The following is a 72,089-nucleotide window of genomic DNA, read 5'->3' as shown; positions in this document are numbered from 1 at the left end:
TACACTTCTTTAAACTTTAGGGTGAAAAATGTAAATAACTTAAATATTATAATAAAAGAATTTAAATATTGATTTTTTGAGTCAGCTAGAGATTTAATATAGTATAAAACAAGTGGTCTAAGAGTTCCTGTGTTCAAACACATGCAATATTATTATTTTTGAAAGCAAGTGTTTCAAGAGTTTCTATGTTCAACTTCATGCAATATTATTTCCTTCCAAGTAGAAGAGAGTACTAGATGATATAATAATAAAATTCTTCACCCTTCAGCTTAAATTTTTTAGTCAATCGTTGTTAACAAAAGATTCTTTTGTGGTGAAGAGATTCTTCCCTTGGAGTTTAGCATAGATGTGGATTTTGTCCATGCGGTGGAGCTGGCGAAATCGTTTTTTGCCACAAAGGTTGAAATTCTTATGGTTGTTGAGCCAAAGAGAATCCCTGTTCATTTGTTGTAAGCAATTTCTTGGATGGTTACTTAATAAGTAGGCTTGTCAGCCAGGAGCCGTTGATCCTCCTAAAAACTTAGTCAAAAATTTAGGTCCTAGAAATGCCAAAGATATACATTTTGTTGATTAATTGCAAACGAGTTGTCTCATTGTTGAATTAATTAATCCAAAAGATATTGAACCGTTTCATTGAGGATGCATGATTCTAGTCAGGTTGCTACCACACCGGTGCGAGATAACTTTTTTGCAAGTCAACTTAACGGTCCAAACGACTTATATACCCAATAAAATCATTCATCTACACATATGAACAATTTGTTAATACATAATTGAGTATTTTTGGACTAAAGAGTCTGTTGAAGAGAACAAATTTGGTTTAAACAACCCCTTTCTCACACTAGTTTCATTATTCATATATGTTGTTTTTTAATCTATAACAAGGAAGAAATACATAGGGACATACACAATTCGAGCCATAGAAGATCCAAGAACCCTCAACAAGATCTTCTACACTAGATCTCTTGCCAACATCTACTCAATGAACGAACTATTCTCGCTAATAGAGAAAAAAGATGATAGGAAACTTGAAAAGTTCTACAACCCAGAAGAGGAGGTGTTGAAGAACATCCAAGGTTGGTCAATTCGGTATGTTCTTTTGCAAATGAATCATTTCCATCTAATTTTGTTTCATCGGTTTTGTACTCTGCTTATGTGAAGGGAGATCAACCCAACTTTGATATTGAACCAACAATTGGGGTTGAAGCTTCAGAGCTGTACCTAGATGTTCAATACATAACTGTAGAACAATACCTCAACAAAGATGTTTAGAAAGCAAACATTCTATCCAACCAGTTCGATTTTAGCAAAATATTTGAAGAGTAGTTGTCTCAAATCGATAAGGTTAGAAAAAGTAATAGACTACAAGCACAATAAAAAGAGTATGCTTTTTGTTACAAATTTTACCAATTTAAAACACTTTAAGCTAGCTCAATTAAGTTTGTGATACAATATTTAGAGAGGGGACTTTCATAGGGATCACAAATATTTAGAGAGGGAACTTTCACAAGGAAGAATTATAACGGTGTTTGTTCGATTTTAATCTATTTTGATCTTATTTTTGTCCAAATGATTCTTAAATCTAGATTTGCCATATTTATTTTTATCGAAATCTATTAAAAGGAAAGGTAAAATGTCAATATTTTTCAGATTATATAGTGAAAATGTTAATACATAACAAAATATTATCAATAGTTTTCAATTTGACTTTCCTATTCTCTCAAATTACATACTCTAAACAAAAAAAATTGTCACCTCTATTTCTTCCGGTCAAAAATGACAAACGTGACCGCCGTGGCTGCGGCGGCCGCCATTCTCCTCCACCAACCACATATCTTAGCCGCTGCATCTCCTCCCCATTTTTGTTCATATAATATTTTGCTATATTTTCTAAATATTTTTAGAAATTTTATAATTTAAAATAATTTCTTGATCGAAAACTATATATTTCGCACTCAGATATAGATATCATCTTCTTACCTTAGTTCTTTCCGTTTTGTAGCTCACCGTAACAACTCCGATCAGGTTTCATTCGCCTGAAACCTTATTTCAATGGCTCAGAAGCTCAAGGTTCTCATCATCGGAGGTACTGGTTACATCGGAAAGTTCGTAGTAGAAGCCAGTGCCCTAGCAGGTCATCCAACTTTTGTATTGGTCCGCCAATCTACGCTCTCCGACTCCGCCAAGTCTTCGATCATCGATAGTTTCAGGAACTTAGGTGTCAATTTCGTCTTCGTAAGTTCCTTATTCGCTATCTCTTTGGATTTTTTCGTTCGATTGTTGAGAATGCGGAATAAGATTACGGAAATGCGAAATGTTCTTCGATCTTTTTGGTTTCCCGAACAACTGATTTAGGTCTTTCATTCAATTATGCTAAGTGGGGATTATCTATTTGGTTTCTCTTAAAGTAATAATGCAGAATTATGTACTTTGATGATCCTTGAAGTCCATTCATGTTATAATCTTTGGAAGTGATAAATGTTCGTTTTGCTAAGACTCTGAGAAATTGGGGCAGGGTGATATCTTCGACAATGAGAGTCTGGTTAGGGCAATACAGCAGGTTGATGTGGTGATATCCACCGTTGGTCGTGGTTTGTTATCCCATCAACAAAATATCATATCTGCTATCAAACAAGCTGGCAATATTAAGGTAACCCTTCAACCATTTCACCACTGTCATTCACTTGCTAAATTTGTTCAATGTTTTGCCATTGTTATTGCTGCAAGGGTTGTAATATTGTACTGTTGAAGTAGTGATATGAATAAACTATATCAGCTTGAACTTTTGAACTTTTAAACTTCTGGGTTGATTAGTTATTTAGAGTTCATGAAGCTCAAATCGATATTCTATCCAAAAAAAGTATCTGATTTAAGAATATTGGATTTAAAAGAGGCACATCTTAGTGGCATGTTGAGGAAAATGAAGAGTCCTTGCAATGTTTATAAAATACATGGGATATTCTTTCTTTTTTTTTTCGTCGTTCGTTTCGAGATGGAATATCATGTTATCTAATATGATATCATAGACACTTGTGTTTGAATTTCTATAATGTCTTTTCTCTCCCGTTTAAAATTAATTTTTACTTGCCGGACATTTTATAGATTTTCAAGTTTGTTTAACCTTTTAGGTTGATTGATGATTTAATAAATTTTTTTTGCATTAAAAAAATCTGTGTGGTACAGAGATTTTTTCCCTCGGAGTTTGGCAATGATGTGGATCGTGTTCACGCCGTGGAGCCAGCAAAGTCGATGTTTGCCAGAAAGGTTGAAATTCGTAGGGTTGTTGAGGCAGAGGGAATCCCCCACACATTTGTAGTTAGCAATTTCTTCGATGGTTACTATCTTCGCAACTTTTCTCAGCCAGGAGCTACCGAACCACCTAGAGACAAAATCAAAATCTTTGGGGATGGAAATCTCAAAGGTATAATATGTTGATTTCAATCTCATAAGCTGTCGGATTATTGTATTGTACAGCAATACAGTCCCATGTTCTTGAGCTAAGATTGAAATGTTTTAAAAACACTTCTATATAGCATATACACACATGTTAACACACGTTCATTGTTCATCTGTGTCGTTTTTGTAAAGTAATTTACAACAAGGAAGAAGACATTGGGACATACACCATCAGAGCCATAGATGATCCAAGAACCTTCAACAAGATCTTGTACATTAGACCTCCTGCCAACATCTACTCGACGAATGAGCTAGTCTCACTATGGGAGAAAAAAATTTGCAGGATTCTTGAGAAAACCTATGTCTCAGAGGAGGAGCTTGTGAAAAACATCCAAGGTTGGTTTGGGCAAAATAACAATTTGTCAACTAATCTACCATGTTTCTTAAATAAATAAAGGACAAAAAAACACATTTTTATTTGCTAATCTTATTTTGCAGAGACTCCAGTGCCACTTAATACAGCATTAGCAATTAGTCATAGTGCTTTTGTGAAGGGAGATCATACCAACTTTGATATTGAACCATCAATTGGAGTGGAAGCATCAGAGCTGTATCCAGATGTTCATTACACAACTGTAGAAGACTACCTCAATCAATTTGTTTAGGAAGCAAACAGCCAACTTGATCTTTGCTTTGTTTGTACCCATGTCCCCTATATTTTTTATAACGCATATATTTTTTATAACGCATAAAAGTTAAAAGTCATGCTTTTAGTCCCTAGACTTATATAGAAACAATAATTTGGTTTTTGAATATTGCTTTGTAATAATTTACTCCGTGTTACTTTCAATTTTGTAACGATTTAATCTTTGTATTTTTATATTTGTAAAAATTGTTACAAACTAAAGCCTTTTTCTCTAACAGCAAATGCTTAGGATGGAATGGATGGATTCCCATTTACAGTCGATTTAGAAGTTGCTAGTGTTATTATTATATCCAACTCAACAATTATGGGATTCTCTAGAATCAAAGCATCCACCTTTTCAATAACAGGTAAATAGAGCAAAAAAATCACAAAACGATAAGGAATACACAAATTAGTAGAAAAAACAATGGGTTTTTGGTACACACTTTTTTAAAAAAGAAAAAAATTAACCTCTAATTATTAATTTGGGGAAGTTGAACAGAAACTTGGAGCGTCAGTGTAAAGCTGTAATCAACATTATAATTTATAAAGTTACAAAGCCAACTATCACTAACTTCACTTTCTCAAGTCCCATAAATTCTCTCCCCAATTATCCGATTCTACAAAAAGCAATTTTAAGTTGAAACCATATGGAACTTTTGGCAGAGCAGAGCTTCCATAGAACAGCTTTTGATGGACAAAGAATAAATATCAAAATTGAATCGAACTGCAAAATTTTACACAACAGAGAATAAATGGCCATTTCCACGCATTTTCTTCCATCTTCATTTGTTTCCCTTTCTACCTCCCTTCTTCCCGGAAGCTTTAGTGAATCCTGCCTTACCTCTTGGAATGTCCCTTTCTACCTCCCTTCTTCCCGGAAGCTTTAGTGAATCCTGCCTTACCTCTTGGAGTGTTTGAGTCCTTCGCAGGTCCCCCCTTGGCTCTTGGAGCCTTTGAGTTCTTTCCCTTCTTCGAACCTTTACCTTGCTTACTCATTCCATGCTTTCTCGCATCCTTCTTCATACGCCGATCGACCAAGACTTTACCCTTTCCAACCCTGACTTGAACTCCTTTCTTTGCAACCACAAGTTCCTTTTTAGGCCTTTGGGGTACGGCTTTTTTGTAAAGTTGATCTATCATCTTCCTCTTGGACCGATCCGATATATCAGCCTGGTCTGAGATGACATTTGCCTTCTTGCGAACCTTCTCGAGCTTCTTCATTGCAACTCGCTTCTTTCGTGCCTTAGCTTCAGCCACCTTTTTAGCAGGGCGAGCATCAATTTCTTTGAACTGTGCTCTTATCGCGGCGACCTCCTCTTTGGTTACAGGCTTTATCGGTTGACGATGTCTTCGCTCCTCATCCAAAAACCACTTGGGCAAGCCTGCATCATCAAACATGTATTTGTTGTAAGAATCATCAAGAATCTGCTCTCGTTGCTTTTTCCTCAGCATCTTCTTTGCACATGCTAATATCTCAGCCCTTGTGTCAGGATCTTCATCATCGGATTCTTCAGAGGATGAACTGTCACTTGAATCTGTAGCCGGGGCAGGAACCACCTCAAATCCATCGTCTACTTCATTAGATTCTCTTGCATTGCTTGAAATTTTAGAATTCTCTCCCGCATTCTGTGAAATACTTGACTTGGCTTTTTTGGAGACGGCAAGAGTTTCCTTTGGTCCATCAACCTCCATGTCATCATCACTATCCAACCCCTTCAAATCTCCCTCCTCTACTGCTTCAGCAAAAATATCCTGACTGAACCACTTGCTTGCAATTTCCTCTTGAGTTGGCTCGGCACCATCATCAAGAGATACCATCAGTGGATTTTTATCCGCATCTACAATATTTTCGTCCGAGTCATAATCAGACTGAATACCATCGCCACCATTCTCATCTTCCTGCAGACAACCAGACGATAAAAAGCTAACTATTATAATTCCTACTTCCAAACGATCGGAAATTGCTGACATACAAAAATAGACCAAAAGAAAAGACAAACGGGACACTGTGAACTGCATCAGAAAACAAAAGCAAACATGCCCAGTGGTTGTACGATGAATTGATTTAGTTATCATTAAAAACCTTTAGAACTACAGCTTCATACCTCAAGCAGCTCGGCATTATCAGAATAAGCATTTTTTACACGTTTCCGCCGCTTTGCACTACCTTCCTTTCTGGAAACAAAGCTTTCATAAGCCTGATCCAACAATTCCTCCATATGTTCATCATACCTGAAAAAATAGTATAAATATGTCATGCATCACAGAAATAACAAAAAGAAGACAGTCATTACTTCATTCTGAAAAAGTTAACAGAACTAAGCGAAGGGAGGGAGAAAACCTTCTGCGCTCTTCATCAGAGTCAATATCACTAGCAGAAGACCCACGGTTTTCCTCTTTGGTTACATCATTTTCATGTTCTCCCAACTCACCATTGTCATCATCATATTCAGTTGAATCCACAGCTTTTAAATCATTCTTACCCTGGTTTACACACAATACAATCGCAAACAAATTTCAGAAGTCCACATTTCCAATGTAAATAAAAACGACAATAAATTGGCAGGGAAACATACAAGTGAAAGTATACCTTGATGTTGGAAAGAGAGAATAACTCATGATCAACATAACCCTCTTCCATGACGTCTATTTGTGTCCCCATTGCTTTCCTAGCTTTGTCCTTTATGATACAGAAAAATAGCCACTCAATCAGATATTGCATGACTGGCGATAAGATATTAGGGTGAAGGCATGGGTCATATTCTGAGCTTTTACTAGGTGGAGAAAATGTTTCAACGGTGCCAATATTAAATTGATCAGCCTATACTTTACTCCTTTTCTAGTAATCTGACAAAACATGAAATCCGCACAATTGGTAAACAAATCAACGGAAAGATTACAAACCAAAAAGAACATGCACATCCCTTTTCACAAAATGTAGCTTGTAGTAGTAACAAAGGTTCAAGAAAGGTCTAAAAATTTGAAAGAGTTACACTCATACTGAAGGGAACAAGGCCCTAATTCTTTTTTCCAAATAATATGGTGAATAGTAGATAATTCCCAAGTCCCAAAAATCCAATCCGCAACAAATCTTTCCATAGCAAACAAACATAAATTTCAATAAATTGAATATCATAGTTACTTCTGGCATCATACATTATTCTCTGTAAGCATTAATCCCAAGCGAATAGGAAATAGTAAACGAAAACTTTGCAAGATCACAAACCTTAGCTTTCCTTTTCGCAAGTAGCTTTTTTGTCCTTTTCTTCTTCCGCTCCATAGCATATGCAAGCTCCTCCATCTCATTTAGTAATTTATCGTCTTCATCCTGCTTTACCTCATTTTCAACATCTTTAACTGAAGTGGATGTAGCCTTTTGATCAGGAGATAAGGCCTTTCTTATGTGCAATCGCCATCTAAATGAAGAATGATAAAAAAAATACAAATAAAAAACGTGAAGTTATTAGAGAATTGTTCACATAGTTGCATGCAAAGCGTGTGCACAAATACATAACCACCATTACAGTATATAAACCTTTATAGTGTGCTTGCCTTCCTATTGAACGAGTAAGCTCCAGGCTGAAGTGAATCTATTGCTCTACTAAACCTATATGATCCCATCAGGTGGAAAAAAATGTGAATAAGACTACCCATAAGCCTAACTATTAATGGCCCCATACAGCTCTACACCTATGGTAGTAATGTAACACCTCCAATCTGAATTATGAAGCCTACGAGAAAGGCTACTGCACCTACAAACGGAGGTTAATCATCACAACAGTTACCATTGTTCATTTGGAATAAGCAATATTTATGGGTACATGTGGGATAATTTTGTAAAACAGCTGAAGATAGTTCCTAAGGTAGTTAATAAATATCTAAAATCATACTCCAAAGAACTAGTTAATAAAGTAATTGAAAAGGTAAATAAATTAGCAACCTCGAAGGAAGCTAGAAAGCCAATGGCCAAACACCATAAGAATTCACATCGAGTTCGTTTTTTTGTGTGTGCCTTCAACCAAAATATGAGCATACACCAATAACAAAAAAAGTTCAAATTTTGAAGCCCCAAAGAAATCATGAATTAATCCTCTCCAGCATCTAAAAACCATATTACATCACGCACGAGTTGAAGGACTAAACTACAAATATAGGATATGCTTATGCTTATAGGAACAAAAATATCATTTTAAAAATGCAGAATTCCAATTTTTAAAAATAAAATAAGATAAAACTTGAATGAAAGTATCGAGAGGGTGTGAATCTTACTTCAGCAGATGTTTAAAATCTTGCTTTCCCAAGACACGCAAGTCATCACAAAGTGCCTTAACCTGTAAAAGAATAGGCATTTAGTGAATAAAGTTCCCAAATGATGATTAGAACCTTCAAAAAAACAAATGCTTAATATATGATACCTCTTCGGTTGTTAAATCATGATCCTTAATCGGCAAAGAATCAGGTTCATCAAAAGTTATACAAGTCACAGTTCCTAAGATCTCAAGAGGAGAATCTGACCAGATGAAATTAGAAGCAGAAGACACTTTCCGGAGAATCGTAGCACCATCTTCATATCTATCATCACAACAAACAAAAAATAAATGAACAGTCCTTCACGGGCAAAAAGCTAAAAGATGATCACTGGTGATCAGACGACCCCATGCACCTCCATGGGGGTCCCTAAAAAAAAAAGTAATTCAGGTTTTTCTAAATTAAAACGGTTCAATAGTTGCTGGCCTGCTTTTTAGTAAATCTAAATTGTAAGTCAAACATGAGCATAACAAACAACATAACATATAACCACGTCCTTAAAATGAGGAATTACCCATCACGATGTCTCTTTTGTTTTGTTCCTCTAAGTACATCCACAACCTACACACAAAATAATTTGAAATAAAATATTAACGACGATGATGAATGGAATATGAACCGAGCATGCAAATAAAACAGCACACAGTCACACACATTAGCTACATTTGCACGTAGCAACGACTACCTTCTGTTGGGGTTCTACAGATCCTTGAAAGAGGTGTTTCACATCAAGGAGACGAGGATCAATCTTTGCAGGAGCCTTATACCTAATACCCAAAATATATATTTCTGCAGATGCAGATCGACTTGCTGCTGGTTTGTCAACCTCAACCTTTTCAAATAACTGCAACACCATTTAAATGCTAATAAATATCATATATACAGAAACAAATGACTATGACGTCAAATTAGAGTAGAAATTACCTGCTTGATACAATATAGGACAGAACTGTAATCTTGTGACCTAAAAACCTGAAAGGGAAAGAGCAAATAAGCAATCGGAAGCCATTCATATTTAGGATGGAAAATTTAAAAAAAAATAAAAGTTCTTGGGAGTTCCTAATCCAACGGTCCTATTTCTTTTAGTAGATATTGACAATGTAGTGATTTAACATTGATCTAGGACATTAGCCAGAACGTTCCCCTATCAAATGGTCCAATAGTAATGGCTCAACCAGTAAATTCAAATTATCTGAAAATGTTCATTCAAATTCTAAATCTCTCACTTGTACTCAAAACTTTAAGGGGGAAAGTTCTCAAACGCATGATAATACTATCCACACATTATTGACTCTAGAGCAAAGGAACCTAAAATTAAAGGATGTAGGTACATCAAATTATCTTCCCTCATCATGGATGTAACGAATTGCAAACAAAATCAACAGAAAAAATGAAGGAATGAAATCTACTCAACGTGATATTGAGATATAAGACCTCGAACTTGTTTGTTTATCAACTAGGTAAGAGAAAATCTAGTAACATATAAACCGAGCGGAAATTAAAACAACTACCCATTGAAATAATGATTAGCAATCATCAATGAACAATAATGGAGCTCAGAGGATTACAGAACAAATGAACACCTAATATGAAAGAACCCACCTTGGTAACAAATGTACCCTTCGGAGCCAACAACTGAGTAGCTAATCTGACAGAGTCAATAACCAACGAATTCTGAGACATAGCCTCCTGCGCCCAAGCCCCACCTACATTGGGCGAACCATCGTGCAAGATCAAATCAAAAGCAGCGCACCCCTTTTCGCTCATAATCTTCTTGAGCCTGGCTTTACACTCCGGCTTGGTGATATCTTGCTCGATAGCGACAGCACCGCGGACGGGAGCAATGGGAACCAAATCAACACCGACGACGAGACTACCGACAGGAACCCGCTCGACGGCGACTTGCATCCAACCACCAGGGGCGGCACAAAGATCGAGGACGGCATGGGAAGAACGGAGGAAGTTGTATTTGGAATCGAGCTGAGCGAGTTTCCATGAGGCACGAGAGCGATAGCCATGCTCTTTAGCAAGGCGATAGTACTTGTCCAAACGATGCTTTCCCTTGACTTTGCCCATGCCGGAATTCAATCGTAGTTTCGAGGAATTCGCCGGCGACGGCGCTGTGGGGTTTTAGGTTGGAAAGAAATAAAAAGGAGAGGTTTTTAGGTTTTTATTGCTCCTCCGAATAACCCTCACAATGGTTTCTAATAATTCGCACAATTATATATATTTATTTAGACTATGGTCCATATTATTTTAGTTTCGTAATATCAAAATAATTATGGAGAATTTTAGTTGGATAAAAAAATAGTAAATAATAAATTATAATTAAATATTTTTAAACATTATTTAATGTAGCAAGAAATGGTTATTATGATCTTTGATAATTTTGCTCGAAACGACCTCTTTAATGTTGTTTAGTCCTCGTATTATGAAGGAGTGTGTAGACTATTTTAGCTCATTACAAGAGTTATTATAACATAGAATTAAGATTATGACTATTCTACTCCTTCATCAATCTCTCATTGGTCACTATTCCTCGTTACCATTTCTCTTCTATCACTGTCCCTCACTCTTTCAGGGGTCATTTTATATTTTACAAATTTTAATTATGGCATAAGACAAATCATCTAATCAATTTTATTCATATATACCTTTAAAGATTTAGTTTAATTACGAAATTAGATGAAATCGGTGTAACATTCAAAATTTAAAAGATTCTAATATCACTTATGAAAATTAACATGACAATAGATATTTAACGCCACCTTAACTACATATCAATTTTCATCTTTTAATTTGAAACAAGTTTAAAAGTTAAATGATATTTTTCTATAACAAATCCAAAAGTTTAAAAAGGAAAAATAACGATTTTTTGAAGGTTTAAATATTGTTATAAATATTACTATCATATTAGAATCAAAATTATTGACGATTGATTGATTGCTAAGTGTAGTTGTAGGTTCACTTTATGACTGATGTTTTCATATGAAATCACAACACTGATATGATTTAGGGTACCTCATAGTAGAAAGTTAACCGTTTATCTAACAAGACAATAGTGAGCCCCCCAGGTATTTTTACACTCACCATTTTTTTGTGTTTAACTTTTTAGGCAAGGCTAAAAGGCAAGCTGACAAGCGACAATAACCCGTAACCTGACATATGGGGACTATATGTTCATGCTTTCATTATTCTCATGACTACCATGATTTGACTGCTGGATGTTTTTTTAAAATAAAAACTTGTGATCACTTTGCTTACTATTTTCTTTAAAACTAGATAAGGTCTGAATTATGTTTATTTTTCTTAATAGTTAACTTGGTTTGCCAAACTTTTTGTTTTTAGATGGTTTGTTTTTACGTTTTATTTTATAAATTAAGTAGATTTTTCTTTTATTTTAAAGTTTGACAACGTTATTTATTTTAATTAATGGCCTCATCTTTGATCTGAAAAATTGGATCATTACGGTTAGTTTAGTATATATGAAATTATTCTTTGAATTTGAAGAAAAAACATACTATAGGAGTAAAAGTACATCTATTTCTTCTATAGATCAATCATACATCATACACTTATACTATTAAATTTTCATCGAAATATCAATATTTCCAAGTTTAGATATGAGCAATAAATCGATATTCTTAGTATATCATAGAAAAATCCACAAAATACAAAGTACAAGCATCAACATGGTTTTAGTATAAATATAATAGGAATGTTAGACGTGTTTACTTTATTGAAAAAAAATGTTTATTCCCCTTTGAAATTCATTTTTCAAATATGTTGTTATCTATAATTTTTATCCAAAAATGTATATAGAAATTGATATTTTATTAATGGTTCTATCGAAATTTCCACAAATCCATATTTCGATATTTTCATCAATATATTTTAACCTTGCATACACGTACACATGTGAAGCAGTATTTTCAAATGTTAAATAAACCCTACCAAAAATAGACATTTGTAGTTCAAAAAGTACATGAATAATGAAAACATCGACATTAGCCTCATGATTTCACTTCTTCCTTCATCTTGGTTGGAAAACATCGAGATTAGCCCCAAGATTTCACTTTTTAATTCAAACATCGAGATTAGCCCGACCGATAATCGCCACTACATATATACTCATTTTGTTTTTAAATAAATAGTAAATAATTAATGCAATAAAACTATTAATCAATTAATTATATTTGTAGCTAGTTAATGATCGTTATATCTATTAATTAACTAGAATTTATCAATTGTATTATTGATTAATACATCGTCTATATCTATATCTATATTCTATACTACCTATAAATGCTTGAAAGTATAGAAACCTTTTCCTCTCCTTTATAATATTGCTTTAAGCTTTGTTTTCCAAATTTTCTTTTGGTTTAGTGGTAAATTCATTTTTTATTTTATCTTTATTTTTAAACAAATTCATATGGACCCTCTCCCACTACTTTATTTGTAATAATATATATGGTTTTATGTGAAAAGTTGAATTAAAAAAATAAAGTACGTGGAATGTGAAAAGTTTGAAGGTTTTTCATTTACATTTTCCAAATTACTTAAAATTAAATATCTTACATTAATTCTAATTAACAATATAAGTTTAAAGAGTTGAAATCTCAAGAGTTTTTGTAACCATTTTTTAACTTTTACTATTATATAAAAGGTTCACTTGATTTTTTTCTAATAACATTATTGTGTATCTTCTTCAAATCTTTTATATTTGAAAGTCTATTGATTTGAAAAACGTCAATATATTAACTATCGTTTGATTAGAGGTTTGAAGCCTTTCAACAAACCATGGAGAATTAAAGTGACAATTTTTCAAAAAACAAATGTCCAATCTTGTGGTCGAGGAAAAAAATTATCAATTTTGAAATTCATTTTGGTTGACGAAGAGGTTTGTTTTAAAGATGTTTTTCTTTTTCAATTATAATTCTTTTAATTCAATCATTGTTTTCACAATTAATTAAAAAATAAGCACTATAATTCTTTTCTAGCTTTTCTCTCTTTTAACATAAGAAAGGTAAACATTAAAATGATATTTTGTTGATTTATGCTTTCAATTCCGGCTAGAGCAAAATGGATAAGGGTTTAAGATAAAGAAGTGATCGATTATGACAAATTATGAACAATTCAATTGGAGAAAGTTTGGTTGTTAATATTATCTTGCGTATGTTTACTTTCACGTTCATAAAAAGCATATATGTTATAATAATATGAGATTCTACTACATTTGAATATACAAATTCATGTTGTGTTATTTATACAAATTTAACCTTTTTATATACTAAAATAAAACAACTAATTTCACGTGCAATGCACGTGTTACTAACTAGTAATTATATAAATTCATCAAATTTATCTTATCAAATTACTCATTTTACAAATACTTGTAATTAATAATTCAATTAATATTATTATTTGATTGTTAAATAATTAAATTTTATCAAAATTTTGAATTAGATTTATTATTTATCAATAAATGCATTAAAATTTTATAGAGTTTTTGATGACCAATATTACAAATGAAATACAAAAATGATTTATTCTCGTACATTTTTAACAGATATCCTTAATTCCTAGACTTATTATTCCCATGCATCATTAATTCCTATCAATGTTATTCCCACCATCCAAACAGCTCCAATTAACAAAAATAAAAACATATAAAGTATCAGTAACATAGTCCAACATAGCATAACTCATCCACAGGCCCAAATTTACGTTAAATAGTATGCATAAAGATTTGATTTTTTTTTCTTTCGATCCTTCCTGAGAAGGATAGATAATAAAGAGGAAGGAAATAACTCTCTTCAAAAGAAATAAGAGCTGGATGAAAAAATCACTTTAGAAAAATAACACAATGACATCTATAGAAGAAGCAAGAAAGTCTTCTCAACAAAATAAAATAAAACTTCAAACAAGTTATAAATCTTATGATTCAAAGGTTTGATATCTCAATTGAATTTGATACCAACTCCATCAAAGATTCATACCATCCCAAGTAGCTAGGATGTGTTTTAAACTATAGATAACCGCTTTAGTCTCTAGACTTTGACGGGTTTGGCCTTCGAATCAGAAAATGTGTTGCATTAGTTTTACAAATGCATGTTAACCCACCCATTAACAAAATCCAAACCTCCAAAAATTCTCACCAAAAAAAGTTGTTATATCTTTTCTTTCCGATGCATTCTCTTTCTATAATGGCTTAGGTGATGGAATACTCTCAATATCATCATCAATAGAGACGCACAAAGTTCCAACCCACATGTGATTGGGATATTCTACAAGAACACTGCAGGGGCCAGAAAAAGAAAGGGTGGGAAGATGAGAATCAGAAGCAAACAAAAAATTCAAGTGACGCCCTGCGATCGGACAGGATTACGACCCGTATTAAACTGAGTTTCTACAACAGCAGTTCTTCAGTTAATCATAAAGAAATTGGCATAACCATGTCCTGTGCATCATCAATTCAATGATTAAATCCATATGCAATCTTAACTACAAGTAAATTTTATGGAAAAAATTTTCTGCTACTGTGAACATTCGAGTCTCTAAATTTCTCCCTCCATTCAGTACTTGTACTAATTGCTGTAAATAATAAGCCACAGATCAATCATCGCTGGTGATAACGCTACTTGCAGGTTTCTTGCCACCATGCTTCTGCAAAATATCAAAACTTAAAACAATGTTTCCACAACACGAAAGATTTATCAAAAGCAAGACTAACAAACTCTTAACAGCAGTGTAATGGATAAGAAGTATTGGATAGGTCACCTGCTTTCCAAAACTAAATGGTAGGTATTTGTACTTGATCATATGAGAAATCTGACGCCTCATTGTCAGGACAAAAAGGACAATCCAGTAACAAAGTAAAATAGGCCAGAAGACGGGAACATCAAATATGGAAAAGAAAGTCATAACAAAGGCAATGCAAAAGGCCTTTGTAAAAGAGTACCTACAAACATGAATTTTCATTTTATATGAGAAATAAACAAACACTTAATAACTTCCAAAAAAAAATGTGTTATGGGGTCGGGCAAGAAGAGTGCAAAAGCAGTAATCAAATGAAGATTCAAATTCTAATAAAAGAAGAGTTACCATAAACTCACAAGTAAAACTGTGTGTAACAGTATCCATTAATCAACCATGAGGCAAATAATAAATATTTCTGAAGTCTACAAAATTCCACAATAAGAAATTATTTTAAAAAGCAGTTAGACATGTTCCACACCCTTCCATGATTTGAAGCGCATGGCAGAGGTCTTCCAAAAGAAAAAATTAATGCAAGGGAGAAAGTTCAGGGAACCAAGGGAAATTCTGTTAGTGGGTATAAACTAGAAGAAACTTAAAGGAACGCCTCTATCTATTTTTTCTCCCTTTTCAGAGCTCGTGCAAGGTTTGTCAAAGCTTGGAGAAGTTGATGTGTGATTTTCAATAGAAAAGAAGGAAAACAGAAAGGGTCACATTTGATTGGATGGGAGGTCATTGAGAGACCAGTGGGGGGGGGTGGTTTAAAAGGATCTCATCAAAACTTGTGGAAGATTATTTCAAAAGAGCACCCTTCATTTATTCATTTTGTTCGTTGTGTGGTGGGGGAGGGAAAGACACCTATTTTTTGGAAGACCATTGAATGGAGGACAGGCCTCTTTGTTATTTGTTCCCTCATCCGTATCATTCATTTGCTACCTACCAAAAAACAATTTTGTTGATGATTTTCTAGTGTAGACTGCAAGATCCTTTTCCTTTTCTTTTAGGTTCTGTCGTGCTCTTTTAATAGAGAAATGATGGAGGTGGCTGCTCTTCTTTCTTTACTTTAGGGTCACACTTCTAGATATGGGAGAAGAAATGTGAGCATCTGGAACCTGATCCTTTTTAGGGGTTCTCGGGCAGGCTAACATGATGGATCGACTTAAGAGGAAGTTGTCCTCCCTCGTGCGTCCTTTCTATTGCATTCTTTGTCAAGGCTGAGGAAGAGCAGAGCACATTCTTTGTCGTTGTGAGTTAGTCAGCTTGGTTTGGGATTCTTTGTTTCAAACCTTTTGCATTATGGTTACACAGCACAAAGATGTTGGAGCGTTGCTCGAGAATTCCCTTTTTAAGTTGCCTCATGGGGAGAAAGGCCACTTTCTATGGCTTGCGAGGGTGTGTGCTATCTTGTGGGTGGTGTGGAATGAGTGGAAGAATAGAGTTTTTAGAGGTGTGGAGAGGGTCCCTAGCAAGATTTGGTCCCTTCTTTAATATCATGTTTCTTTGTGGGCTTCGATTTGAAGGCTTTTTGAAACAATTCTTAGGTGCTATTCTGGTAAATTTTTCATAATATATATATATGAGATGATTACCTCACAAAGAGGTTAATATTTTAGAACCATGGTACAGCAAGAAATAAACATAGAAAGGCAAAAGGCACTCATCTATAATATCAAAGAACTTTCTAGAGCAAGAAATAAACATAGAAAGAAGAAGATAGGAATTGAAGCTAAAAGGGAAAAGAGATAAAAGGCAAAAAGAAAGTATTAACCTACACTGCATAGTAAGACTAAATGAGACCAGGTTCCTCTAAAACCATCCAAAATTTCAATGAAAACCGATAATATATAGTCTTCTTCCAAACAACACTTGTATCTTTCCCTGTCTTGCTTAAATTACCGAGCCACAGGAAAATGCCTCTTCCTGTTCCATTACATATTATCCTAATTCTTGAGATATCAACAACTATGTAAAGTCACTCGTCCCATATGGAAAAAGAATAAGGCTGACCATGTGTATTCAGGATCTCAAAGTTGCTACATGCATAACAAGCAAAGCCCATCAAGAAGCACCAAAGAGTAGCGGTCACGATGTTTTTTTTGACAGGAAAGAGTAGTGGTCACAATGGACAAGACAAAAACAAACAAGTTTACTTGGTGCACAAAGGATTTTACACAACATAACCCAATCCTTTTTTATTCTGATGCACACCTCACTATATGTTCCCTCTCTCACCACTGCCTACCATTTTGACAACTTTTCAATACCAGAATTAGACATAATAGACAAACAGGATACTGAATCAGATTTGTAATGAAGAAACAACAGAAAATGCAAACTTCAAAGTTTACCAACGAAATATAAACAGGCAAATGATGCAAAAGCTCATGAATGAAATTCCATTATTACCAGAACTTAAATTCTGGAAGTCGGCGAATGAATGGCCTGAATTCATCTGAACCTTTAGTAGGCAGCAAAGGCCCATCTGAAACTTCCATCTCTGGGTCAACTAAGGGGGACAAGAATCCAATCAATAAATTGAGTATATAAATACCCAGACCATAAGAAACAATGTAGAACCCTTGCACATAGAAGACCCTCAAAGCATAAATTGCCACTATAAAAAGGGTTCCAATCCATCTGTAGACAGCATGTGGAGTAATCTTATCCAGATAATATTGATAAAGCCTTGAAACATCATGCTGCCACTGGCTCAAAGGTCCTGCCCCTGAGGCAGCTTCACCTCCTATCCCGTCCATTGAGTATTAAAAGCTTCACTATCTGCATATAACCCAACTCATACAAGTTATTCAACTTCTTGCACATTTTGCATAACATTCACAAAAATATGCATATTGATTATCCCTAAAAAAAATTATGTTACAAAAAGATCCCCAATACATTGAATGTTCGGGATCCTGGAGCAAAAACCTTCAAGGGGTTTCCACCAAATTGCATGCGATGAACACTTTCCAAGGCCTACTCCATTTAATCAAAACATAGCAACAAACGCCATTCTCCCTTATTCATCAAACTATCATTAGGGTTCTACAGAAAAACGTTTCTTTAGTAACTAGATCCAAAAACTAACACACCCCACAAATCAACAATTACAGGAAACAAAATAGCATCCCTTAAATGAAAAACAATACAAACAAGAGAAGAAACGGAAAAACATTCAGAAAAGCTAAGAAAGTGAAATTCATCCTCAGAGAATGGCAAGATTTACAAATCTAATTAAACCCACATAAAAAAAAAAAAAAAAATCAACATTGGAAAAAGGGAAAGAAACGAATCATGAGGAAAAAGCGAAAAAAAGGGAACGAGTCTCTTACCTTGGAGGAAGCTTTGAAAGCTCAATGAATACGAAAAAATGGAGATTGGAAAGGTAAGGAAGCGTAAAACGAGCAGATCTACGAGTTTTGTGGGACTCTGATTTTTGCAATATTAATTTGTTCTAAATTTACAATAATATTCTTAGTTTTGTTTGATTAGTTCCACACCCAATTAAGAGAAACGATAGAGAAGGCAATAAACAAATTGGTTTAACACGTTGTTAACAGTGACGGAATTGAAGATGAAGAAGAACACCATTGAAAGATTGGGTCACCCATTGAGGAACGGAAGATAATTGGTCCGTCATTTTAAAACTCTTCAACTGCATGTAACGGTATCAACTTGAAGAATATACCATATCATATCCTTAAGTTCCTAACCCTTTTGAAGCTATAACGGGCTCAGGCCCATTTACACGCTACTGGGCTTCTTTAACAAATAGATTTTGGGCCTGTTTATTTGAACAAATTTATGTGATTATAGGTTTGATATTGAGATGTGAATTATAACAAAGTGTATTAAAATATCAACCAAATGTAAATGTTATACTTCTTATTAGGAAACTTAAAATTTCACTATAAATACGTTCATGAAAATTGTTGTTATTTAACAATTTTTCCATAAAAATAAATTTTGAAGAACTAAATTTAAGGTTTATTGAAAGTACATGAAATAAAATTGAACAAAATATATAGACTAAATCGATGTTTTAACCTTCTAATATATTATCAAGTTAATATTTTCACGTGAAGGTCAAAATATTAAAAAGTAGGTAGATGGGGACTAACATAGAAAAAGAATCCTAAATAAGGGTATCTATGCAAAAAAAAAAAAAAAAAAAAAAAAACTTTACTAAGGATCTTTTGTTACTATTCCTTTCCCATTAATTGAAGTACATGACCCACATTGTAGGCTCCTTTTTCAAACATCTCCTTTTTAATTTGTTTTTGGAAAAAAAAGGACTATTTTTAAATGTTGAAAAAAAAAAAAACTAATTCAATAGATTGTCTTAATATTTTGCTATATTGGTAAATATATTCATAAAATTTTTTATTTAAAATAAAATTTTGAACAAAAATATATAAATTTTTTAATTTGTTTCAAGTTTAGAACGTTACAATTTTTGCTTCTTTAAAGTTTAATTTCATTTCGGTCTCCTAAGCTTCAAAATTTTATATTTCTATTACTGATTTTTAATATAGTTTTTATTTGAATACTTAAGTTTCAGTATTTTACACTTTTAATCTAAGTTTTTGTTATTACTGCCTTTGGTCTTAAATTAATCTATCATAGTTGAAACTTTTAAAAGTAATTTTAATAGAAAAGAAAGTTAAGTGAAACTAGTTAATATAATTTGTAATTTTCTTGAAAATTAATTAATAAACTTCACCCTTAAAGAACCAAAAGCGACTATTAAGTAAAAATTCGGTCTTTTAAAAAGCGTAAATCTTTGAACTTAATGTTCAAGAAAAATAAAATTCAAAACTCAAATGTATACAATTAACATTTTAAAATCCACAAACCAAATAAAAATTAAACCCAACACTAAAAGACCAACAAAAAGTTCCAATATTTTTCAATCTTCTCTTACCTAAATCAGGAATAATTGTTATCAACATGAACATATATCAACTATCATAAAGTCTTAAATCAACTTTTGAGATTTGAATCTCGAAAAAAAAAAGGCCAATTATTGGTCAATTATCTCTTTGTCTGTGCTACTTCGATATAATGACCTAACATTTTTTTTTTAATTTTCCATCCTTCATTTTTTATTTTTGTTTAAGACCTCAACAACCAAAAATTGAATATTATAAAATAAAATATGAAGTAATATGTTACCTTAAAAAGAAATGATTGGTAAAAAGCTAGAACCCCACACATGGCCATGCACATGTGCAAATTAATAAGAATTATTATCCTTCAACTTTTTTCAACCAAAGGAAAAATTTATGTTCCAAATTAAACACATATAGGGGGGGAAAAATAATCCATGGTAGCAACATATTATCATGTGGACACATTTTCAAGTAATATATTATGAAGGAAAATGTTGCTGGCTTTAAATAATTTGATTTGAGAGGAAATTCAATTTCCAATTTCTTATAATAAAAAGAACATACAATATATATGAATATTGATTGGATTATTCGTTTGGAATTCAAGAATTCTAGAACCACATATAAATAATAGAAGTCCTCTATTGTTATAGGTTTTTTTTTTCTCTTACAAAAGAAAATAAATATAGAGATGGTGCCTATCATATTCTGATCATGTATCGTTTGATCGTTTATTAACACATATATCATATGTCAGTGTAACTATGTTTTGCATATGTCCTTTCAACAGCATAACTCGAGCTAAGTAAATTAAAAGACAAACATTATGGTTGATTTTTTCTAATTTTGGTTATGTTAATATAGGAAATTTTAGTATCGTTTATTAAATTTCGTGAATGAAGTATAATAAATTGTGGTTGTTTCTTTGGTGTCGTATTCTTTTTTGGGTTCTTGTACGTTTTCATCATTCATGAATCATCTGGAGGTGTATTTTTGAGAGATGATGTATGCATGAGTTGATCTCCCTTACTTTTTGTGAGGAGAGTGGTTGTGTTGGTTAGTTGGTTTAATGAATTTGTTCTTAAGAAAACAAAAATTGAACAAAGGTGCAAATTGAACATGTAACTAAAAGTCTAGGTTTGGTGCTTGCTACTAATCCTAAGTCAATAAGAGGCTTTGGTTGTAGCAAAAATTTTAGGAACGGGAATGAATTTAATTCTTCTAAAGTCATAACGTATAGAAAATGTCTAACTTGCAACATTGTGATTGGGAGTTTAAAGTGATATTAGGTTAATTGTCAAGCTAAAATAAGTCGGGACATTCACTTAGTATGCTTTGTTCATCAATTGGGGATATTCAATCGTTCTTATGGTGGGCCTCTTCTTAAGATCCAAATGGGTCGAAGTGTGTTTCATTATTTTATTTAAATATGAATGGTTAGTCGAAACCAACAAGGTCTAGCAGGTCAATTTACGCCTTGACCTGAACTAACTCTCCTTATACTTTATTATGGGCCCTAGTGTACCTGTTTTTTTTTTTTTTTCCTGTTTCACCATTTTATGATTAGATAATTTGTGAAGTTGCGAATCCTATCAAATTGATTAGATAATTTGTAAAGATCATATAACATGTTAATTTTTTTTTTTTTTAATGAAAATGTATCTCTTTAAAGCAAGAAAGAAAAATATTTTTAAGTATATCAACAGCCATTAAGGTATGTCTACTCTCTCACTACTCAATTGTCAAATGTGTTATTTTGTATAATGCCTCAATGCAACTCCATCTATAGAACAATATTGTCAAATACCTTTTATATGTATACATATAATTTTGTCAAATACGTGATACAAATGAAAAATGGTTCTCTAATTAATTATAATCATGTTGACACACAATTGTCTAATGTGGTATTTTGTATAATGCCTCAACTTAAGTGACGTTCATTTTCCATTTAATGAATCTATGTTTTGAGAAAGGAAACGAGTAGTGGAGGGAAAAATTGTTATTGATGTTAAAATTCCGTTACGAAAAAAAGATTATGTTTTTCAACAAAATTAAAAGAGAAAAATGTGACTTGTTCGATATTTTTGTTAGAGAATAGGAGTATGGAAACGATAGTCGATAATAGAACTCATGTTACCTCTCTAAAAGTTATAATATATGTATTTACAAAAGAATTTGACCCTAGGTTGTTGTAACGACCCAACTCTTTATACTAAGCTGAGGTCATTACTAAAAGGGAACGATGACAAGAGACACTTTTTGAAACGAGGGAAGAATAAATTTTCATTAAAAACGGAATATTAAAATACTGAAACATAAACGCGGAAGCAAAACTGAGTCCCCATATGGCATGTCACGGATCCTTCTCTGTCGCTCGCCAGCTTTCCTCTACCTTTACCTTCGCCTGAAATGTTAAACATAGAAAGAGTGAGTATAAACATATACTCAGTAAGGGACCTACTACTAGTCCCGCTAGGTGTCTGTTAACTTCCCATTAGAGTCCTGAAAATGGTACCCAATCTCTGGCACGTTCCCGAACACGTGCAACATGCGCTCCCGTAGGAACGAAAATCTGGTCTTCGGTGTCCCGAGGGAGCACCTAGGACATGCTGGTCTGTAGTGAACCCGGGGGTAACACTAAGACAATCGGGATGCGAGGACCCCGTCGAATCACTCGAATCATATCTATATACATGCTAGACTGGCGTCCCGTCGGACCACACAGTCCTAAATAGATGGTGATCCCGAAGGACACCCATGCAGGTACGACTCTAATAGACAAAGTTAACAGAACACCCTATCCATAGCATGTAGCATAACATAACATCATAACATGGCATGAGTATTAATCTTAACGTCCTTAATCATGTGATTAATATATCATGCATTAACAATCATCAACATCAATCTATCAGTCCTTAACATAACATCAGTCATCATCATCAACCATCAACATAATAATCTCAGTCATCATCATCAACATCAACTATCATCATCAATCATCAACATAATAATCTCAGTATAATCATTATCCTCAAATTATGCATCTTAGCTACCATCAATGCATAATCATAATTACATGCGGTCTCTTAAATTCAGTTCGAAGGTCTAGTAGGAGAATCTCTTACCTGGAGATTTTAGCCAAACAAAGGTACTCCCTAGTTGACAGTAAAATTCTCCAATTAACTTGATCCTAATCATAAAAGGAACACTTAGTATCTTAATTAATGAAATTGGCAATTGGCTAACACCCAAAAATTCTCCCAAATTAATTAACTTTCTAAAAATTGGGGTTGAAACCAATTCAACCTTGATTGGGAAAAATCCAAGATTTAGATCTTAAAAAGTTTAGCCAATTGAACCTTTAAAGAAACCTCAAATAGATCCAAAATAAATTAATAAAATATTAATTTAATTTCTTTGGCTTACCAAGGTTACTCAAATGGAGGTTGAAAAATCCTCTTATCCTTGATGAAAAATTCATCACTTTAAATCCTCAAGCTTCCAAAGAGACCAATCTTAACTTCAACTGAAGCGGCGACAGCAGAGGGTTATCTTAGAGAAGAAGATGAAGAACCTTTTTCTTTTTCCTTTATTTTCCAACTTAAGCATTCCAATCTATTTTATAGACCCAAATAATAACAATAATAATAATAATTATTATTTCCTTTTCCTTTTCCTTTTAGGATATATATAATAACAATAATATTTATTATTATTATTTTCTTTTCCTTTTCCTTTTAGGATATATATATAATACCAAAAAATATACATATATCTTTATTCCCATTATCTTTCCTAAATCAATGCCTTAATCTTAGGCATTTATAACTATTAGTAATAATAATAATACTTCTTTATTATTATTATTTTTCTCTCACCAAAATCTACAATAAATATATATTTATTTAAACCATTATTCTCTCTTGCAAATAAATATATATCTTTTTTGTCCAATCAAATCAACCATCTCTCTCCTTATGGATTATTTCTTTTCCAAACAAATATAATTATATTCCATCATATAATTAACTTCACTTTTCCATATTATTAATTAAATATATATATCCATATATATATACTCAATTAATTACAATTCCACCAAAACTAATTTTTTCCCTCCAAAATCTCAAATTAACTTAAGTCCTCAATTAATTTAATCAATCAAATCTTTTCCAATAAATCACTTATAACTTCCACAATTGTCTTAAACCAACCATAACAACTTCACTCCATATCAAGATTTATCTTTCTGCAGAATAATTAATTATCATCCACAATAATTAATTATTATTTACCTTTCTTCCAAAATAATTAATTATCTTCTACAATAATTAATTATTATTTATCTTTCTCCAAAATAATTAATTATCTTCCACAACAATTAATTATTATTTATCTTCCTCCAAAATAATTAATTATCTTCCACAATAATTAATTATTGTTTATCTTTCTCCAAAGTAATTATCCTTTTACAAATAATTAATTATTGTTTATCTTTCTCCAAAGTAATTATCCTTTTACAAATAATTAATTATTGTTTATCTTTCTTCAAAGTAATTATCCTTTTACAAATAATTAATTATTGTTTATCTTTCTCCAAAGTAATTAATTATCCTTTTACAAATAATTATATTTTCCCAAAATATAATTATTTTACTTTTTCTCCTTTAATAAATATCCTTTCCCCAAAATACAACTATCTTTTCCTTAAATAATTATATTTCAACAAATATAATTATCGTTTCCTTTAACATAATAATTATATATATATATTTCCACATATACATATAATTATTCAATCTCCAACAAACTTTCCACCCCACAATTTAATTAAATAACATCCATAATTATTTAATTAAATTCAACTTCAACAACACTAAAAATCCACAACTTTACTTAATTCTCTTAACCTACCATTTAAACAAAAACTTAACAAACACCACGTGCCAAAACCTCTAATTAATTAAATATTCATCCAAGAAATATTTAATTAATTTCGATTCCCACCTAAAACAAATAATTCTCATTAAATGGATTCAAAATAACGCCCAATAAATTATCTTAATTTTTGGGGCGTTACAGTTGTTCCTTGCGATAATGTTTAAGAGCCACATCGATAATGTTTAAGAGTCACTTTAGACTGATCTTTCAGTAATTTATAGGGTTGAGAGACGTGTTATGTTTCGTATTTAACTACAACCACCTGGTCAAGGTCAAGCATCTTATCCTATGCCCATTTTGGTCCCAAAGTGATGTTTTAGGTCAAGGCATGTGTGAGACATGCCTTTATTAAATAACTTGCTAGGTTTTAGTCGAGTATTTTAATTCAATTAGGGTCTTGACATGAATTAACCCTCTACCCTAAATCGTGTGTTATTCTAGTTCAAACCTTATTGATTTATTGATCATGCTTCTTCTTTTTCTATTTTACGTCGGTTCTACTCTTTTAATCCAAAAGCATTCCTATAAACAAGAATAGTATAAGTTCCACTTTTACCTCCCACCGCATTATTTATTCTCTTGAACTCATTTACCTATTTGGACTACATACATATATATATATATATAGTTAGACGATTTGATATATAATCTTATTTTGTTTTCATTATTAAGTATAAGGAATTTTAAAACCAGAAAAAAGAAAGAAAGAAATCTCTATCAAACTACATGCGTTTGATAATAGAATATTCTTATTAAACCAATGATCTACTCTTTGAAAAAGACATAAAGAAAAAGCTTATAAAGGTATGACGTGGATGAATATGAGCCAAAACTCCACCCCTTTGGTCTATGATCATGGTGCGTGGTCTCACCACCTTTTGACACGTGGCAGTCTCACTTGCCTCCTAATATCTCATTTTGTCTCGTATTACTTTATGCATTTAATGAAGTATCTATTAACTTTACAATATATAAAACATATCCACATTCGTTGACCACATGCTTATATGTAACATTTAATTTCTTTCAACTTAAATAATGAAAGGTATCCTTATCATCTAATAGTTAGTTTGATGAGTGAAACCTTTTTTCTTTTTTCTTTTTTTTTTTTGAGTGAATCTCCCATACACATCTAAGTCAATCTTCTAAAATTTGAATGAGAGAAACGCTCTTAACTTAACGTAACTTGTTTAAACAAGAGAATAATGTGATACACAAAAAAGAACCTACACATATGTGCAATGTTTGTCACAAACATTGTGATGCTTGAGTCAAAGAATGAAAGGATGTGAAAGTTAGGGATTAGAGAATTTAGGAGTAAGGTACAAGTTATATCGTATGATATTGCTTATTTTTAGAAAATGTTAACTTAAGTATATTTTTTGTTCTCTCTTACAAAATTTGATTATCTAATAACTTGATTAGATCCTGTTTAAAATTCTTGGACTCAAGGGTATGGGGAAGTTAGGCTTCTGTACTTGAGGTCGAGGGTGAGGGGTTAGGTAGAGACCCAATTCATGTGTCATTAACTAAATATAATCATTGTGTACGATGTGTTCGATTGTTTGATAGAAGAAATATATTTTCATTAACTAAACGTGTTATTTTGTAGTGAAATAAAATAATTAAATTTTTTTCTTATAAAAAAATAAGTTGTAAAAGACAGAGCCTAAAGCTATGTCGACTTGAATTTATTAAAATAAATTAGGTCAAATTTAAATAAAGATCTATTAAAAAACATATTAAATTAAGTTTAAGCACAAAAGTTAGAATCTAATGTCAATCAAACTCAAGCTCATATAGGACCTCCCTAAACTATATAAATAGAGGAAGCTAATCATTCAAGGCATTAAGAAATATGAGAATTTCCAAGTCGAGTTTCCTAGAAGATTTTACAAATGATTTCTCTCTTCTTTAATAAATTTAGTATCTATTCTCCAACGAATCGATAGTCTCTCTATCTCTTCTCCAATAGATTTGTCGTCTCTTCTTCAACAAATTGACTGTCTCTTGATAATTCTTTTCCATCTACAAAATGAAAACCGATCTCTCTTTGTCTAAGAACAAACTAGCCGATACTTAGGTAAAAGTTAACATTCAAAAGAAAGCATAAGGATCATACATTAGATACTTAACATTACTATAAATCAATAAAATCAAATCTATTTCCACAAATTAAATTTTCTTTATCAAAATCTCGTGTAAACAATTTCTATGTATCAAAATGTTAGACTTTACCAGTTTTTAAGTCTTGGTTTTGATTTCATTTTAGTTCATAGGTTTCGAAATGTTACAATTTAACGATAAGAAATTAGTTTTTTTTTTTTTTAATTTGGTTCTCAACGAGGATTTAGGTCTCAACTTGAAGGTAGCGTGGTCTACTATAACCCGCTCCATGTTTATGGTTCCAAGTATAATAGTGATGTTACTTACACCTATTTAAAACATACAATTAACTATAATAATATCATTTGAGATCATTATTTGTTACATAATGCTTTCTATTTTCTTCTTATACTAAAATAGTATGAATCCCAACACATAAACCGTATCGTTTACATGCTATAACAACCGTTTATTGTAATAATTCAGTATCCAAATGTCCTTTATATTTCAATCTACTTTTTTAACCTCATTTTGGACTATATTCACTTTATGTTGCAATTTTGTCTATTAATTAAATTTAAGTAAATAAAGTAATTATAATTAATCTAGGTTTACTTTTTTCCTTTGCTATTCAAATCTTAAAATACAATAGTTAGATCGAAACAAAACTCAAATATTGAAAATGAAATTGTGACATTTTAAAATGTATAGACTAAATTGAAATGAAGTACAATATTTTAAAATGTAGAGATGAAATGAGTTTTAAATTAAATGATATGTATTTAAGTCATTACATTGTCGTTTCTTCTCCAATTAATATTTATTTTTACTTTTTGAATACTTTCTCATGTTTTATAAACTGAGGAAAAATGTTAGATATTATATTAAATATGTTTTTACTGATTAGCTAACCGGTGTATCTTTTGAATTAGAGGTGTACTTGATTCAAATTAGTTGTAAGGGGGAGGAACTCTAATCAACGAAGATTGGAAGAAGTAGTAATTAATTAGTGGTAATTTTTTTAAAAAGGAGGAAAAAAAGAAAAAGAAAAGGTTTGATATTTGAAAAAGACAAATTAGGAAGAGCGTTTTTTTTTTCATGTGTCTTTGGACCTCACATAAATATGGCTTCGGATTGTTGGGTAGGACGGCTGGCGTTGGCTGAGCATACGTAGCTGAGGCTGGGTCCAGTGTAGGCTTTTAGTACAAACGTCGCATCAAAGCATAAATAATCATGTTCTGAGCCCCGGTGTGGACCGACACTCCTGCAACCATGGCTCGTTCTTCCTGGCCCACCCCTCCAATGTTGGACTTTATTTATCACCCACTTACCTTTAATTAGAATATTGTAAATTTACCTCTTTCTTTTCTTTACTACTTTTGACCAATAGTCTTTTTTTTCCTCCTCAATTTTAGAAATGGACATTTTTATTTCACACATTTACAAGAATGAATTCATTTCGGTTATTGAAGTGCAATTTTTTTTTTTTTATTTTTAAAGAAAATGTTTAAAGTATTTTAGAAGTATTTTTTTATTTTTTAAAATAATTATATGATATTTAAATTTAGTAAAAAAATAGGGTTTTTAAAAATTATTTTACTAATTTAAAATATTATATAATTATTTAAAATAAAAGTATACGGTATTTGAAGAACCTTTTAAACTTGTTTTTTAAATTTCAATGACTAAAAAGATATATTTTATAAACTTGAGACCAAATGAGTTTGTTCTTATAAACTTGAAGACTTTTAAAGCTTGAAACAAATATATACATTTCAAAATTTGAAAACCAAAAAGGTAATTTTTCTTAGAATATATATGAGTATGCGTATGTATGTATGTATTGAAAATATATTATAATCTATAGAAAATACATACAAATAAAACATATTTTATTTTTGTCCATGATAAATTGTGATAGACCCAAATAGATATCTATTGTTATCGATGTGATAAATGTCTCCTCGAGTCTAACGTGATCAGACAAATAAGAAATAAATATTTTGCTATATTAATCTTTGGTTAAGATTACCATTTTATGTATTGTGTATTTTTAATAAATATTAAATTTAGTTTTTAATTTGAATTTTTAGAAATTTGTTTTAAATGATAAAATTGTTAAAAATATTTACAAATATAGCAAAATTTTATATTCTACCGTTTATATAACCTAGATAGACATCTACTAGTAAGTGATAGATGTCTATCTAAGCTTATATCAGTCTATTAAAAAAGTAAAGGTAAAATTTTGTTATATTAACCGTAATTTTCACACAAAGAAGTCCAATATGTGAATATTTTTTCAAATTCTCAATAAAAATGCCAATAATCAACAACAATGTTTTTTTAAGTAAAAAATAGCAATAAATTGGTATCAATTAGTTAATTGTATTTAAAAAAACATTAAATATAAAATGTAAGACGAAGGAAGAACATATAGGCTTATACTAAGTTATTAATTAATTGAGCTAAGTTACTTTATTCCAAATATTAAACGTTTTTTTTAGGTTTTTATAAGGCATTTACATATTTAAATTAAAAATAGGTGATTTTTTAAAAATAGAAAAATTTAACAAACTATTTAGATTCTATAGAACAAAACTAAAAAAGGACAAAACTTATTATATTTGATTTTTTTATAAGTATAAATATTTTGCTAAATGTTCTATTTTTTACCTTTTCTCTTAAAAATATTAGAAAACAAATAACATAAATTTAACTTTAGGTAGAAAATAAATAACAAACACTTCAAAACAAAAATAAATTAGAATGATGAAAATCTTAGATACCACTTAACTAACTTAACTAAGCTCATTTAACCAAAATAGTACTTGATAAATTGAAAAATAATCAGATTTTTGTCCTCTTTCAAATAAATTTAAAAAATGACCATCAACGGGTTGGGTTGACATATTCGTTTTTCTTTTTCATCTCTCCATAATCTAGACAAAATTTCATATATCTTTCGATATGTAAGGTGAACAAATTGTCATTCAAGATACCAAGTGACACATATATGTTAGACATTCAAATTCCAAGCATTGAGATACCAAAAGACACTGTATTGAACACAAAAATAATTTTTTTACTGACAATTAATTTAACAAGAGAGTAATTATTGTGAGACTAACAGAAAGAGTGATTCATATAGGTTGACGAAAAATTTTAAAATGGGGGAGGAGGCGGACATAGGAAAAAAAAAAGGGAGGAGGCAAGACTGACAGATTACAGAACAAAAGAAATAATGGAGGGCGGACGATAGGGAGGGAAAGGGCTACCGACCAAAGGGAAGGAGGGAGTGGACGAACAAGAACTCAGGGAGGGAGGGGGAAGAAGTGCAGACAATACACAACTCGAAGGCGAGGGGGCATACACCAAACAAAATTACAAATACTGAAGGAGGGGGACGATCGACAAAGTGGGGGCGAACAACGAAGAGAAGGATAATCGATGGGGACTAGAGAGGAAGCTGAAGGAGACGACTTAGAAGGAGGGGTAGGCTACGACAAGAGGGTCTAAAGAAACTAAAAGAGAAGAGGAACAAAGTTGAAGCAGTCAAGGAGGTTTACTTTTAGTTTTTAGATTTTAAATATTATATACATAATTGGGTTGGACTGGATCAATCCGACTCCTTACTTATTGTGCAACCCGGCTACCCGACTCAACTTTTTTCCTCTCCAATTTTCTAATCCAACCCAACCCAGCCCTTACGCTTTGGGTCAAGTTGAGTTGGATAATCCGAATTAGTCGAGTTATTGGTTTTTTTTAACGGTACATTAATTTAGTCTTCATCCCCTTCCTAAAAAAAAAGTAATAAAATTTTTAAAAAATATAATATTTAACAAAATATTTACATTTCATAAAAAAAATCAAGTTTAATGAATTTTGTCTTTTTAATGGTTTTGTTCTATAAAATGTAAATAGTTTGTTAAATTTTCTATTTTTGAAAAAATCCTAAAAAATAATGTAATTTTATTTGTTCTTATGCCTCCAATCATGTTTTATCTCAATGCAATGATTTATTCAATTAAGTTTTCATTGCACTAAATTTGTAGATATAACAAAATTTAAATTCAATTAAGCTTGGGGTTTGTGAATGATGGAAAGAGTTGATCACTAGTAGAAGTATATCGACGATAAAGTCTATCACTAATATATATATATATATATATATATATATATATATATATATATATATATATATTTGCAATTCTTTAAAATTTTTGCTACATACATTTAATTATTAATTCTATAAAAATTATCCAGTATAGTTACTTTAAACATCTCTAGTTTGTTGCTTTAAACATCTCTAGTTTGTTGCGAATAATTAGAGAGTGGTATGTTCTACAAAATTACCTTTTTTTTTCTATGAGAACAACAACAATTGAAACGTATTTGAAAAATATAACTTCTTAAATGGTTTTAGAGTGTGAAAAGTGGTTTTTGAAAAATATATTCATAAATAAAAAAACCATTTTTAAAAGATTGGATTAAAAAAAAAAAAAAAAAAACTTTGAAATATATTCTATTGTTAAGTTTTCTTTTAGTGAAACTCATCGGGTGAGACTTAATATTACATGTAGGGTTGGACTTAATATTTATACAAAATTCACTACTAGTTTGACTTGAAGGTAACAAAAGGCAAAATCTAAAACTAAAATATCCGATTAAATGCTCAAATAAGCCTTGTGTCAAACGAGCTACTTGTTAAGGTCATTTTGAAGGTCAATCTCGACCTTGGCCATGTATGAAGCAAATGGTGGCCAATTCGGTTTAATGAATAATCAAGTGTGTGCGACATGAATGTTACGAGTATGCTTGTCCACGACGTTGTTTGCTTATGGTCGCATACCCTAGTACCCCTAAATTACCTTGTGTTTATGTTTTGTACTTAGTTTAGTCTATTGCTTTTCTTTTTATGTCGCCAACCTAAGATGTGATGTTTTGACATTTTCATATGCAAACCTGTCAAAAACTAAAAATATTTAAAATGTACTAAGGGGAGACCCAATAATTGAATCCCCACCAAGCCTTGTTGCACTCTTTGCGCTCAAAGCTTTCTTTGCAACACTACAAGAAAATATGTATTTTACGACACATAACACGAATGTCAGGATAAGTGATGTCGGAAGAAAAAGCTTCTCCCGCCGCCATAGAAGCTCCGTCGGAAAAGGTTGGCAATCCTAACGTGACATAAGGTGACGCCGGTATAAGGTAATTTAATAAAAAAATTACAAACTTCTATCGACGTTGTTATGCATAGCGTCGGAAGAAGTTTATAATTGTTTTTAATATATTTAACTTCTCCAGATGCTGCTATGCATGGCGTTGAGAGAAGTTTATAATTTTTTTTAATATATTTAACTTCTCTCGACGCCGTTCGGGAGAAGTTTATAACTTTTTTAATATATTTATCTTCTCCCGATGTCGTTAGTCATGTGTCGGACATTCCACTTTAAATACCATTTTCAGATCTGTATTAATTAGCCGAAAAAAGGAAAAGGGAGATCGAAAACGAAGGAGACGAATGAAGGCTTTGAAGGTTGAAAGAGGAAGAAGAAGGTCCACCGTCACTCGCCTCCACCTTCCGTTGCTTACCTGGCTGGTAAGTGTTTATTTTTTATTTTTTTTCTTTTGTTTTGGTTTGAGTTTGAAAAAAAAAAAAAAACTAAATAGGTATGTTTTTGTGATTGTCAAGTCCTTCTCTTTTGTATTTTTCTCCTTGTCGTCCTTGTCTGCCGTTGCCCTTCCATCATCGCTGTCGTCTGCCCCTTACCGGTAAGTCTTTGTTTTTAATTTTTTTTTTATTTTGGTTTGAGGCTGAGAAAAAATATTAAATATGTGTGTTAATCTGGGATTCTTCTGGGTTGCAGTTTGTTTTCTTCTAATTTTCCATTCGTTTTCCATTCTGTGTTTCTTCTTGGTTACAGTATTTTTTTTTTTAAAATAGAGGATCTCCTGACGCTACATTTTGTGCGTCGGGAGATCCTCTCTCGACTTATTTTTCCCGACTTCAATCCCAATGCCCATTTATGCATCGAAAAATCCTTTCCCTACACTTTTGTGTGTCGGGAGATCCCCATTTTTTCGTAGTGCAATTGTTAGTCTTCGATGCTTGCTTTAATGATGCTTTTAATGCTTTTCTCTCTCTTACGTTTTATAAATATTTTTTTTATAGAAAACGTAAAGGGAGGTTACATCATACCAAGAGTTTGTTTGTAATTTTTCAAATTTTGTATGACTGACTTGTTAACTGAGCAGAATAAATGCCGCACAATCGCCCTTTCTATTTTTAAAAGATTGCGATTGTGACACAACACAATGTACATATTTAAGAGGCTAAATTTTGAGAGGAAAAGAAAATCCTATCTTAATAAATTTATTTATACATATCATAACCACTCGAAAGTTGTTGATACAACCAAAACTCATGTAATTTCTCTAACTTCTATGTCGCATCCTCCAAGAATTAGAAATTAAGTTGTCACCCAAAAAGAAAATATAACACACATCATTATCCTAGGATTAATACAGAAGTCTTAGAATTTTAAAATTTACATATAGAATTTTCTCCAATGTTAGGATGAGCAATGGAATTAGTATTAAAAGAAACACATTTTAAAGAGAATCCATGAAAAGAAAAGGTGTTTTTGTTCAAAGCTTTGGAATGACAAATTTTTAAAAAGAAAAGCCCACCGCCTCTGCACCGAATCATGAATCTTGCCTTCGGATGAGTACTCACTGGTCTTGCCAAAGATATTTTCTCCATACCCCCTCTAGATATTTTGTTTTTGCCTCTCCACACATATATATATACACAAATTATTTAACGACACATCAAAATTGTATAATAGATTTGATAATAATATTATGATTTGTGTTGATATAAAATCATTTAAATTGGTTGTTTCTTAGTGGATATCCAACGTGTATGACAAAGTAGGTAATGTTGAAAATTTTGACACAGAAGAAACACAACCTCCTTGAAGAAACAAATCTTTTATTCACTCACTTCACTTAAAATTTCTCTCTCTAACTCTCTTATTTTATAATGAGATAACGCCTCCTATTTATCGATGAAGTTTCTTGGAGCTTCAAGCAAATAGATCTCCCTTGATCCATTTTGGACTTTTAACTATCTAGATAACTTTTACAAACGTATCTATCATTTATTTTGTTCCCGTTTAAAAACATTAGTCCACACAATCAAATAGAAACGTACAATTGTATTGATTAAACTTCTAAATGAAAATTCTAAATTTTTCGTTTATAAAATATTAAAGTAATAAGTTTGAAGAATATAATTATTTTTCAGTTTCTCTAATCTTTGAGATGTCTTTTTTCTTTTTGTTATTTTGGTAAGATATATTTGAAAAAAATTGTTATTTGAATTGATTTTAAATAGAATAATTTGAAAGAGAGTTGTAGAGAACATTTGTTCCATGAAAAAGTAGTATGACATTGGGAATTTGAGTCTAAAAAGTTTATTGTTGTCTTTTTGTAATTTATTATTAAGTTATTTTATTAATAAATCTATTTGTTTTTCTTTCTTTTTTTTTTTTTTTAATATTTGGTGCTAACTTTTTTTCAAGAGAAAAAAAGTATATAATTTAGAGGTGCAACCAAGGATACTTCTGTTTTTTTGTTGTTGACATTCGTATTTATTTTTTTAAAATCAATATGGTTTGCATCCAAATTGATTTGGTTGATATGAAAATTTAATGTTGGTTATATTATAAATTTATAATATTTCGAGGAATCAAACAATTATTTTATAATAATATTTTAATACGATGTTTGGTCATCAATACACCAACAACAATCATGTTAGTGGATAATTTAATTAAAACATTGAAAGAATAGAAACTTCAAGATATATTCAACGCACCTCAAAAATCTCGAGTTTTTAATTATATAAAGAAATGGTTTTGTAATGTATATTCATGGTTGATCATATGGATTAATTTCCATACTTAGAGATTGTTTTTCTTTTTTTTTTCTCCGTGTAGGCCGTCCATATGAATCAACTTATATAGCCTTTTAGTTGATGTTCATGTATGACTCTTGGAGTTGACGTTCATGGTTCTTGCTAATTTTGTCATGGAAGTTGTTTTTCGTTAGCTTTTATGATTAAGTCTATGTCCCATGAGCCATACTTAGCTAAATATATAAGCTTCTCTTAGAATGATTCATTGAGTCATTATCGAGTCGTTATCTCGTGGTTAATATTTAATCACAAATTTTTATACTTCTTATTCTCTATGATATTACGTTCGTGTTGAAATCCAACATTGAAGTAGAAGCTAAATGGATCAAAATGATTTTCTAATTTTCAAACTAATATTATCATATTGTCTAATTCACTTATTCGTAATTCGACACATCAATCATTTTTATTTTAAAAAGAGTTTAGTTTTGGTCATCGTAATTTTAAATATTTGATTTAAATTTTTATATTTTCAGTACATCTAAAATTTAGTCTTACTACTAATTTATTATTACTTTTTATCTATTGACACCTTCCTCGTAAGTTTCAAAAACATATTAACATATGTATATATTTTATTTTCTCATTCAACTAATTTCATTAGAAAGGATTAACTTGAATGGACTAAATAAAAGATTTATCAATAGACTAGAAAATAAAAACATAATACTTAAATAATTTTCATACCATAAAATATGTAAACATGCTTTCAAAATTTATAATAAAAAAGACAATAGACGACAAAAAATATTTTTAAAAACTAAAAAACTCTATTTAAATGTTAGTAACTAAAATTGAACAATTAAAAATAAATATACTAAAATTAAATAAATTTCAAAATTCAAAAACTAAAATAGTATTTAAAAATTTTCTATGGATAAAAATTTATCATTAGAGATTACCATATATATATATCAAGATTGGTAGATATATTTACAAACTATAATAGATGAAGACAAATATGAATAAAAGACATTAATTTGAAATTTTATTATATTTGGTATATATTTTTAGTATAAATATATATTTTTTTAAGTATGAAAATGACATGTGGAAAACAACATACAAAAAATCAAATAAGAAAAAGAAAAAAGAAAATACAAAAAAGAAAAAGGAAAAGAGAGTGAACAATTGGAAAAGTGCGGGACAAGTGGGGCCCTCTTTATACGGCGCGGCTTAAGCCATGTGGCTTTCCCTAATAAACTCACTTCTACTTTTCAAGATAATGCATAACCAAAATAAATAAATAAATAAATAAATAAATAAATAAATAAATAAAATTTAGGGCTTTAGATTCTTCTCATCCCTTTTCACAATATGAAAGGTTGAATTTACTTCTAACCCCCTACCCCTTTTATATTTTAATTTTTTTTTCTAATTTTAATCCACATTTGACATTTTATTTAAACAAAGAGTTAAAATGGAAATTATTAGAAAATTATCTTAAAGTGATTTTATACGATGAAGAAAGTGATTTTAAGGTCGTTATGCAATTTAAGATTTAAGAGAGTTTCAAACTTGTTTGGTTTTGAAGGGTATGTTAAGTAAAGTCTTTTTAACCATTTATGTTTAGATTTAATAAATGATTGGAATTTATGTACAAAATTTTAGTTGTGATTTGTTAATAAATGATTAGAATATAATAAGATTAAATAAACAAATAATTTATCCGAAATCCAATCATTTTTACTACTTAAAGGTAAGAAAGAAAAACAATTTATTTATTTGTTTGTTTTATTTTTTAAGAAATCAGCTGCCGCCCGCACTCTCCGTACCGTCTCTCTCCCTTATCTTCCAGCTCTCCTCCCTCTCTCTCTCTCTCTTACAGCTACTTGCTCAATTTCTTCTCACACCAAACACCGTCACCACAGCTCACACCTCCGGCCGATCCTCCTCCTCCACCGTCCTTCCGGTTCGATCTCTCTCTCTCTCTCCTCGCGTTGGTCGCCGCTTTCTTGTTCCACGTCGCCGGAACAACTAAGGCACCATCAGATCTTCCACGTCCAGCTCGTGTTGTGGCGTCACAGCCTTCTTCGCGCTATTTTCTTGTTACCTACAGTTAGTATGACTCCTTTTGTTTACACATGGTACATCGGCTTAAGATTCGAGTTCTGAAGTTTTGAATGGTGTTAGTATGCTGTCCAGTTGGAGTTGAGGTTCAAGTAGTAAATCCTTGGTGAGTATCGATACTTTGATCCCTTTCGAGTTCATTTTTGCTGTGGTTTTGGGTCTAGCCTTTAAAATTTTGTTATGTTTAGGTTGGTATTGTTTGGATGAGGTTTGGAGACGGTTCAGAGTAAAAGATAGCTCCGGAAAACTCTTTGAGCATTCTTTTGTGTAATTTACAAAATGTTATTGAATCTTACATGTGGGTATCAGTTTAAGTTTATGATTTAGGAATGATTTGAAATGGTTGAAAGTGGAAGGAGGATTTATTTTGTTGTTGAAAATCAATAGAGTTAAGCTAATAGAGTTTGATTTTTTAGTTTTAGAGTAACTTTGGTTAAAGTTTTTGTGTGTAATTTAATTCAAGATCGTGGGAACTTCTAAATTTTATTGTGTTACTTCTTGGAAATTTTTGAAACTCCATTGTGACATTATTGGTAGAATGGATTGGGAAATTTGTTTGATGATGTTTCGGCTTTGCCAAGTAGATTGTTGATGGAGATCATTGTAGATTGAGAATGGTTCTTTATGTGATTTATTATGAAATCTATGGATGATATAATCATGATTTGTTTGATTAGAGATTATGTGATTTCATGTAGGGCCTCATACGCTACTTGTTGCATGAGGATACAAATTCAGAAATATGTATCCTCCTTTCCTTCTAACAATTTGGACGACTTGAGATTGATTCTAGTCCAACAGGTTTAAGTTACATGAAATTGATGTGCTTAGGCTTCGTGTATGTAATACATACATTCCCCTGTATGAAATTAATGCAGAAGGTTGAACGTGTAATCTTTCACAAAATAGTGAAAGTAAATCTTATTTCTTTCTTAATTTACTATTACAAGTTATAGGTATTTACAATAACTGATGTTAGAAACAGTAAGATATTATATTAAATTTTTCTTTACCAGTTTAACTTAAGCTTTTGAATGTAAGATGGCAATGAGGAAATGTTAGATATTATATTAAATTTGCCAGAATGCTAAAAGAAGCTTCACAGAAACAATAACAAATTTTGTTATTAAATCTGATACATAACACAATGCATAGGCAACTTATGTAATTTGAAGTGATGTTTATGAAAATGACGCACATTTAGGAGAATAGATACATTCCCATGTATGAAAGTTTTTAACTCGTGTTCCCATGTCGTTGTGGTGGAATTATTTGCTAAGTACTTTCAAACAGACTTATTTTCTCCCTAACATCTTCCAGGTAAAAGACAATAACGTATAGTGTGCATATGATGTGGTATGTTGATGGTGCGTATGTCTATAGAACGCGGTATGTTGATGGTGCGTATGTCTATAGAACGCTTCTACTGTTTTTGTTTAAAGTTTGGAACCCATTTTCTTCAGAGATTCCGAATAGAAAATTTATCTTGGTCCGGATAAAAAATGTTTTTTTCCCTTTTTTTTTTGTTTCTTTTTTTTACTTACTATATTTTAGTACTAAAACCGTTTTTTATTTGATTTTGAATTTAATTAATCATGCATGTAGTAGTGATCCCGTTAGAAGTTTTAAATAGTTGGGTCATCATATCTCTGATCGTTCCGCACTTTGTTTCTGTTTCGTCTATGTAATCTCTTCCTTTGATCTGTAGCTCAAATTTCGTCTCCCTCTTCTAGTCAAGTCGTCCGTTTGTTATGCTGTTGCTTTTAGGAGAATTACTTACAACTATGAATTTGTTTTGGATTCTCCTTTACCGTGAACAGCGCTGCAGAATTTGACAATAATTATTTGGGAATGGGGGGATTTTATCTGGTTTGTCGGACTTAGTTTGTTGGCTGAAGGATGCATCTGCCGTTATTCTGATTATTTTTTCTTACAAGTTTCGCCTCGGACACTTTTCAGGTGCCAACAGTGAAAGACTATCTTGTTACCATGTCTGATCATATCACAAAGTCATACCAAGAAGGGAATGGAGCGTCGACTCGACCCTACCATTCAGTTTGGTTGGCTCACTGGTCACGTTCAGGCTGCAAATCAGCAAATGGAGCTTGCTATAATTTATCAACCAGCGACGAGTCTTGTGAAGAGAGTTCTCAAGCTAAAAAGCGCTCCTTGCTGGATGGTTCGGTGCCAGTTACTATAACTGGAAAACTTGACATTGGGTCTGGAAAAGTAGCAGGAGTAAGAGTAAGTGCAGATAATCTCAACCATGAGAGTTTAACTGGGAGATCTAAGAAGAGGAGGAAAGAAAGGTTAGATTCTGAGTCCTTGCCTATGCTCAATGTTTCTCAGCATAGAGGGGGTAAACTGGCTGTGAATATTGAACAGGCTACGGCTAGTCAAGGTGGAGATTTGAAATTTCACACTTGTTCTGGCTCTGGGCACAATACTTCATCTCTGGATGGAAAGAGTCGATCACTATCACTGCTCGCAGTAGTCCCTGAAAGAGGTAATCCTAATAAGGAAAAGATGAAGTCCAAGGACATTACAGCGTATCAACAGCAACATGAGAATTCCAATGAACTTCTTAACAACAATGCTTTAAACGTTTCACCACTTATTGGAGATGGGACTATGGGATCAGCTTCCAGCTTTATACCATATGGTATGAGTAATAGATTTCCATTCGCCACATGTGAACAAAGCATCAACAACGAACCAAGTTCGTATTTGTCATCCAAAACACAGGTTGGAAATAGTAATTTCCACGCTTACTCTACTCTTTTTGTACAAGAGACAAAAATCAACCAACTTTTGGATTCAACACAAGCTACAAATGCACTGTCAAGACAGCACATGAGAACGTTTTTACTGCATAATCCATCGTCAAACAATCTTGACCAACCAAATCCATTCCCCATACAGTGTGATACTAGGAAAAGTAGTTCTGACACCTTACCTTTTCAAAGTCAGAGCAACCATGCAGGAACGACCTTACCACAATACTTATACCATGGAGGTTACTCAATGCAGAGACTCCCATTTTCTGTCCATGACGTGGAAACTATGAGAATATGTTCCACCGTGGACTCTGTTGGACAGGCGCTCAAGGTTCCTCCAAAGTTTTGTCAGACAACTCACCGTTTTATGATCACTAAAAAAACTGATGTTGACTTATATGGAGGTCAGGAGTTTAGAGAGGTAGTGGCATCTACCAATCTCAAAGAAAAAACTACACGTGCTCACCTTAGTTCATCCACTAATTCTGGCAGACACGATCAGAATGATATCGGAGAAAATGAAAATCTCAGTAACATGAGAAGCGCAACTTCTTTGAGCAATGAATCATCATCTGAAACTGATATTATGGACATGGATGAATACCAAGGGAACCATTTGAGGGGTATTTTTCTAACTTCCGTCCTTTGATCGTCCACTTTTGTTGAAAGTTAAAATAACAAAGAGAAGGCAAAAATTTCGTTCCACAAGAATGCTATTTGTTATTGATCTCTGTTTTTGTCTAACTTATGGGTTTCCCCTTCTATTGCAGGTTTGGATACATCACAAGCAAATAAGGTAAAATGCTCTCCTTTTAGCTTATTCAATTTTGTTCTTTGATTTTACGTTTTTACTTTCCTTTTTATTTCCTCCTCTTTTCTTGCATCCTTTTCTTCCCATGATATACAAATCATTATATTATCTTTCATGCATCCCAAACATCCAACTGGATTAATCCCACAGAAACTATTTTTGCTTGAATATTCATGTAAATACAAATGTAGGTTGGATGGTTAGCTCATCTAGCCTTGTATTTACGATAGACATTGAACTTCAAGTATCACAAATTTTTATAATGAACTAAAAGGGATCTGTGATTTGCAGGGGTTGAGGAGTTCAAAATCACCATTGCTCTCTGTAAGTGCTGCTAGTTCGGATAGAAAACAAATTGAAGATCAGCTTCCAAAGAAAAGGTTACTTGATATAAATGAAAAGCCACCCAATCGTTCGACTTCTGTGAGCTTGATGGAAAACGAGGAGTCAAGTACCTCTAAAACACAAACTTTGGATGTAGAACACCTCCTTCCAAATGCCGAGCAGCCAAGATTTTCAAACTCCAATGTCCCTCCAGAGGACTATTCTAAACGAGAGAGAGACAACGAGTGGGTTAAACGTCTTAGGCCATGTGCCTCAGAGTCTGTTCATGATACAAAGAGTACAAAAAAGGAAGAAGACTCTCCATCTGATAAAGCCAATCGACTCTTCAGTAAAATGAAATGCAGCTCAACCAGCTCTGACCGCTCTAGGGGTCCTCTCCGCGGACAAGAACAATTGGCAATCACTCAGGCAACAACTATAGTCAAGGATAGCAGATCCACTAATCGAGAAATGATACTCTCCAGTCCTTGGATACGCCGATTATGTCATAATAGACCTGCGCCTTGTGCAAGAAATCTTGAAACCGCAGTGGTTCACAAATCGCAGGATTCAAAACCAACACTACATCAAGCATTTCCCAGCATAGCTGCTATGGCATTGATGGGCAAGACGGTGACTGGGCTTCCGCCATGTGAGTTCATTAGGAGAGGATCTTCTTTAGTTTGGAATAACGAGGGAGTTTGACATCCCCAAGTCTCTCAGGGTTCTGTCACCGTTGATATTTTGGAATCAGATTATCCTATGAAATTGCCTGACCATTATCAACTCAAGTTTGAACTGCTAGAGAGACCACAAATGCTGTTTTAATGATCTGCTAAATTATCATCGACCTCCAGTCGTCTGCTTTGAACCTAAGGGCTAAATTAAGCTTATGGATAAGTTCGTTACACTTCGTACCACTACCTGAATGGAGCCAGAGGAATGTTGTTGGCTCTTTTTACATGATTTTGTGCTCAAGGATTGCTCGTCCGGGACTAAAAGGGAACCCAAGCTATCCACTTATTTGCAGTAAAGAAACAAGCAGGCTCGTTGTATACAATTCTATAGTTTTAAGTGATTTGTATTCTGCGTGGAACCATTAAAAGTGCCGATACTGCATTCCCCTTTCTCAATATATGGTACCACTTTTTGCGTATGGTTATCAACGTGCCTGCTTTTTCAGGGAAGATACAAACATACAAATATATGGTTGTAGTGACTGAAGGAACCATTCAGTAGTTCGAAGCTGTGAATTTTCATATAATATGGAAATTGGTGGAGTTTGAACAAACTCGGTAAAAGCGACTATGAGAAGATGAACCAAATCACCTCAACTATCAATTTGTGTTTTTTTCCCTATAATTAGTTCTGTGATACATCTATGTTTCTCATATGGTTAAACCCAGCACCGTATACTAAAATGTTCTGTTACAAATTATGGTACCATTTCTAACCTGACACCCAGTTTGTTCCAGAGCAGATTCAAAAAAACTACCTCCTTGAATGGCTGAATTCATACAGGGAGGAGCGAATTGAGTTATCATGTCTCGCAAAGTAAGTATCCCTATTGCTTGCTGCAAATTATTGACAAGAAAGCTGAAACTGCTATTTGTCTCTACCATAGTTTTCATTACTTGCTTCAGTGTGTCATCTCTCTTGCTCGTCACTGGGGTGTGCATATTTGGAAGTTTGCTGTTAATTAGAGAACGTGCACCGGACAAGGTAAGTGCCCCTTGCCTCCCTTCGACTGTCATGTTAGCGTCCCCTCGTCCTTTATTTGGTTCCATATGAATGAACTCCTTCACCGTTATCCTTCTGCAGGTGTGTTTCATCATTTAAAATCAGCAATTGCATCGGTAAATTGAAGTACTTGCTATATATTATTGTTGAAAAATGAAGTTAAACTGATTGGTAAATCATTCAGAGTAATTCAGATCATGCATCTAGTATGGGCTTGAAAGGAACTTTTACTTTCTGTTCTGAAATAAATCTTCCTTCTCCAAGAGAAGATATGCGTCACTGTTCCTCAAACAACCAATAAGCCTCTTACTTCCTCTATCTGTTACAGCAACTGCACCAATTTGTTTATTCCATAGTATATAAAAAGCTTCTATAATGTTTTGGTCACCATAGACATGGAGAACATGCTCTTCATTATCAAACCTGAATTGACAATATCCAAGAAAGGAAACAACTATGTTATTCAACTGCTTATAGACAATTCTCTACCATCCATATTATGGCCCCTACCGAAAGTCTGATATAACTTTGTCCGCTATGCCATCGAACCACTCCAATCCACTTGATTCCAGAAGCAAATGAATTACTGCTGTCTATAAAAAAAGAGCAAACGATTACGAACACTCCATTAACCTGAAATGACTTCACTCTTCAAACTGTACTGCAGGTTTCAGTTTCGTCAGCATGATTTTCTACATCTTATGAATCGTTTGAAACAGAGAAGCCTCAGTTGCCTGAACCTCATGTAATCCTACATGGCAAGTAGTCTAAACATGCAATCCTACAAGTTTCCTTAGGACCTAAATGTTAAAAGGTGTTGTCCCATAAGATTAGTCAAAAGTAATCGACGGGGTTGTTAAAACCAGTAGTAAGTACCTGTGTAATGAAACCAATTACGTTAGAATTGGAAAGCTCAACCACAGGAACAGCTTGTAAACGATGCTTCGAAAACATAAGAAGAACATGAAAAAGTGTATCCCTCATTCCAACAGGAAAATAAGGATCCCACAAGAACGTCTTTCCCAACTCACCCACCTAAGTACAACGAAAACCATCAAAAGTAATCAACCCTTAACATCTACAGTGGACATTCACAGAACACGCACAATGAAGAAGAAGAAGAAGAAGAAGAAGAAGAAAAACCTTGGTTTGGCCAATGTGTGGATTCTGTTCAAGAAACCCCATAATCCCACAAACAGTCTCTTTAGTCTTCTCAGACTCAATACACTCAATTTCATTCTCCAATTTTCGAATCTCCTGAATCATCAGAATTCAGCCATGGAAGATATTTGAAGACAAAAAGTTCATTGGAAGTACCTGAATACACCATAGAAGCAAGCTTGAGAGATGAACAAAGCCAATAAACCGATCAGGGAAACCATCGGTGGAGACATCGGCGATGAGAGCAGAAGCCACATTCTTCTTAAACATTATTCGTAATGCATCCTTAACGAAGTCCCCAGTCTTGACTTCCAAAACTGAGTGGAAAAATATGGTCGATGAAACATAAAAAACAAACAGGCTGTGTGCACAAGGAGATGGAAAAAGAGGAAATGGAGGGTTACCGACGGAGGACTTGATGCCGGAGATGGAACTGACGGGGATGTGATCAAGATACCGTTGTAAAGCGGTGGCGGAATCCATCGCAATGCATTGCGTTTGATTTGATTCAGCCATTTTTGTGATCTTCTTCTTCTCCCATTTGTTGGTTTTTATATCAGTTAAAACTATAAAGGGAGAGTGTGGAGCCGCCGCATTTTTTTGTCCACGTGTCCATCTAAAAAAGTGCATCTATAAATGCCACGTATTATATGGTATATAAAATTTAGAACCAAGACCACGTGTCGATGGTAATATAAAAAGTGACATTTGTAACTAAATTCTACAACTATATAATTTATAAACCGATGTTTAGTACTAATGTATAAATGTAAAAGAGATCAATGAATGTTGACCTCAAAACGAAATTTGTAAATTGATTGCAGAAGAGAAGTGCACATCATCAGTTACCGTTCAGCCTAAACGAAAACAATAGTAAGATACATTTCAATGAAAAAGAAATAAGAATCAAATGATTACAACATTGGAGATTATACTAATGCAAAATCAATATAAATCAAGTTCTTTTTACACAAGTTTCTTTATTAAATTTTATGGAAAATTATAATAATATGAAACAAGGACCTAAGACTAAACATCAGAAAGTTGGAGAATAAAATAAATTAGTTAAAATATTTAAAAGGTTATTGATTAATGTGTTCGGTGATCCTACTTCAACGATAATTGAATATATATTCATTGTATCGTCTAAGTTCTCATATTTGTGTATTTGTACTCAATTATACGCACATGCTTGCAAAATGATCTCTAGTGATTAGAAGATTCTTTCAATTGACTAGAACCTGTTACTTGAACGAAACTAGATCTTATGGAATCATATTAAATATTTGATAAGACATTCCGTACCTTGTTAAAAAATCGATCCTTGTTTACCAACCACACATTGTTTAACCAAATCCAATTCTCTCTCGATATGTTCCTAAAAAAATCCGATTCGTGCGGATTCTTCCCCCAGTTAAAGAAGAGACTGGATAGAATTGTCATATGAAATTGAGCACAATTTTGCAAAAAAAATAGCCCACTTTGTTTCTCGAGAAGAGTTGAGAAACATGCTAATATCATTGGATTGAATAATTGACTCAACTCCTTATTGTTTAAAGAAGCCGTCCGCTTCAATTGGTATTTTTTCACGAAAAGTAAACATGAGACAACAAATCTAGTCTTTCACTAAGATTTCAAAGAATTGTCCTGAATTCAAGTTGATTATGTTTCGCCTCTTCCTCGGGAAAAGACGATCAAACAATTACCATGATCATCCATATAATATATAAAAGCTAACCTTCTTCATGTCCTCTCTCTTGGTTATCTTCTGAATACCATCCAAATTTGTAATAAAATAACACAATCTGATGAGTTGAAGGCACTCAATCTGATTACATTAGACATCTTTACCCTTATTGGTATGACGATCTATCAATGAAATTCCTTTACTATTACACCCATATTTACAAAAAGTGACCATTACTAACGTATAGATTAGTTTTGTTACTCAACAAGCATAAAACCAGATTGATTTGACACAGTATAAAATGAAATATATGAATTCAGATGGCCATTAATCAAAGATCTTGATGTTGATTATAATTTAAACACTCTCCCAAGTCTTGAAACTTGGAAGTGCACCAAATATCAATCAACTTTATAGAAGGAATGATTATGGATGATACATCAACATAATATTCCTATTTACATAACCCTACTAATCTGGCTGTGTAGCCATTCTTATTGAACAGAATTACACTAAAGATTTAGACTCTCTTCTCCATGTGGAACTTCCTTTTTGTCGAACCTCTTAAAAGCTATCTCTAAAGATCTGAAAAGAAGCTTTAAACTCAATCTCCATAATCAAATCCTTTCTCCTTTTTCTCAAGCTACAATGCTGATTCTTCAGCTGCCACAGTTTAGGCAGTCTCATGAAAGCCAACTTCACACCATTTTCCTTCCTCCTCTAACATGTCTTCCAAACCAAGATTGAGGATTTTGAGTTCTGTTCATATAACGGTGCCATCTTCGATTGTTGCCTTTTCCATTACAATGGTGATTCCCGAGCGAATGTAGAATCCCTGTTCAGGCCGATCTGCTTCTTGGACGCCCTGGAAATTGATAGAGAAACAGATTAATGGAAAGAGAAGAATGAGGTTTTCAAGACTGAATGCGTTGAGGATGGGTTGAGATATACTTACATCTTTGTTCATAATGATAACATCCTTCCCAATTTTTGCATTCTTATCGATTATACACTTACTGCAACAAACCACACCCATAATGATAACTCAATATCGTTGGATTGGAAGATTCTTGCGCAGATCTATGTTTAACAAGTTTCTCTCAAGATTCGAGTCGACTTACCTGATTTTCGTGTTTGGTCCAATCCCTACAGGGACTTTTCCCTCTGCTAGCAGACCTGTAATTTCAAGTTCGGTTTGGTAATTGTCTGCACCCATCATTATCGTATCCTGCAAAAATAGAAGATAGCAACCACGGTTACAAATCCAAGTGTTTGTCCTACAACCTGTGGCTTTGTCTGAAACTATGAGTTCTTCGCTTTCACCTTAAGTTCAACACCATAGTCTAATCTTGACCGTTCACCGACTATCGAATGTTGGATACTACATTCTCTCAAAAAGCATCCATGTGAGATTATTGCATCGACAATCTGCAGAACTCAAATGAAGCTTAAGAGCAGAGTCCTAAAAACGAGATTAGAATCAGTTTGGTTTTACTCATATACCTGACACCTGTCGATCTTGGTCGGCGGTAAGAATCGAGGAGACGTATAGAAAGGTGTCTTGGGGTCATAAAATTCAAACTTAGGAAACTGCGAGAAAATGAAAACTTGATAATCAAATGAAGCAATTGGCAATGTCCGGTAAGTTCTAGAAAATGAATCCTTTCAGCACAGAATGCATTGCTTGAAGCAAAGGACTATGACCTTCAGTTAATTCCACAGTTCAGGTTCTTAAGATAAAGATTGCAAAGTCAAGTAATAAACTACACGGACTGATCATACAACCGTAAAAAAACCAGAACGAAAAAAATTCGAGTCCAGGAAATGTAACATACCTCTTCCGTGAGGGCCAAGTTTGCATCATAGAAAGTCTTTATTGTTCCAATGTCCTCCCAATAATCTCTAAACATAAATGCCTTTAGAATAAGAAAACAAGGAAGAAGAAAGAAATAAAAGTTAAACTCACACATAATACATCAATGTGGAAACAATGTCTCAAATGAAGTTGATATATGAGGGTTTGAGATAGGTTCTATGATAGAAGAGAAATGGAAGTCAAAATAGGAGTTATCTTTTAATAGTTACAGCTAAAAAAGGGCTTTTAGCACTTGAACTTGATTGTAGGTGAACTTAAATTATGCAGCATTTTGTATCAAGAACCATTATGTTATCACAGAAATATAAAATTTTACCAGTTCAAGATATTAATCCAAGATTCAAGAACACAGTAGGTCAACACAATTATTACTTTGACAAATTTAATTAATGAAGCGTTACAAGTTGATAGAAAATCATCTTACTTGGACATTGTGGTCCTTTATAGCTGCAGGAATGATTTCAGAGCCGAAGTCATTAGATGAAGGATATCTCCACTTCAAAAGGTTTAGCAAAACATCCGTTTTGAAAACATAAACTCCCATTGATGCAATGTAAGGAGACTTCAAAGACTCCTCCCGAGACAGACCAAATGAAGTTGTATCTACTCGCTGCAGAATACCAACCAATTGGGATGGTTATGCCACATGAACAAGACTCAAATTACAAGATAAAATTTTGATGCTTAAATTAGGAATGTAGTTTGAGAGACAATGGTTGAAGAGAAGGTTCAGTAGACATAACCAATTTCAGCCAAGAATGATGGCTTTAATGGCATTCATGTGTTAAGCCAATAGTTCATTCACAAAGTGGAAAAAATAACCATTCTATGTTTTCTGAAGTTTTTACCATTGCATTCAAATTGGCACCCTTTGGCTTTTCAGAAAACTGGATAATTCGACCTCTACTATCTAATTTCACCAATCCGTAGTCTGATGCGCGGCTGCAGAGTGGATTAAAAAGATATGAGACTTTGGCTCTAAAATTCTAAAGAACAAATAGATAAATTCGTATGATCTAGAAGAGTTTCAATTTCGTTGTTCTTTAAGCATACAAAAGAAGGTTCTGAAGTCAACTTAGACAAACAATTGCACTTATCAAATCTTTTACTATTACCTACAAGCAAAACAACTTTAAACGAAGAATTATAAGGTAAAAGGAACATTGATAAGACCTGTCATCCACAGCTGCACACGAGATTGAAATATCAGCATTGCGATCAATGTGATTCTGTGTCCAATGATAGCATACAATTAGATTTTGAAATATAGAATACGAACTATTATCTTTATCAGAATGGGGTTTCAAAAAGAAATTCATTACCTGAACAAAGTCCATATAGTCCATTCTGTACATGTGATCCCCTGCCAAAATTAGAATGTTCTCAACATTTCTGTTCTTGGCATCCTACAAGAAATAATACGAAAATCAACTTTATAATATCAACACGGTGAAGTTTCAAACAGAACAAAAAGAAAATAAAATTGTGTTATACCTCAAATACCCAAATAAATTGTCTCACAGCATCTGCAGTTCCTTGGAACCAGTACATACCGGATTCCCCAGATGTTTGTGTGGCTGCAAGAACCTGTTTATCAAGAGTGAGCTCAAGGTCATATTATAATCTAGAGATCTGAAATAACTAACTACTGAAAATAATTACAACTGTACACTCTCAGTTTCCAAAATAAAACAGTCAAGCTAGGAAAAACAATTAACTCTATCTCTAAGTTTCTTTTTGATTCCATGTTTTTTATCATTAAGTTCTTCGATTATCAATTGAAGCTTTTGTCGATAGCTTCCTAAACATTGCCATACCATACCTCCACAAATCCTTCCCCAAAAGTGACACCATTTCCAAAGTATGTCCGCGAGATATGACGATTCAAAGAAGCAGAGTTGAACTGGGTAAGCACAAATATTTTGTTGATCCCACTGTTGATGCAGTTGCTCATTGGAATATCTATAAGCCTATAGCATCCTCCAACTGGAACCTACCCATGTAATGCAAGCAAATATTTGATAGTTAAATTGTATAAATTACCCAACTGCTTAGTCTAATAAAAACATACAAGACCTGATGACAAATAACCTGAACTATATGATCACACCATAAAAAACGGCAAAGATATTAGGAAAACCTGCCTTCAACACATGATTTGGAAAGAAAAAAAAAAAAAAACAGATTCATATATTCTAAGAAATACATTAACATCAGCGAGAACAAAAGTGCATTTTCTTTGGTGTAAAAAACAGAGAACTGATTCGAAAATGATCTAAACTAAGCCGTTGACCCTTGAAAAGTTACACAATCAAATATACACACACACAGACAAACACAAGTCTGGTTCCTTACAGCGGGCGTTGCCGATCTTTTAGTAAGCGGAAACAGGTGAGTCCCAGCACCCCCTCCCAATATGATTGAAGCAACATTTTTGGGATTCGCTTTTACTTTAGGAACTGTTGGAACTTGAATGGTCTACAAAATCAAATCCAATTCAAAGAAATGAAAAATGAAGACAAATCATGATGGGGTTTTCATCAAAACTTCCAAAGATATAAAATCAAACATGGCCATATGGCCATCCATAAATGCAGTAAACTCACCATAGGCTGCTTTGAAACATTAGGCGTAGCCACAGCATAAGCAACATTTGGGGTAAGCTTCAAAGCTTTCTTCTCATATTTCAAACTCTTAATCCAAACATTTTCATTAAAACCTCCTCTAACTTTCTCACCATAAAATCCATTCTCACAACGATCCAAACCTCCCCAATTACCCTTCATCAATTGGGTATTGGATTTCAAAGACACAAAGCAGGAATCCATCGCAACCATATCTCACTAACAATACCAAATCCAAAAAAATCAGTTAACTCTCTCAAAAAAAAAAAAAAAAAAACAATGCATCAGAAAATGTCACAAAATTACAATCAAATAGCATCTCCCCCAGCTCAAATCCCAATAGAAAAAGCAAAAGCCACAATCCAAGCAACCAAATAGAGTACAGATCACACAAAGGAAAGAAAAAGGTAAAAGGGGTAGCTAAAAAATGGAAGAAATCACCTGAAAATTTTGAAATACAATAAAATAAGAGAGACCCAGATAATAAAGTGATGAAAACAAGAAAATCTAGAAAGGGAAAGGAGAATAAGTGAAAAACTTACAAAGAGGAAACGGATCAAAAGCAGAAGAAGAGAGAAAGGGGAAAAGGGAGTGAAAAATGTGAGTGATGATGAAGAAGGCGGTGGGTTATGGGCATGTGAATGTAAGGCGTTTTCATTCACGAGGATTGATTTTTATAGGAAAAAACAAGAAAGTAGGAAAGGTTCATTCATTCATGTCAGCAAATGCTTGTTCTTTGTTCTTCATCATCTTCTTCTTCATAATTTTTTTTTTTAAAATATTATTTTTCTACAAAACTCAATTTGCAACGATCATCCGCTATTTGTACGCCGCATTCAAACAAGGCTATACTTGGATTGGAGGGGCACCCATGTATTTGTGTACAAATTCGAAGTTATTTTAGAAGAAAATTTCTAAAAATATAATTTTTAATTTTGAAAAAATATATATATATATTTTTTTTATTTAAAGTAGAATAGGGAGATTGATGGATAGAGTAAGACTCATAGTTAATACATAAAATTTAGAAAGGGTAAGTAGGGGTATAGTAAGTTTGGTTTTTGATAATTTTGGAGTCTATTAATTACTACCAAACTAAATTAGTCGATTTTGTATAGAATGGATCCAAACCCATATCAAATAAAATACAAATTAGTGATTTATTTTTATTTAATTTGGTTTTTTTTTTATTGTATTGAAATTTGACTTTTTTTTTTTTTTTTTTTTTTGAATAAAAAACATACATGTTACATAAAATACGTTTTTTTTCTTCCTAAACAATGAGTATAATATACCATGGCAATTAAAATACGAAAACATATGTTATATTATATATATAGCCTTGGTTCCATTTGGTTTTAATTGGTTTTTCTCAAACAAAAATAGATGAGAATTAATAATTTACTTTCTCACTAAAATTATGATTTAATGATTGTTTTTTAGTTTTTTTTTTTCATTTTTTAAAAATTGTCCCTTCTAAAATTTCCATAAATATAACAAGCTTGTGAAATATTTACCACTAGTGTGTTAGCCATTATTTCTTTTCATTGTCTTTTTCTTTTTCTCTCGTTTTCTTACGTGGTTTAATCTTTCTGTCTTTCTTCTTTTTAGTTTAAACTTAAATTTCTTTTCATCGTCTTTCTTCTTTTTAGTTTAAATTTGGGTAATCGAATTGAACGATAAAACCTAAATCTAAATGATCATGTACCAAATACATTACGAGCACAATGTTGACGACGTGGTTGACGAGACATTTTTTGTATTTTCCACGATGAACCTATGAACTTTTTTTATTTTCGAAATTATTCTATAAAGTGCAAAGGTTCGCCGCTTTGTTATATTTTTTAAAACGACTCATTTAATTACTTATTTCACTAAAAAGTGAATAAATGTTTATTTTTAGTGCAACAAATAATTATTTATTCATAGTCAATTAATTATCTATTGTTATTACTCTTTATTAATGTTTGTTAACATACCATAACTATGAAACTTATTAAGTGTTCATTGTTAATATTTATATCATATTTTCTCTTGCTTTCTCACTTTTTATTTTATTTTCTATAAAATCTAATTAAATTTATAATTCTGTTCTAAATTAAGTTGGCTCCAACGCTTTCGCATATATATATATATATATATATAATTTTAAACCACAATTAATTTAAATTATTATAATATATATAATAATTTATTTATATATTGACGTATTTTTTAATTTTGTTTTTTAAAAGCTTACCTAATAATTTAACATGTTTTTTTTGTCAATTTATTAACATAATAAGATTCGTTAATTATCTTATTTGGTCTTTTTTAATATTTTAAAAAAATTATTGTAAATGATAAAATTGTTGAAAATATTTATAGAGTAAAATAAAATTTGAGATTTTACTGATAAGACTATGTCAGCTAGAAGAAGAGAAAGTCGGGTTTGGGCAGGCTAGCGAGATCAGCGTACGACGGTCACTTCATCGGTAACTGATCAATATTGATTGAAATTGATAGATAAAAATAAAAGTTTATAATCAATATTTATTAACGATAAATTTAATATTTTGTAAATATTTTGATATATTTTTGATATGATCTATCTAAATATTTAACCATTTAATTGATTTGAGATTTTGTTTGGCTTAATTTTTTTTAATGAGACTTATTGAACTGATTTAATACTTCAATTTTCAATAGTAAAACAACAACTTTTTTTTTTTTTTTTGTAATTCATTTTCTTAAGAATGAAATTTACTAAATTAGTGGCCATTAGGAACAAAAATAATTACCTGTAATAATTTATTCCATATTATATAAGAACTATTTAATATGTATATTTTCAAATCATAATTTATTTCATGGAATTCAATTATTCATTCAATTCATTTCATGTTTTACTTTTTAGTACAAAGAGAAAAAAGAGAAATGTGGGAAGTTACATTTTAGATCGATATGTTGCCTTCAAAGAAATAATATTCTATACTTATTTCTCTACACTTGAAGGCACGGTAAAATTTGTTTTCTTCGTAAGAAAAAAACATTAAATAAAAGAAGAAAAAAAAATATATAAAAAAATTTAAATATAAAACTTTATAAAAGTAGAGTAATTTTCGTAAATGTAACAAAACATTAAACCCGGCTAACAAACTTAGTCATTTTCTAAATATTTCAGATTTGCTATTCCGTCTTTCTTCTCTTCTTCGCTGCGATTTCTTTGATCGTTTTCCTCTTTTTTCGTTGGAATTTCTTTTCATGTCTTCCTCTTTTTTTTTTTCGCTACGATTTCTTTCCATGTCTTACGACCGTGTATAAGAAATAGCAAAATCTAAAATATCGTTATAAAGAATTTTTTTTTTCTTGTTTTTTTACGTCATTTAAATTTGAGTAACCAAATCTAAATGATCATATAAAAAAATAACAAAATCTAAAAATTGTGTATCCATCTTGAAAAAAAAATCATTTAGATTGGGTAGCCAAATATAAAATAAAAAAAAAATGATTTGTAAAAAAAATAAATCAAACAATTATGTAATCAAACAATTGTGATTTCTTTCTACCATCTTTCTTCTTTTGTTTTTTTAAGCATTTACATTTGGGTAACCAAATCTAAACGACTGTCTATAATACATCTAAAAGATCGTGTATAAAAAATCTTGAAAAAAATCACTTAGATTGGAGTAGCCAAATGTAAACGATTGTGTAAAAAAAAAGATTGTGTATAAAGAAAATCTTGAAAAAAAAGTCATTTAGATTGGAATAGCCAAATGTAAACGATCGTTTAGATCGTTTAAAAATGTAAACGATCGTTTAAAAATGTAAACGATCGTTTAAAAAAAATAAACGATCGTGTAAAAAAAACAAAATATCATGTATAAAAAATCTTGAAAAAAAATCATTTGGATTGAGTAAAAAAGTAAACGATGGTGTAAATAAATCTAAACGATCATGTAAACAAATCTAAACGATCGATTTGGGTCCCCAAATCTAAACGATCGTATAACAAAATTAAATGATGGAATTGAAAAGATAAATTGTAAATGATCGCGTATAAATTGTAGTCATATCTAAACGATCGTGTATCAAACAATAACCAAATATAAACCATCCCAGATCTATTACGCGTGCGTTATTGACGGCGTAGTTGATGGGATATTTTTGGTATTTTACACGGTACGCCTCTGAATTTTTTTTCGTTTTTGAAATTGTTCTATAAGGTGTAAATATTTTGATGTTTTTTTTATACTTTTGAATCGTCCCCTTTAAACTTCATGGTTATAAAAGTGGTTCGAGGAAAAGAACTTCTTTGCTTTCTCATTATTTGTCATATATTTTCTTTAAGTATATACTATATACAATAATATTATTTGTAATCTATTTTAGATTAAAATCAACTAAATGAATTTCTCAAAATAGGATTTTTAGAATAATTTATTAAATCAGTTATTTTGTTTTAAATTCTATTAAAAAGAATATATAGCTAATTAATTCTAATTAACAGATTTGAACGTAATTTATCTAGTAGATATAATAACACTTCAAAACTAAAATTATACATCTAAACGTACTCTAAATATTCAAACTAATTAAATATTAATTCATGTCAAGAGAATACAACAATATTGTCGATATCAATTGATCAACTTCTCATCTTTAAAAAGACACGTCATATCAATTACGAGCTAAATCACTTTGTAATAACAAAAGTAGAATAAATTTAATAATGATATACTTTAACTCGTGTACAATGTGCCTAACAAAACGTTGTACGGTGGATTAATATAAGTTTGGAATGAACTTTTTAAATTCTTCTTATTCTTATTCTTATTACTATTATTTTTTTGTCTACCCTTTTTCATCCTATAGTCACCCTCCCTTTATTTTTTAAAAATTAATTTATCATTAATTATTTCTAAACTCCAAAAAACACAAACATATATATCCATAAATTGTGTGAAGTAGTAATTATATATAAATTTAGATGAAAACAATATATTTAATTTAGTTGTTTTTTCTCCCTTGACATATCAACTTAATGTGAGATGAAAGCATTTGTCATACTTTCAAGCAAATAATTAAACATATAGAGATTGTATTAAAAGTGGAACTATAGAAAAAGATTAGGTCATTACATATTTTTGGTGTAGCCAATGCAAAAATAACAAAGCCAATGAAACACTATATTGAAATCAATTTTGGTTTTAATTGAAAAAGTTGAGATGACATGTCCAATAGCATCTCTCTCTCTCTCTCTATATATATATATTGAGAATTTCTCATAACCTATACATATTGTGTATATTACATTACTAAACACATAATAATTATTTGCCTCTAGACTTTTTGCTAAGTATTCTTTGTTAAGCTTTATGTTTTAATAAATTTTTATTTAGTCATTGTACTTTTTAAGTTTTGTTTTAATTTTGGTTCTTAAACTTTCACTACAACAATTTTGACTTTGTATGTCGATTCTAAATTCATATTATATGCGTTTGGATAATGGAATACAAATCCTTATTGTAACGTGTTAAAGTATATAACAAAATTAACTAGAATGTTCTTGAAATATTAAATGTGTAGAATAAATTTTTAGAATTATGTAAACTGAAGAAGAAATCTAGAAATATCCTAGATTTATAAGATTTTTGATATTTCTAGACTTTTAGGATAAAGAATTTTATAAATTTTTTTTAGATAAGGATAAGAGAGGAATATCTAGAATTATGTGAAGTAAATATCTAGAATAGGTAAAATTCTAGAGAAACCTTTTGGCTTGGGCTCTAAGAAATTAATTCACGTCTATAAATAGGAGATATGATCCTCAATTTGTAAACAAAAGCAAATAAAAGCAAGTAAACAAGACTCTAAAAAAAGTTCAATCATTTGAAATTTTCTTAATAAGACTCTTTTATTTTCATGTGAGTGTTTCTTTGTTCAGTGTCATTATACTTATGTTACCATATGTAATACAATGAAGGTTTAATACAATATATTATATTTTTTCCCCTTAATATACACCTATTTTGCTCTTCGTCTATAACTTAGATGATTTGAAGTCATGCTAATAATCATATTCAAATTGTGTTACAAAATTTGTTAAAAATGATTGATATAGTTTTTTTTTTTGAAAAATTTAGTCATAAAATTGTAGAAAATATTTATAAAATATAGCAAAGTTTCAAATCCTATCAAGTGTCTAAATTCCTATCAATATTTATCAATATATTGATATGTACTCGTATAAGTCTATTAATATTTATCATTAATAAAATATAAAATTTTACTATATTTTATAAATATTTTGGTTTATCAACGTATTCTTTTATATAAAATTAAAGCTCAAACATTGAAATATCATAACAAAAATGAAAGTTCAAAGATACATCTAAATAGAAAAGTTAAAATTTTAAGAAGAATTACAACCAACTAATTAAAAATTTATGAACAAAAATGAAATTTAAATCTTATTAAAATGATAGCTTATATTGTTTCTCTTGAGAGAGCCAAAGCGAAATTAAAAAGAAAAAAAAAGTATCTTTATATTTTTTTATTTAAAAATGATAAAAGAAGTTATTGCATTAGCTCCACAACATATAGTAGCAAACATATAAATTATATATATATATATATATATATATATATATATATATATATATATATATATATATATATATATATATATATATATAGATATATATTTTCTACTTTACAATTTCAAAAATAGAAAAAAATTATTAAAAAGTAATAAAAGTTTTCATTTAATGTTTTCTATTTATACATTTTTCATTTGTTTAATTAGAACAGACATTTTCTCATTTATGTTATTTCTTATGCTAAAACTATAACGACCCAACTCTTTATACTAATTCGAGGTCGCTACTAATAAAAAAGAAAAGAAAAATTTTCAAATTAAAGTAGAAAATAAAACAAAACCTCAAATTACTTCTTAAAATTTTAAACAAATGTATATAGAAATAAATTAAAAATAAATAAAATCTTAACTCTGGTCCTATCTAGTTTTAAAGAAAAAAGAAAAAAATAATAAAAGAAATATAAAAAGTGCATTTGATCAAATGACATAAGGCGGAAGCAAAAATGATCCTTGTGGCTCGCCACGGTCACTTCTTCTCATTCGCCAGCTTCACCTCTACCTCTGCCTGTAAAATTAAACAAGAAAGAGTGAGTATAAAAAATATACTCAGTAAGGGACCCACTACTAGTTCCGTTAGGTGTCTGTTAACTTCCTATTAGAATCTTGTAAAGCAGTACCCCTAAACTGGCACGTTCCCGAACACGTGCGATCTATGATCGCGTAGGAACATCTCTGGTCTTTGGTGAACTCAAAGAAACACCTAGGACAAACTGGTATTTAGTATACCCAGGGAAAATACTAAGACAATTGGGCTGTGAGTGACCCCGTCGAATCACTCATAATAATGTATATGTCATATTTGACTGGTGATCCCGTCGGACTACACAGTCATAAAAAGGTGATGATCTCGAGGGACACTCATATGGATACGACTCTAATAGATAAAGCTAATAGCACAACCTATCCATAGCATGTAACATAACATACATCATCATAAACATGACATAAGTATCGATCATATCATTCTTAATCAAACATCGTCATAAAAAATATAATGCAGTCGTCATCATCAATATACTACTAGTCATAAACATATAATATCAGTCATCATCATCGATCATCCATATAATGTCAGTCATCATCAATAGCATCGAGTTATGCATTTTGTCTACCATCAATGCATGACCATAAATACATGCGGTCTCTTAAATTCTGTTCGAAGGTCTAGTAGTAGAATCTCTTATCTGGAGATTATCTTAACCCAAAATTATCCTAACAGTCACGGTCAAGCTTTCCAACAGTTAAGTCCTAAACAACAAGGGAACCCAATAACTAAAGTAAATAAATTAATTAACAATCGCTTAAGGATTAAAATTTCAATTATTTCAACTTACCCAAAGTTGATGTCGAATCCGATTTACCCTTAGCTTGGGAAAATTCTACAGTACAACTCCCAATTGATCTATCATGAAAATAATCCAATTTAATCCATATTTAAATTATTTAGGGTCCAACCCAAACTTTCTTGGGCATTAACCAAAACCCAATTAACTTACCAAAAACTTACCAAAACAATAGGTGAAAAGGACCAAAAATAGGTTTGGTGGCTCAAAATGGCTTGGCTAGAGGGAAAACTGGTTAGGCGACTCAGTGGCTTGCATAGGCACGCACGACTCGAAAGGTGGCTCGGGTTCACACAGATGGCTCGGTGGCTCGCGCAGATGTGCATGGCTCAGACTTCACGGCTGAAGGACGAAATGCGGTGGGAATGGCGGCTAGCACACGCTCGTACATGCCTGCGACGAAAGAGCTTCGGTGGACGACTGACGCGGTTGGGCTTTGACAGCGACGCACGAAATGCAGACGACTCGACGGAACGGTGGGCGGAGAAGTGGCTCGACTTGACAAACGACGTGACAGAGACGACACAGACGATCGACTGCGAACGATGATAACGGCGGTGGTGGCTTGCGGCGGAGGAAGGTGGTGGCTAGGGTTTGTGAAATATTTAGGGTTTTCTTTTGTGAGGTTGGGTTCAAATGAAGAAGATAATGAATAGTGGAATCTCACGGTTTCCAAGAGCCTTTTTAAAGAAAATTAATAATAATATACGATTATCATTATTTTCTTTTCTTTTTCTTTATTCTTTTCCAAATAAAAAACCTCATACCCTCTCTTTTCATTTTAACCCATCAAATTCCCTCTTAAAATCCAATATTCTCTCTTTCCAATCAAATCACATTTTCTCCAAAATAAGATACCAAATCTCAAATAATTATATCATTTTCATAATACAATTATTTTAACCTTAAATCCAAATAATTATATATTCCTAAATATAATTATTCCAAAATTCTCTCAAAAGAATAACATATACCCTTAAATAATTATATTATCTTCATTATATAATTATTTTAACTTCACAATTAATTAATTATACAATCAAATGTATAATTAATCAATTTTTCACAAATACAACAATGGGATATTTTTCCAAAATATCTAATAAATTTTAATTTCTACGAATCAAATATTTCAACCATTAAGTAACACCAAAAAATTCAAAATTCAACTTAAGATAGTTACAAATACATTACCTTAAATTTGGGGTCTTACAAAAACTATCTAATTTCCAGCATGACACATTTACACAGAAATATATAATTGGATTGAATATAATTCGATTTAAAGTGAAGGGCACGATTAAGATATAACATTGTCGATAAATTTGAAAAAAATTTCAAAGGATGTGTATAAATAATTTTGCTATATTGTTTTGAATTTTTGCATGGAGACTTATTGGCAGTAAATTAGAAAACAATTGAATATTATATACACACTAATACACATATTATATATGTTCATTATACATCTATAAAATAGTAGATAATAATAATAAAAAAAATTAAAAATATAAAACATGAACATTTAATAATCAAATCAAATCCTTAGAATATTTCCTTTTCTTTGTCTTGTTTCTTCTTTTTCTTTTTTATTTTTGTGGGAGTTTTATTCACATATTTTTATAATTTAAAAATAAATATTATTGTTGAATAAGAAATTTTGGAACCAATTACAAATCGCCAGGTCATTTACTAAATATAATTGTATTTGAGATTAACTAAAAATTGATATGTATCCCAAATTAAATTTAAAGACAAATTGGACAATTTTAATGATATCAAATGTCTTTTATTATGAAAATTTGATCAAATTAATTATTTTGGTTCAATTAAATATTATTTACTTGCGCTAAAATTCAATTAAGGCAAAAAAAACTTAATTTAGCCCAAATTAAATATGACTCAAATACATTTGATTGAACCCATGGGTATGGTCTATGGACCAGACCAGACTCAAGTCCTTAGCGAGTTCTTCATTTGTGAGGGGGGAATTTTTTTAACTTGTATTGAAACTTCTTTGATGATACAACTTTCTTCAAAGACTCCAACTTCAAGATTAAGCTTTCTTCAAAGACTCCAATTAACTTCAAGAACATCCTCAAAGATTGAAGCTCTAGATATCAGTTTTCTTCCAATACTCCAACTTCAAGAACAACACGTGCTTCGCTTTCTCAAATCAAGCATAAGCATTCAGTTGAGAGAGAATCAGATGATCAAATTCTAGAGATCGAACCACATCGCATTAAATCAACATAAATATAACATCAACACAAATTCAACTCCACGAACCAAATTTCTCCGAAAATCTCGTATAACAACTATACAATTAAATCGAAAAATGCTAATATTGTTCGATTCGATTGTATCTATATATTTTCAATAAATCTAAAATTTTGTCCCAACAATTATAATTAATCTTAAACTTGGTCCTAAATCAATTTTTTTTAATCATAATATAATTCTCATATACAAAGTAAAAAGAAAAAAAAGATTTTAGAGAACTATATATATATATATATATAATTCTCACACACACACATATATATATAGTGATTTTCTTTTAAAGAAAAATTAACAATAAACCAAATGCATTGTTCAGTTATAAGATTTGTTGAATACAACATGTTTAAAATTAGGCATCTTAATGAATAAATAATAATATAATTGTACGGAAAGTATTATAACTTAAGATTTGAATAGATATTTCATTACAAAAAGTATATACATGGTTAGTTTGTATAGAATATTAATATTTCCTTGATAATTCATACAATCTTATATATAATCATATTAAAAGATACAAAATGAAAGAATATATAAAAATAATATTTTTTCAAATCATTATAATTATATCTATATAAATAAATCTAATAATAAGTTTTGAGACACATCGACACAAGCTAACCCATCACCTAATAATGAGTTGACTGATGAAGATAATGAAAAGGATTGGTAAACAATTGTAGAAACGTTACATTGTAATATTTAATTAACTTTATTTTAACTAATTGATGAGAAAAATGATGATAAGAAGAAAAAGAGAACAATAAAGTATATGAACTTCTTGAGGAAAGTGTGTAGAAATGCATGGGTTTGAGTGATTTTGTTTTAGACAATGATTGGAAAGAGGGTTAATTTGACCGTACACGTGTCAGGAAATTGACGGTTAACATTGATGTGATAAAATAACATTTTTCCTTTTTGGAGTTAAAAAGACTTTCTTTAGGCCACGTGTGTTTACAGATTATGATTTAATAATATGTTTACACAAAATAGAGTGGGGGAAAGAGAAGTACTGTTAAGTCTCAAACATGACACTACCGACAAAAACTCACGTGATGGTTTCATTGCGTGTCATCAAAAGTCTCTCCCACCCAACTCACTCTATTCAAACATTTTAAAGGGAGAGATTATTTTAAATAATAACTTTAAAAATATTTATAAATATAACAAAATACCTTAATGTATCGTACACCGGCAGAAATTAATATTAATTTATGTTAATTTATCGTAGATATACAGTAATATTTTTTAGATATTTTTTTTTGTTTTATTATATTTAAAAATAATAATTTTTTTTCAAAAAAGATTTAAAAAATAAATCTTCACTAACAAAATAGGTTAATTTTCATAAACATAACAAAAATATAAAATATTTATGACTCGTGTAACAAAAAGTAAGAGCTCATGAAGTAGGTACAATATTTTCATAAATTTTAGACTTACCCTTGAATATTGGGGGCGATTCGTTACTTCTATTTCTTGTTTTTATTTGCGATTCATTCATTTCCTTTTCTAGATTTCATCATCTCCTTTTCTAGATTTTTTCTTCTATTTTTAAACAATTCATTTTTCTATCTAAATCTTCTATTTCATTTTCACTGTTTTCAGCAAGATTCTTTGAAGCTACTTCATATTTTTCATATTTGTGAATATCAAGATCATCTAAATATCATTTTGACATGTTCTAAATTATCGTTTACTATTGTCAACACAATTGTTTAAATTTAAAGTCTTTTTCTCATCGTTTAAAATGATATAAACGATCGCTTACGATGGTTAACATGATTATTTAGTATGGTCAACACAATCGTTAGATTTAAAGTTTTTAACGATTCTTTACATTGAACTACATGATCGTTACCATAATCAACATGATCATTTTTCATGATCAACATGATTGTTTTCCATGAGGTAAACACGATCGTGTAAATTTGAAGCATTTTTTCCATTGTTAAAAAAGAACTGTATGATCGTGTATCACGACCTAAACGATAGTAAATTACTTGTTTAGACTGTAGTACACGATTGTTCAAAAAAAGATTACTCTCATGCATATGGTCAATTAATCACATGTTGACTAAGACATTTTTGGTATTTCTCATTATAGACTTGTTTGGTTTTTTTTTTTTTCAGAATTGTTCTATGCAGTGTAAATATTTTAGCAGTTTGTTATATTTTTGAAAAAACTCCAAAAAAATATATTCCCTTACTCTATATTTTAATAAAATCAATAATATTCTTAAGGTACAATAAAAGCACATAAATCGAGAAAATATAACATTAAAATAAATAAAACAAAAATAATAATAAATTAAGAAATAAAAAAAAACAAGTTTCTATAAAAATTCCACTTTCTACCGTTTCTTTGAATGTTTTACCAATATGTGTCTAATAAAATCAAACACTATTTATAAGCAATTTGGCAAGGATCACATGATCACTAAAGGTTGGTATCTTCAAGGTATACGACGAAGGAGTTAGATGTAGAGGCAAGTAAGAGATGACAATAAAACTAAACATAATGTAGCATCTATTTTTTACAATATTTATGATACATGCAAAATTGTCCATTTAGATATTGATGTTATGAAAGTGACAAATAAAAACCATTGGAAAATGTAAAAGTAAAGAATAGATATACAAATTTATGTTGTTTGCTAACAATATCTTAGTTACGACATTTGCACGTTGAAGACATTATATGTTGTATTATTTTAACTCTATATTAATAATCATATCAATTTAACTCATTTATAAATATATCAATTTATTAAAAAGGTTTTAATTATCTTTTTTATTCTTATGAAAAGGTATATTCTTTGCTTTGGTTTTTTTAAAAATGTAAAATAACTCATCGACATGTTAATTTGTTTGAAAGTGGATATTATATTTTTTAAAAAAATAAACAGATTGTATAAATTTAAATATTTGTTTCTTTTTAACAATGCTAGAAAAGCATTGTAAAAAAGAACTTGAAATTTATAGTGGCCTCACATATACACTTCACCGATATTTATTGAATGTCACAAATTTACTTGTAATGTACATTTAGCAACAAAACTGATTTTGAATGACATATATCAAAGTTTGGGTAGATTAAAAGTAACATAATATCAGAAATGAAAGACAAGAGCCAATAGATCTTGATGGTTGATACCAATTTTTGGGTCCGAAAGAAATGATTAAACCTCGAACCGACCACAATGGTAAAGTTGTATTTTGAGAAAGAGAGCCCGCCTATAAAAAAAAGAAAAAAGGAAAAATCTACATACCGATGTGGCACCACATGCAACTGCCATACCTAAGTCAAATGGGTTCAAGGTTCATAATTAATCTAACTCAAGACGAGGACCTTACTTGCTTTGTACACCTCATTTCTATCCTATTTACTGGCTTTGGTCATTATCCTTTTCATTTTAGGTTTCTCTCCTTTTTTCTCTATCTCAATTGGACTATCCCAAACTCCCTCTAGGAGAGCTTCATGCTCTTCCTTGAGAGTGTGGTTCATATTGGGCTTTTGGCCTTTGGGCTTGCCTTGGAGGATCAACCTCGTTTTGAGCTGAGGTCGACCTGTCCTAACTTGTTCCCACTAATCTCCTCTTTTTTCTTCTTGATGCCTTTTTCTTTAATTCTAGAATCCACCCATAGCAAAGCAATAATGATATTGCAAGTATTCGTCATGGTTGTTAGATCAAACAAACTAATTTGATTCAATATATATATTCAAGTCATTGCTTAGTTAAAACCCAAAAATAGGGTTAAATTTGGCCCAAAGATAAACCAAGCTCGAAATCCAATTGTTTGAGCACAAGAGCAAGTTCCATGGACAAACCAAGTCCAAACCCACGAAGGCTGAATAGAAACTTTATAAATATTGAAGTTCTTTTTTATTTGAAGGGTTTAAAAATTGAAGGCTTCAGAAATATCTAAAGAGAAATTTTCCACTATCGAAAAACTCTGGCCTTCTGAAAATTGAAAACTTTTTAATGAACAAAGTCTCTCCAAATATTAAAAAAAAACCTTATTCCACGACTTTACAATATTAAGTACAATTATCACCACACTTTCCAAGTGAAGTAAACACATTCAAATTATAAACAAGCCAAAGGCTTCCCCAACATTTTATAAGATTAATAAGCCTAAAGATCGAGATCAACAACCCAAAGACTTACTCAGCTTACAAGATCAACACACTCAAAGGTCGATTTACTGAACAAGATAACATAACACATGTTTTCTAAAAAATTAAACAATCCAATTATCAAATCAAGTACTATACACATGATATGAGAGAGAGGATGAAAAGATAAACATTAGTGATTTTATAACATACAGATATAAATTAATAAAATTCAACTCCAACTCCATCAACGCGTTCTCTAAAAACTTTCATGCAAACAAGATCAAATGATGTAGTACGTTGTCAGTAGAAGATTTCATTACACATATATGTTTCTAAAAGGATGAGTTTTAGTGTTGCGTGTACGTCGTCAACATGTTATTTAAAACCTATTGCTAAGTTACGATATCGACATATATGCTATCATGCCTATTGTGAATACTTCTAGTAGCATTTTAGGCATTTCAACAATATAGTGTCATATTTTTTAATCATGTTTTGTGTTGATGTCAGGCTGGTAGGCATAAGAAAATGTCATGTCCATGCAAACATAATACATTCTATAGTTTCAATATTATGTCAATAAGCTTTTGACTAATTATGTGGTATATGCCGATAAACAAACCTTGTTGAAATGCTAATACATTACAATATTATTTTGTTGATTATAGTTTGAGTTTTATTCTGTATATTTGACATTATATTTTTGATAAAATGCTGAAAATAGGTTATGTATAGGGGTTTTCTAAAAAATAGAAGGTTTTCTAAAAGATAGAAGAAAATAAACTATTTACCATAGAAAAAAACCTATTAAAAGATGATTTATTATACTATTTTTTTTTTATATATTTCTTACTTTTCCTTTAAAATTAATTTCTATATGACCTAGTGAAATGAAGGAAAAAAAAAAAACAAAAAACAAAAGAAAACTAAAGAATGAAAAGATGGGTTCTATTTAAAGTTTCAAATGTTTAAATTTGAAATTAAGTAATTTAGGGTTTAATTTTCGAGTATTCGGTGACTACTCAAAATAGTTTTTTGAAAAACTTTCAAAGTTTATTTTAAACGGTTTTTATCAAAAATGATTAAATGAAATTGATTTTTTGACAAAAAAAAAAAAAAAAAAAAAAAAACTCCCTAGTTAGTCCAAATAGAAAATATTTGAATTGTTTCCAAGGGATGTTTGAGGTACTGAGTTGGTTATTATAGTTAATGATTATAATCCGTGAAGTTATAATCGTCTGCAAGTTTATGTCTAGGGTGGAAGACTATTTTAGTTTAAGTAAACATTGTAATAAAGAGAAAAATGGATGATGAGTATGAAGTAGTTAAACACAGTAACAAATAAGGACATTGTAACAAAATAATTTGTAGTAATACCATAATTAATTGTAGGCTATAATAGTTAAAAAAAACCAATTATAGTAATTGAAGCCCCAAACACATGGTGAGTTATAATAGCCCACTCCACCCACTAAATATTTAAAAGTATTTCTCTATAAAGTTCAACCTAAAATCATTAATAATGATTAATATTTTAAATAAACAATGATAAAATTACTTTTATGATTGGAAAAAATGACAAAAATGTTAAAAATTAGTACAAAATATAGCAAAGGTTTAGATTCCATCCATAATAGACTTCTAGTGTCTATCAATAATAGACACTGATAAAAGTCTAATGTTGTTTGTCAATGATATATATGAAATTTTGTTATATTTTATAAATATTTTGTTCATTTTGCTATATTTGAAAATGTACTTTCAATATTTATTGTAAGTTGTGGTAAATCTAGAATTAAATTATTAAAAAAAATTTAGAGTAATGACCTAATCTGACCACAATATTTCACAAATGTCTTAAATTTTCAGTTATTTTCATTAAGATTTAACAAAATTTTAGAACGAATTTGACCTTATCATTAAATTAGAATAAAAGATTAGAAAATCATAATATTTATTTACCATAAATATTTTAGACTGCATTTATTATGAATATTAAAACTGACATATTTGAACTATTACTTATTTGTTTTTTCTGTATTTAATTTATTTGATTGCATTTATGATCGATAATAACTAATTATGTATATAAGACATGCAATTGGGGAACTTATTAATTGAATTGAATTAATAAATATATTATCTCAAACTTTCTATGAAACACTTTCACCGCCCATTTCATGCTTTTCATTTTATTTTCTGTAATGCCTTGAGTTTAGGAGAGGATATGAATGAATCGATATCACATCTGAATGAGAGGGATTCTGAGGACATGAAAGTAACGTTAAGAAAGATTTAAAGGAATTAAAAGTTACTACTTATACTAACGAGGTGTATCTTCTTTTTTGGTGGCTCTACCATAGGAACTCTGCAGTTAAGCGTGCTTAGCTCGGTACAATTCTATATTGGGTGACATTCTGGGAATTTTCCTAGAATGCATGTGAGTGAGAATAAAGCATGCTGAAAGAACTCATACGTGTGTGAGGGCGACTTTCACTCTAATAAGCTTTTAAGACAAGTAAGAATGATGCTGCGAGGTCGTAGGGGAATGTTGAGGATCCAAATTTCGAATTCTGGTACGAATCCTGAAAGTTGGGGATTACAATTGTTTATTATATAATATGAGGTATATATAGGCGAAATAATTAAATATACATGTGTATATATGAGGAAGTACATAATATATATATCTTATTGTATCATGTAACTTACTAAAAATCTATAAATATTATAATTACATTTGATACAAACATGGTATATATTTGAAATCAATATCTAAACCAAATAAGTGTGCGGATATAACAATTTTACAATATATCATCTTATATACCAAATAATATATGAGATATATATTTTCATTTTTCAATATGTTTATCAACACAAAAAATAAATCACCGAATATTTTCGAAAAACTATAGAATTTGTAGAATAAAAAATAAAATGAAAAAAATGTAGCAACATATAACAATGACAATAAAAAATGAAAATAAATAGAATTTATATGGGAAAGAAAAAATAAACAAAATATTTACAATTAAAAAAATTAAATATGTATTATCTGACGTTAAATAAATCGAATCTAATACAATTAAAAGAATATATATGTATTATCTCATCCAAACTAAAATAAATAACAAATACCTAAATTCAAATTTGAAATTAACTCAATAAAAAAAAACATTTTTACTTTTCTCCATATTTGTTTCATGAATTTCTTCTAATTTTTATTTTTTTAATAATATTAATCATAATAATGAATAGTATTAGTCATTTAGCCCTTACTTTTGAGTAAATTTAAGGCTTAATGCACATTTTATATAAAAAATTATAATTTTATGTAATTGAGCCTAAATATTTAGACAATATCAGTTAAAACCCTAAAAAACAAATGAACATGCCAAAGGTTGAAATAAACTTGAGGTTTTAACTACTATAGCCTAAATAGGGTACTTATTACAAGTTTGACATAATATTGCCAAATTTTTCATAAATGTCATAATGAGCTTTAACTTTACACAAATGTAGAGCCCAAAGACCAAATTAATCATCTTTATTATTAGTAATATATTAAAAAAATAAAAAATAAAATAAGAAAAGTGGACCAAGATTTGCATTTATTAAATATCCTATGTAAATATGGTATGTGATTAATTCTATTATGGTAATATTATAATCAAAATTACCCCATAATTATTTTTCTTTTGGTGATTTTGTTCAAAAGTACTTCACTCCGTTCGATCTCTCTCTTTCTGATCACTCTCTCCGTCCATTCTTTCTTATTCCGTTCATTTCCTTCAAATTTTTTCGGTGAGTACAGGTTTATGGTTATATACAAAGTTTGTTAGAGTATACATAGTTCATGCTTCAAAATTTTTTTAGTGTATATGAAAAATATATAGTACATTATGTAGTTTTCTGTCAACAAATTAAAGTATATAAATTTTTTTTAGTATATTAAGAAAAATATATAGTATATTATGAAAAATATATAGTATATTATGAAAAATATATAGTATATTATGTAGGTATATGAAAAATATAAAATGTAGGAACGAAAATGTGAAAAAATTAGTTGAAGTAGCTTTCTCTAATTTTGATGTAGATGAAATTGAATAAAGTTAATTTGTAAAAATTATTAATATAATATTACCATATTAGATTCAACTCTATGCTATATTAAAATTATTTCTCCACTAAATGATATCCTAAATTAAGTGTAAATATAAATCTAAATTATTTATTAAATTAATTATGAAAGTTATAAAATAGACAATAAATGCAGTATAATATAATTATGATATTATATTATATATTTTTAAAATCAATTTTATTTATAATTGATTTGAAGGTTAAAATGGTCGGATGAATTTTCTAAATATTTGAAATAAACTTCTTATTTGGGCCCATCTAGGTAATGGGCCTACATTTAGGGCTGACTTCGACAATTGACTTTTTAGAATAATTGATGGGCCATTGCCATTCACACGAAGAGTGCAATTTATACCATTTAGTTTGGGCCGCTAGCAAATGTAGCATTTTAGTCCACATTAATTAGGGATATAGCAAAGACTAATTGTTTTATTAAATAAAAAGTAAGCAAACATCTTAAAACAAAGAGTTTGGCAAATCAACGAAAAACTACTAAGAAAATAAACCTAATTCAGACCTTATCTAGCTTTAAAGAAAGTATAACATAAAATGTTCACCAAGTTCTTTAACAAAAAGAAAAAAAAACATCTAGCAGCCAAATCATGAAAAACATGGAAATAGCAGAAGCAAGAACGTAGAGTCCCCATATGGTAGGTCACTATCCTTGTCATTAACTAGCTTGCTCTTCTCTTTACCTTTACCTAAAAAGTCAAACATTGAGAGAGTGTGAGTATAAAAATACCCAATAAGGGACCCATTACTGGTTTCGCTAAGTGAATCGTTAACTTCCTATTAGGAGGTACCTTGAGTCATATCAGTCTTGTGATATCGTAGGAACACACATAAACCATAAAATGAACCTAAAGCTACACTTAGCAGTCAATTAGTCATCAATATCAGGCAAAAAGTTGTGATTTTAAGGGGCACAAATATGATACACTAGCCAAATAGTCACAGTCAAAATAGGATATAACAGTCAAACTTAGTCCAATAATAAACATAACATGCAAACATCATCCAACGTCTCCATATTTACATATTCAATCACACAATTTAAATCAACACAATTTCAGCCAAACTCTAGTATAAATCCATCAATGCATTTTAATTACCGTTGATACATAATTAATCATTTAATTTCTTATCTCATCACCAACCGTCACATCAACCCTTCTTTCCGCATTAATTATTTTTCAACAATTATCTTTTCTTTTCCTCAATAAATAAATAAATAAATATATATATATATATATATATATATATATATATATATATATATATATATATATATATATATATATATATATATATATATATATATATATATTCATCTTCTTAATTAAATTAACATAACACTTGCCTACACTTAAATAATTAAATCAACATAACACTTACCTACACTTAATTAAATTAACATAACACTTACCTACGCTTAATTAATTTCAAATAAAATAACATCCAGTATCCACTCGACGTAAAATTAAGAAAATTAAATTAAAAATTACCTCAATTTTAGGAGTTACAATCTGGCTACATTCCAAAGTAAAAAGACCAAAATAGCCCACCACCCACCAACTAGCTTTTTTTTTTTTTTTTTTTCCAATTAATTTCACTTTATAAAGTCAATTGTGGATCATTCATTCCACGAATATTGGTTCTATTTTCATGAAAAGTAGCATATAGTTTGGAAAGCTTGGGTTTGTACTCCTTAATAATATTGATTCTAATTTTGGTTATCACCGGATTGAAAAAGAAATGAAATTCAATTTTGGTTCTATTTTTGGGTTATATAGTTGTCATCCATAGTAGAAAAATCAAAACTACATTAATCTAAAAATTGTGAAAATTTACACATAACCAACCTAATGACAATGACTATATTTTGTAAGATTTTTCTCCTTACTAATTGATAATATTTTTGTTTTCGATGTTAATCTCCACCTCTAATTGCCATGGTTCCCCAATTAGACGAAACTTAACCTAATTTGAAATAAGAGTATCCAACAAAAAATTACTACAAAAAAATGTAAATTTCTTCTAATGTTGATAGACTACTATCTTATAATAATGTATGAAATTAAATATAAGATAGAGTCAACTAGTGATAGACTAATATTATTGATAGACTAGAATATGAGTCTATCTGTGATAGACTAATGTCGTTGATATACTAAAATCTGAGTCTATTTGTGATAGACTAATATCACCGTTTGGGGGTTAGGGTTATGTAATCTAACCCCCGTTTGGGGGAAGGGTTATGTAACCCTAGTTTTAACTCCTTAACCCTTCCTCAACCTTTTTTCAACATTTCTTAATCCTTTTTCAACTTTTCCTCAATCCTTCTTCACAACATTATCATAACACTTCCTTCATAACACTTCCCTCAAACGCATCTTATCACAACACTTCCTCCATAACTCTTGCCTCAAACACATCTTATTATAACCTAGGTTTATCTTAACACTAGGTTTATCATAACCCTAACCTCCCATAACCCAACACTTCCCCCAAACGGCCCTTAAAAGACTTAGTCTACGGAGATACACTTTGCAACAGAGTGATGTGAGTCTATTGATGGTAGAGTTGAGATATGAGTCGAAGTGATCGAGTCTATTAATGATAGATTAATATTATTAATATACTAAAATTTAAGTCAACTGGTGATAGACTAACATCACTAATAGACTAAAGTCTATGAATAATGTTAGTGTATTAATAATAAACTTTAGATATGAGTCGATGTAATCGAGTCTAGCTATTAATGATAGATTAATATCATTGATATACTAAAGTTTGAGTGATAGAGACTAATATGATCAGTCTATTAATTCTAAACTCTTATCAATGGAGTGATACGAATGTATCAGCAATAGACTCAAGATATGAGTCAAAGTGATCAAGTTTATCGCTGACGAAGAAGATTAGAAAATGGAAGTCATAAAACCTACAAACTTAATGAAAATTAACTAATGAAAGCCTCAAAAGAAAAATCACAATGGCCGAAAAAACCATCAAATAATTGATTATAAATGATTACCTTCAAATTAATTGATCGTAAATGAATTGAACTTAAAAATATATTATAGCAAAATCATATATGAACATTTTTTTAAAATAATGTTACTTTTAAAAGTAATGTAAAAAATAGGATAAGAGAAAAAATATTGGTAAAAAAATAGTGTAGTGAAGCCGTGGACCCTATCTACGACTAGGTGAAGTCGTAAATGGGGTCTACGACTTTGCTAAGTTGGTAGCGAAGTCGTGGACGAGATCTACAACTTCATTGAGTTGGTTGGGTGGACCTTACACCTTTTTCTTTTTTCATTATATATATATCTATATATATTAAATATTCCAATATTCAAATTCCAATTTCTAAAAATATCTTTCATTATTAAATT

At 30.9% G+C, this 72,089-nt stretch overlaps 7 protein-coding genes across 12 annotated transcripts; 2 read left to right on the top strand and 5 right to left on the bottom strand.

Annotated features, from left to right (window-relative positions):
• Positions 1 to 1,689: 1,689 nt before the first annotated feature.
• LOC103499681 (phenylcoumaran benzylic ether reductase POP1-like) lies at positions 1,690 to 4,303 on the top strand. The gene is made up of 5 exons (XM_008462724.3): positions 1,690 to 2,235; positions 2,516 to 2,650; positions 3,184 to 3,421; positions 3,589 to 3,792; positions 3,895 to 4,303. Exons 1-5 carry the CDS (start codon positions 2,053 to 2,055, stop codon positions 4,059 to 4,061), a joined length of 927 nt encoding a protein of 308 aa, XP_008460946.2. The 5' UTR covers positions 1,690 to 2,052; the 3' UTR covers positions 4,062 to 4,303.
• A 292-nt stretch (positions 4,304 to 4,595) lies between these two features.
• LOC103499682 (adoMet-dependent rRNA methyltransferase spb1) lies at positions 4,596 to 10,601 on the bottom strand. The gene is made up of 11 exons (XM_008462725.3): positions 9,995 to 10,601; positions 9,317 to 9,364; positions 9,078 to 9,236; positions 8,907 to 8,953; positions 8,500 to 8,656; positions 8,354 to 8,415; positions 7,311 to 7,500; positions 6,675 to 6,764; positions 6,426 to 6,568; positions 6,190 to 6,316; positions 4,596 to 5,983 (listed from the first exon to the last, which is right to left on the bottom strand). The coding sequence occupies exons 1-11, from the start codon at positions 10,466 to 10,468 to the stop codon at positions 4,922 to 4,924; spliced, it is 2,559 nt and encodes an 852-aa protein (XP_008460947.1). The 5' UTR covers positions 10,469 to 10,601; the 3' UTR covers positions 4,596 to 4,921.
• Positions 10,602 to 14,747: 4,146 nt separating this feature from the next.
• On the bottom strand, positions 14,748 to 18,814 carry LOC103499683 (protein RER1A). 3 transcript variants are annotated; one of them, XM_008462726.3, is made up of 4 exons: positions 18,481 to 18,814; positions 17,555 to 17,926; positions 15,173 to 15,353; positions 14,748 to 15,058 (listed from the first exon to the last, which is right to left on the bottom strand). In XM_008462726.3, exons 2-4 carry the CDS (start codon positions 17,902 to 17,904, stop codon positions 15,008 to 15,010), a joined length of 582 nt encoding a protein of 193 aa, XP_008460948.2. In that variant the 5' UTR covers positions 17,905 to 17,926; positions 18,481 to 18,814; the 3' UTR covers positions 14,748 to 15,007. The 3 variants fall into 3 exon arrangements, with proteins under 3 accessions (XP_008460948.2, XP_008460950.2, XP_050935637.1); XM_008462728.3 differs by having other exon boundaries at positions 14,748 to 15,055; positions 18,481 to 18,795; XM_051079680.1 differs by having other exon boundaries at positions 14,748 to 15,353; positions 18,481 to 18,795.
• An 18,003-nt stretch (positions 18,815 to 36,817) lies between these two features.
• LOC103499684 (uncharacterized) lies at positions 36,818 to 42,218 on the top strand. Of its 4 annotated transcripts, none has more exons than XM_008462730.2 (5): positions 36,818 to 37,256; positions 38,471 to 38,550; positions 39,110 to 40,550; positions 40,698 to 40,723; positions 41,030 to 42,218. In XM_008462730.2, exons 2-5 carry the CDS (start codon positions 38,509 to 38,511, stop codon positions 41,765 to 41,767), a joined length of 2,247 nt encoding a protein of 748 aa, XP_008460952.2. In that variant the 5' UTR covers positions 36,818 to 37,256; positions 38,471 to 38,508; the 3' UTR covers positions 41,768 to 42,218. The 4 variants fall into 4 exon arrangements, with proteins under 4 accessions (XP_008460952.2, XP_008460951.2, XP_008460953.2 ...); XM_008462729.3 differs by lacking the exon at positions 38,471 to 38,550 and adding an exon at positions 37,849 to 37,951; XM_051079679.1 differs by lacking the exon at positions 36,818 to 37,256 and adding an exon at positions 37,853 to 37,951.
• A 163-nt stretch (positions 42,219 to 42,381) lies between these two features.
• Positions 42,382 to 43,213, bottom strand: LOC103499686 (uncharacterized). The gene is made up of 2 exons (XM_017047123.2): positions 43,034 to 43,213; positions 42,382 to 42,877 (listed from the first exon to the last, which is right to left on the bottom strand). Exon 2 carries the CDS (start codon positions 42,847 to 42,849, stop codon positions 42,478 to 42,480), a length of 372 nt encoding a protein of 123 aa, XP_016902612.2. The 5' UTR covers positions 42,850 to 42,877; positions 43,034 to 43,213; the 3' UTR covers positions 42,382 to 42,477.
• On the bottom strand, positions 43,030 to 44,479 carry LOC127143780 (SNF1-related protein kinase regulatory subunit gamma-1-like). The gene is made up of 6 exons (XM_051079050.1): positions 44,368 to 44,479; positions 44,120 to 44,280; positions 43,946 to 44,059; positions 43,679 to 43,837; positions 43,313 to 43,395; positions 43,030 to 43,225 (listed from the first exon to the last, which is right to left on the bottom strand). The coding sequence occupies exons 1-6, from the start codon at positions 44,477 to 44,479 to the stop codon at positions 43,030 to 43,032; spliced, it is 825 nt and encodes a 274-aa protein (XP_050935007.1).
• Positions 44,480 to 46,135: 1,656 nt separating this feature from the next.
• Positions 46,136 to 50,773, bottom strand: LOC103499687 (ADP-glucose pyrophosphorylase large subunit). Its single transcript, NM_001297522.2, is given in 19 exon segments — positions 46,136 to 46,515; positions 46,606 to 46,666; positions 46,772 to 46,878; positions 46,974 to 47,078; positions 47,154 to 47,235; positions 47,237 to 47,240; positions 47,486 to 47,495; positions 47,498 to 47,566; positions 47,951 to 48,136; positions 48,375 to 48,468; positions 48,700 to 48,755; positions 48,849 to 48,932; positions 49,021 to 49,113; positions 49,349 to 49,519; positions 49,882 to 50,004; positions 50,133 to 50,261; positions 50,264 to 50,269; positions 50,271 to 50,369; positions 50,693 to 50,773. Coding segments are annotated over 18 exon segments (1,575 nt in total). The 5' UTR covers positions 50,364 to 50,369; positions 50,693 to 50,773; the 3' UTR covers positions 46,136 to 46,413.
• Positions 50,774 to 72,089: the final 21,316 nt, after the last annotated feature.

This window comes from Cucumis melo, chromosome 11 (genome assembly GCF_025177605.1).
Source record: "Cucumis melo cultivar AY chromosome 11, USDA_Cmelo_AY_1.0, whole genome shotgun sequence".
NCBI classification, from domain to species: Eukaryota; Viridiplantae; Streptophyta; class Magnoliopsida; order Cucurbitales; family Cucurbitaceae; genus Cucumis; species Cucumis melo.
This window is presented reverse-complemented; position numbering and strand designations above follow the sequence as displayed.

Bases quoted from the DNA above. Each gene is read 5' to 3' on its own strand.
- LOC103499683 (XM_051079680.1), bottom strand. From the start codon at position 17,904: ATGGACGGGATAGGAGGTGAAGCTGCCTCAGGGGCAGGACCTTTGAGC. The intron at 15,354-17,554 runs GTAATAATGGAA...TCATGTTTGTAG, and splicing joins CTTCCAGAATTTAAGTTCTG to GTACTCTTTTACAAAGGCCT.
- LOC127143780 (XM_051079050.1), bottom strand. From the start codon at position 44,479: ATGGCTGAATCAAATCAAACGCAATGCATTGCGATGGATTCCGCCACC. The intron at 43,396-43,678 runs GTACTTACTACT...CTTTTTTTATAG, and splicing joins TAATTGGTTTCATTACACAG to ACAGCAGTAATTCATTTGCT. The intron at 43,226-43,312 runs GTAGGGGCCATA...TTGTCAATTCAG, and splicing joins AAAGTTATATCAGACTTTCG to GTTTGATAATGAAGAGCATG.
- LOC103499684 (XM_008462729.3), top strand. From the start codon at position 37,204: ATGGTGTTAGTATGCTGTCCAGTTGGAGTTGAGGTTCAAGTAGTAAAT. The intron at 37,952-39,109 runs GTTTAAGTTACA...GACACTTTTCAG, and splicing joins GATTGATTCTAGTCCAACAG to GTGCCAACAGTGAAAGACTA. The intron at 40,551-40,697 runs GTATTTTTCTAA...CTTCTATTGCAG, and splicing joins CCAAGGGAACCATTTGAGGG to GTTTGGATACATCACAAGCA.
- LOC103499686 (XM_017047123.2), bottom strand. From the start codon at position 42,849: ATGGAACCAAATAAAGGACGAGGGGACGCTAACATGACAGTCGAAGGG.
- LOC103499682 (XM_008462725.3), bottom strand. From the start codon at position 10,468: ATGGGCAAAGTCAAGGGAAAGCATCGTTTGGACAAGTACTATCGCCTT. The intron at 8,657-8,906 runs GTAATTCCTCAT...TTGTGATGATAG, and splicing joins CAAAAGAGACATCGTGATGG to ATATGAAGATGGTGCTACGA. The intron at 6,317-6,425 runs GTTTTCTCCCTC...CTATTTTTTCAG, and splicing joins TCTGATGAAGAGCGCAGAAG to GTATGATGAACATATGGAGG.
- LOC103499681 (XM_008462724.3), top strand. From the start codon at position 2,053: ATGGCTCAGAAGCTCAAGGTTCTCATCATCGGAGGTACTGGTTACATC. The intron at 2,651-3,183 runs GTAACCCTTCAA...TGTGTGGTACAG, and splicing joins AACAAGCTGGCAATATTAAG to AGATTTTTTCCCTCGGAGTT. The intron at 3,422-3,588 runs GTATAATATGTT...GTTTTTGTAAAG, and splicing joins TGGGGATGGAAATCTCAAAG to TAATTTACAACAAGGAAGAA.